Raw genomic sequence first — 72,089 nt, forward strand, 5'->3', positions numbered from 1 at the left:
TAGAAATGGAGGTAGAGGACTTAAAAAAGAAATTAGAGGAATCTAATAAAAAAGTTATAGAGACACAAGAACTGTTAGCTCAGAAAATAGATATAATGGAAAATTATAACAGAAGAAATAACATAAAGATAGTGGGCCTTAAGGAAGATGAAGAAGGCAAGAATATGAGGGAGTTTATAAAAGATTGGATCCCTAGGATCCTAGGATGTCCAGAACTACAGCAAGAAATGGAAATAGAAAGGGCACATAGAGCATTGGCCTTTAAACCAGAACCACAAGAAAAACCAAGATCTATTTTAGTAAAATTCCTAAGATATATTACAAGAGAAAAGGTACTGGAAAAGACAATGGAAAAAGTAAGAGAGGGCAACAAACCACTGGAGTATAAAGGGCAAAAAATCTTCATTTATCCAGATATAAGTTTTGAACTCCTGAAGAAGAGAAAGGAGTTCAATATAGCAAAGGCGATTTTATGGAAGAAAGGGTATAAATTTATACTAAAGCATCCAGCGGTATTGAAAATATTTATTCCAGGACAACAAAACAGACTATTCTCGGATCCAGAAGAAGCACGAAAATTTGCAGAACAATTACAAAATAGACTGAGGGATGAAGACGTGTAATGAGAGTAAAAATGACCACGATTTATATGTATGTGGGTAAAGAGGTATAAGTGTGTATATGTATAATGTGCATATGTGAATGTATCCGTATTTAGAGAAAAATATAGATAGTATAGACAAGAATTAATAAGGGAAGGAAATGGAATAGAGGGAATAAGGAGGGAACTAAAAGAGTGACCTTTGTTACATATGAAAAGTGAAATCTTTTCTGGGGGGGGCTGGGTGGGGAAGAGTTGCGGTCACTGCAAAATCAGCTGACGTTTGCGAGTGAATTCGCAAACCCACATGGAGAGGGGAGATCTGGTTGTCCGACAAGGGATAAAGGACAACTCTGGAGGGGAAGGGGAGATTGGGGCTAAAGAAGTTTTAAATAGGAGAATAAGGAAAATGTTTGATGTTTTAGGAATGTTGTCTTATAAAGGCTTTAAAATAAGAAAACAGAAATGGAAAAGGAGGAAAGGTAATGATGGAAAAACGGAAAGGGAAGATAAACAAAGTATAAAATGGCTACGTTGAACTATATGACTTTAAATATTAATGGAATACATAACCAAATTAAAAGGAAGAAAGTGCTAAATTTACTGAAAAAAGAAAAAATTGATATAGCATTTGTGCAAGAAACACACTTAACTGAATTGGAGCACAAGAAATTAAAGAGAGATTGGGTAGGACATGTAACAGCAGCATCGTATAATTCAAAAGCAAGAGGAGTGGCTATATTAATTAGTAAAAATGTGCCATTTAAAATAGAAGAGGAAGTAATAGATCCAGCAGGGAGATATGTAATGATAAAATGTCAGATATATTCGGAGTTTTGGAATCTACTCAATGTATATTCACCTAACGAAGAATATCAAAAGTTTATGCAAGATATCTTTTTGAAGGTAGCAAATACGCAAGGGAACATATTAATAGGAGGAGATTTCAACCTGAATTTGGATTCAAATATGGATAAAACTGGGAAAAAAATTAACAGAAAGAACAAATTAACCAAATTTATAATTAAATCAATGGAAGAAATGCAACTTTTGGATATATGGAGGAAACAACACCCAAAAGAAAAGGAATATTCATATTACTCGGCTAGACATAAAACATACTCAAGAATAGACCTATTTTTGTTATCAGCTAGTATGCAAGATAGAGTAAGAAAAACAGAATATAAAGCTTGAATACTATCGGACCATTCACCCTTAATATTGACAGTAAAGCTAGAGGACATCCCTCCAAGAATGTATAGATGGAGATTAAACCCCATGTTACTTAAAAGGCAGGATTTTAGAGAATTTATTGAAAAACAAATAAAAAAGTATTTTGAAATAAATACGGAATCAGTGGAAGATAAGTTTATACTATGGGATGCAATGAAAGCATTCATTAGAGGGCAAATAATAAGTTATGTAACCAAGATGAAGAAGGACTATAATCAGGAAACAGAGCAGTTGGAAAGGGAAATAGTAAATATAGAAAAAAAATTAGCAATGAAGGAAGATACAACTAAAGGAAGAGAATTGGCGGATAAAAAAATAAAATATGAAACACTACAAACATATAAGGTGGAGAAGAATATAATGAAGACAAAACAAATATTATGAACTGGGTGAAAAAACGCACAAAATCCTAGCATGGCAGCTTAAGACAGAACAAGCTAAGAAAATGGTATTGGCATCAAGGAAAAAAGACAAACAAATTACATATAATCCAAAAGAAATTAAGGAAAACTTTAGAGAATTCTATGAACAATTATACCGAACTGAAAACGAAGGGAAAGAAGGGAAAATAGATGAATTTCTGACTAAAATTGAACTACCAAAACTACAAATAGAGGAACAAAATAAATTAACAGAACCATTTGGAATAGTAGAAATACAAGAGATAATAAAAAAAATTACCAAATAATAAGACACCAGGAGAGGATGGATTCCCAATAGAATTCTACAAAACATTTAAAGACTTATTAATTCCACCCCTCCTGGATGTAATCAACCAGATTGATGAAACACAAAGCTTACCAGATTCATGTAAAACAGCAATAATTACAGTAATACTAAAGCAAGGGAAAGATCCACTCTCACCAGCATCATATAGACCAATATCTTTACTAAACACAGATTATAAGATAATAGCTAAACTATTAGCAAACAGATTAGCAGAGCATGTACCGAAAATGGTAAATTTAGACCAAACTGGATTTATCAAAAAAAGACGCACAACAGACAATATTTGTAAATTTATTAACTTAATTCATGCAGTAGAAGGAAATAAAGCACCTACAGTAGCAGTTGCTTTAGACGCAGAGAAAGCCTTTGACAGAGTAGAATGGAATTATTTGTTCAAAGTATTGCAAAAATTCAGTTTACCGGAGAAGTATATTAATTGGATTAAAGCATTATATAAGGGACCGTTAGCGAAAGTGACAGTAAATGGACATGTATCAAAGCAATTTAACTTAAGCAGGTCAACGCGGCAGGGATGCCCACTATCACCTTTATTGTTTGCGTTAGCTATAGAACCACTAGCAGAATTGATAAGAATAGATAATAATATAAAAGGAATAAAAATAAAAGACAAGGAATATAAAATCAGTCTATTTGCGGATGATGTTATAGTGTACTTAACAGAACCAGAACTATCAATAAAAGAATTATATAAGAAATTGAAGGAATATGGAGTAGTGTCGGGTTACAAGATAAACGTAAATAAAAGTGAAGCAATGCCTATGAATAATGCGGATTTCTCAAAAATTAAGAAGGAATCTCCATTTAGATGGCAAATGCAGGCAATAAGATACCTAGGTGTACAAATAAACAAAAATCTCGGCCAACTATATAAACTCAATTATTATCCACTAATGAAAAAATTACAGGACGATTTAGAGCATTGGAAAGATTTACCACTAACACTAATAGGAAGGATAAACTGTATTAAAATGAACATTTTTCCAAGGATATTATACTTATTTCAGGCATTGCCAATACAACTGACAGAGAAATTCTTCAAAGAGTTAAAGAAAATAATAAGGAAATTTTTATGGAGAGGGGGGAAACCGAGGATAGCACTAGATAAATTAACAGAATGGTATAAACAAGGAGGCTTACAACTGCCAAACTTTAAAAATTATTTTCGAGCCGCACAATTAAGATACCTATCAGATTTTTATCAAACAAGGGAAAAACCAGACTGGACGAGATTAGAATTAGATAAAACAGGGGAAAAGATACCTGAACACATATTATATAAATGGGATGAAAAATTGGTACAACATAGAAGTTCTCCAGTATTACATCATCTCCTCAATATTTGGAAGAAGATTCATGTAGAAAGAAATAAAACAAATTATCAATTACCAAAACTAATATTGACGCAAAACAAGTTACTCCCTTTTACAATAGGTAACCTTTCCTTTAGAGAATGGGAAAAAAAAGGGATTAAAAGAATAGAAAATTGTTTTTCAGGAAATAGATTCTTATCCTTTGAACAAATGAAAGATAAGTACAATATAACTCAAGATACAGCGCTGGCATATTACCAATTGAGATCCTACTTGAAGGATAAATTAGGAAGCAGTTTGAGTTTGCCAGAGGCAAGTAACCTTGAATATGTGATTACAGGTACAATGATAATCAAAAGATTTATAACAAATATGTATATTAAACTGCAAGAAAAGGAGAATGAGGAAACAAATGGTAAAACTAAACAAAAATGGGAACAAGATTTAAATATAAAGATAAAAAAGGAAACATGGGAGAAATTATGTTCTGGAACGATGAGAAATACAATAAATACGAGGCTACGTATGATACAATATAACTGGATACACAGACTATACATTACACCTCAAAAGTTAAATAAATGGGACCCAACAGTATCTGATGGATGTTTTCGATGTAAAAAAGAAATGGGAACAACAATTCATGCAATCTGGACATGTGAGAAAGTAGAAAAATTTTGGGAAGATCTCAATCAGATATTAAATAAAATAACAGAAAACAATATACCAAAGAATCCAGAGATCTTCCTCCTAAGTAACATAAAAAACAAAGAATTTGGAATTGATTTGGAGGATGCACAAAAAAGATTTGTTAAGATAGCTCTAGCCGTAGCAAAAAAATGTATTATGTCAACCTGGAAATTGGAAGATAATTTGAAAATACAACAATGGTATATAGAAATGAATAAATGTATTCCATTAGAAAAAATAACATATAGTTTAAGAAATAATATTGAAATATTCGAACAAATATGGGAGCCTTACATTAAATACAATAGCGAAAACCTAACGGGGACAATCATTACCTAAGCTGATGGAAGGAGAAGTAAAGAAAAGAATGGACTCAGTAGAATTTCTGGTGTATTTTTGTTGAGTGACAACATTGTCTGACTTGTTTAATGTATCCTAGATTGTATACCTTAAATGGATGGGAGGGGGGGTGGGTTGGGAGGAGGGAGGGGGGGGAGAAAATGTCACTGTATATGTGTGAAAAGGAAAAAGTGTGTATTATGACTAATGTGATTTATGGTGTGAAAAATAAAAAATTTAAAAAAAAAGTTTCTGGTCACCTGATTGCACAATTACAACCCGACGAAACAGCGTTCTCCGGTCCTTGCTGCAAAACAGGCAGACACACAACCAGATAGAACACACGTACAAACAACACACATGCAGGACAAGTATTCATTAATACAAATATTGTTTCATGTATGTGAGGGTCTCGGGTGGTCAGTGCGAGCTGTTCCTTGGGCTGTTCTGCGTTCTCGCTGCCTGTGGGAAGAAGCTGTTCCTCAGCCTGGTGGTGCTGGCTCTGATCCTCCTGCATCTCTTCCCCACCCCCACCCCATGACAGGAGCAGCTGAAAGATTTTGTGCACCCTAGTCGATCCCAGTCAATCAAGTTGATGTGGGGTGGGGAGGGAGACTCCAGTGGTCCTCTCTACCATTCCTAAGGAGCTGTAGATTGACCAATCAATTTCTCTGCAACAATTGTACCCACACTGATGCAGCCAGCCAAGACACTCTCGATAAAGCTCCTGTAGAAGGTTGGTGGTCGGTGGCCTTGGCAGTTTCAGTCTTCTCAGTAATGTTGACAACGGAGGAGATGTTATGTATCCACAATAGGCCACTAGTTAAATGAACTCTAATTTAGACAGGTGCTCTCCTCCACTGAGATGTTCATGCATAGTGGAGGGTGGTCTTTCCTGATCTTCCTGAAGTCCATGATCACCTCCTTTGTCTTGTCCATATTGAGACTCGGGCATTTACTCTCGCACCATATAACATTTTCCACAAAACAGCACCAAAAATAGAATTCTTATGGAAAATGGGCCATTTAGCCCAGCATCAAACAAAATCATGTCAACCTTCTCCAGGAGCTCTAACGAGAGCATCCCGGCCAGCTGCGTCACAGTGCAGTTTGGTTGCTGTAGAGAAATGGATGGAAGGTCAATCCACAGGAACATAAAAGCAGCAGAGAAGATCATTGGAGTCTCCCTCTCCCCCTAGCGACATCATCCACCGGGATCATTGTCTGAAGGGGGCATGCAAAAAAATCATTGAGAACCCATTCCACCACATAGGAGAAACAGGAGGATTAGAGCCAGCACCACCAGGCTGAGGAACAGCTTCTTTCCACGGGCAATGAGAATGGTGAACGACCATATCTGGGTGTGTGTCTGCATGTTTTGTACAGAGAACGCTGTTTCATCAGGTTGTATTTGTACAGTCAGATGACAAACTTGACTTGAGAAAGCTTATGTTTCACAGTGGAGTGTGCAGCACTAAAGGCTTGCCCCAACTCATATGTAAAGTTCATATTCATTGTTAGAGTACATGCATAACATCACATACAACAGATTCCTTTAGCTGCAACAGCAAGCAGAATTTCTACTTAAACTGCCCTCAAGAAAAACGATACATGTACAAACGAAAGAAATGTAAACAAACTGACTGCGCAGTATAGAAAATAAATATTCAGTAATAAATAATGTACAAAGTAAGAGTCCTTAAACGAGTCCTTAATTGGGTTTGTTGTTGAGTCCGATGGTGGAGGGGAAGTAGCTGTTCCTGAACCTGGTGGGGCAAGTCTTGTGGCAGCAGTGAGAAAAGAGCGTGTGCTGGGTGCTGTGATTGCTGCTGCTCTCCAATGGCAGCATTCCCTGTGGATGTCCTCAATGGCAGGAGGGGATTGTGTTGAATGCCTAACTGTAGATGACAAAGTGATTAAATACAATAATTTTAATATTGTACCTTTTCTCTTGCAAGTACCTGTTTGGCAGTAGCAAACATTTTGGTGCATACATGCATAGTACAATGTGTATGACAACAAATTCATTAGCTCAGTGCATGTTACAAGAAACTGCCATTTTTAAAAAAAATCAATTTTATTTCAGATTTACAGCATCTGCAGTCTTTTCATCTTTCATGTACATATATATTGATAAGACCACAGCTGGGATACTGATTCCTACATTATGTGATACATTTCGGAAGGTCAAACTTGAAGGTGGAGTACGTGGTCAACGGTAGGATTCATCACAGTTTGGAGGGAGAGAGATCATGGGATCCAGGTCTATCGATCCCCCAGGTTGCTGCACAAGTTGAAAGGGTAGTTAAGAAGGCTTACGGTACATTGACCTTCATTAGACATGGGATTGGTAACATTAGCTCTGTGAAACTCTGGTTAAATACTTGGGAGTATTGCATTTAGTTCTGATTGCAGGAAGGATATGGAAGCTCTGCAGAGATTTACCAAGATGTTGCCTGCATTGGAGGGACCTTATGAGGCAAGGTTGACATAGCTTGGAGTATTCTCTTTGGAGCAATGAAGTGACAACTCAATAGAGATATACAGAAGATTGTGAGGGGCTTCAACAAGGTGGACAGCCAATACCTTTTTTCCTGGGACGATAATAGCAAATTATAAAGGGTCCCAGCTCTATTCAAACACAACTTTATTCATACAGTTGCTCAGTGAAGCATGATCAAGGTACTTCATGAGCTGAATATTTGCTCTCATCTTCACCAAATGTTGTGGGTTACTTCAGAGAACATTTACAATTTTAAACCACATTTTATTAATTTTTGTATTTTCCTCACATTTTTTTGGACAGCTGCCAGAGGTTTTAGGATTTCAATACATGGCACTGCATCTGCTATGAGGACGAGGACTTCCATGCCAGATCATCTGTGATGTCATTCTGCAAACAACGTGGCTTCCCCTCTACCACCATCAACTCAGCCCTCACCCACATATCATCCATTACCCACAGACATGCTCTGGCCCCACATGCAACAAGGACGGAATTCCTCCTTGTCAACACCACCCTGCGTTGACAAGCCTCTGCATCCAACATGTCATCCTGAGCCATTTTTGCCACTTACTACACGATCCCACTACCAGACACACATTTCCTTCTCCTCTGCCTTCTGCAGGGACCGCTCCCTCCATGACTCGCTCCCCAATTGTCCCCTTGCACCCACACCTCACCTTCTCTCTCTCTCTCCCATGCCCCCCCCCCCCCCACACCATCATCATTTGGGCTCCCAGGCCTTCCAAGTGAAGCAACACTTCACTTATGATCCTGTAGGGGTCATCTACTGCATCTGGTGCTTCCATTGTGGCCTCCTCTACATCAGAAAGACTAGATGCAGACTGGGAGATCACTTCGTTGAGCATCTCAGCTCTGCCCATTGCAATAGTATGGATCTCCCAGTGGCCACCCAATTCAATTCCCCATCCCATTCCCTTGCTGATGTTTCTGTCCATGGTCTTATGGAGGTGGGAGGGAAAGCACCGTTGGAATTCCTGGAAAGACCGGCAGTGTTGATGGAGGGCAGGTCTTTACTTCAATTCCCACCAACACAGTAGCAGACAAGACTTTTCCCTGCACATTGTACAGTAAATCTGGTGGTGAGGATTGTTGAGCATACAAACTGGGGACTGGAGGGAATGTGAGAGGAACAAGGTGATTGAAGAGGGTGATGAGAGGACAATCGCCTTCGATTCTGTCAGCTTTCAGACGCTTGGCGGGTTTGGACCCAGGACTTGAGGAGAGGCCTCAAACTTGGGTTGGAATTAGAATCCATTGTCATAAATGTGTTGTTACTGTTGCAAACATTGTGATATAAAATTACATTTTAAAAATAGATTTGTGGAAAAATAAGAGAAAGTGAGGCGGTGTCTCCAGTTCATTGTCCATTCAGGGAGAAGCTATCCTTGTGCTGTGAGGTGTTTGTCTTCAGGCTCCTGCACCTCCTTCCCCATGGTAGCAGTGAGAAGAGGGCATGGCCTGGGTGGTGGGAGCCTGCAAAGATAGAGGCTCCTTTCTGAGGACACTGCCTCTTGTAGATGTCCTTGATGGAGTGGAGACTGGTACCCGTGATGGCGCTGGCCAGGTTGACTACTCTGTGGTCTTTTTCTGTCCTCTGCACTGACACCTCCATACCTGAGAGTGATGCAACCAGTCAGAATGCTCTCCACGGTACACTTGCAAGACTTTGGTGACACACCAAATTTCCTCAAAGTTTCTTTTCTCCCACAGATATCATGCACCTCCTGTAGATTTTTCTGGATAGATTCATGGGGCTTTCCTTGGCATATCAGAGGTCAAGAGTCTTGGTGGAGGTGTACCCAATGATGCAGGGCAGAGGGCAAGGAGCTATTCCTCTTAACACGGCAGTATAGCAGTTAGTGCAATGCTGTTACAGCACCAACGTTAGAATCCAGTACTGTCTGTAAGGAGTTTGCATCTTTTCCTAGAGTCTGCGTGGGTTTCCTCCAGGTGCTCAGATTTCCTCCCACTGTTCAAAAACCTACCAGGATTGTTGGTCAATTGGGTGTAGTTAAGCTCAATAGCCAGGTGGAGGTACAAAGTTTGGGTTGCAATCCTCCCTGGAGTATGGGAGGGGTCTATGAAATTGGGAGGGGTTGTGGAGAAGGAAACCGTCTTTTTCAAGGATAGGAGGGTCCAAAATTAGAGGCATGGGTTTAAGATGAGAGTGGAAGAATGGAATGGCAAATGAGGTGGGTGGTTGTGTACCACAAGCTGCCAAAGGAAGTGGTAGAGGCAGGAACAATTAGGTTTTAAAAGATATGTGAGTAGACAAGGATATTGGCCAAGTGCAGGAAAATGGAGTGAAAATGAAAGTCTGCAGACACTGTGATTGTAGAAATGCTGGAGGAACTCAGCCGGTCTCGTAGCATCCATAGGAGGTAAAGATATACTATCAATGTTTCAGGGCCGAGCCTTTCCCCAAGGTACGAGTGAAAAGCAGGCAGGCACTGGAATTAAAAAGCTGGGGTGAAGGGAAGATTATTTTCTCTGCTAACATGGCAGAATACCAATTTTTGGTAGTTCAAAAACTGTACTTAAGATACATACACACATAAATAAAGAAATGTAAACAAACTGACTGTGCAAGAGGGGAAAAATAATTGAAGTGCTGGAGTTCTTTAAATGAGTCCCTGAGAGTTTGTTGATGGTGGAGGGGTGGCAACTGTTCCGGAACCTGGTGGAGCGAGTCTTGTGACCTCTTTCCTGAGGGCAGCAGCAAGAACAGAGCGGGTGGTGTGGATCCTTGATGATCGCTGCTGCTCTCCGATGGCAGGGAGGGTTTTGCCTGTGATGTCTTGGGCTGCGTCCGCTATCTCTTGTGGGGTTTTTACACCCAGGGGTAGTAGTGTCCCCATAACAGACTGCGATGCAGCCGGTCAGCACATACTCCACCACACATCTTTAGAAATCTGCCAGGATTTCCGACATCGCGACAAACTTCTGCAAGAAAATAGAGGTGCTGACATGCTTTCTTCACGATGCCATTAGCATGTTAGGTTCAGAAATGATCTTCCAAGATAGTGACCCTCCTCCCCCCCCCACCAACAGGACAGGGTGGCTCTGTGAATGCAGAGCTGGAAGGAGACAGAGGGATTGGGTAGGGTAGGGGAAGAGAGAGAGAGACACACAGAAGCAGGTTAGGGATAGAAGGGGGCTAACAGAAACCAGAGAAGTCGATGCCAATGCCATTAATCCAGAGGGCACCCAGACTGAACTCACGTAGGCAAATTGGGTCAGCATGAACGTTGGGCCAAAGGACCCATTTCCATGTGGTGTATCTCTTAAAGGACCCATTTCCATGTGGTGTATCTCTTAAAGGACCCATTTCCATGTGGTGTATCTCTTAAAGGACCCATTTCCATGTGGTGTATCTCTTAAAGGACCCATTTCCATGTGGTGTATCTCTTAAAGGACCCATTTCCATGTGGTGTATCTCTTAAAGGACCCATTTCCATGTGGTGTATCTCTTAAAGGACCCATTTCCATGTGGTGTATCTCTTAAAGGACCCATTTCCATGTGGTGTATCTCTTGAAGGACCCATTTCCATGTGGTGTATCTCTTGAAGAACCCATTTCCATGTGGTGTATCTCTTGAAGCCTCTGCACCAGAGACCCCTGCCACAGTTTGTCTGTGTGTATCTTTGTCACTGCGTGTCTGTTCTCTTGGGGACAGTGTGGGTTTCCTCCATCTGTTCCTGCCTCCTCCCACATCCCTCCCAAAAGCTCGATCAGTGGGTTAATGGATCACTTGCAAATTGCCTGCAGCATGAAATGAGAGACAGTCTTGAAGCGCACATCTCTATACAAGTCCCCAGCAGATAGTTGTTTGGCCCATTCACACCAATACTAGCCCTTTGAAGGAAGCAAGCAAACAGGAGGAGCTTGAGGCCAACTGCTTCATTTCGTTGCAATCGAAATCCAGGGGGAGGGTGGGAAAGAATAGCCCCTAGCCCTACTGGCCATCCCATGTCATACAACCCCTTCCCTCCCTGCACTGCAGTGTCCTGCAGGTCAGCCAGACGTGATGCGGGAGGGGGGGACCGCCTACCTCCCTCTACAGGTCGAAGCCGATTGCTCAACCGGCGCCGCCTCTCCTGCGACCGAGTGGAGCGGGTAGCCGTCAATCAAAGGCGCTTCCAGTACGTCGCCCTGCGCGGTGACGTCACCGAGACCAGCGGCCATCTTTGGCGGTCGGTCGGTAGGAAACGCAGGCGTTTGATTTTTTTTAAAGATTATATACAAATTCTCTTAATTATATATTTTAAAAAAAACATTAAAATCACCCGAAACAGACACCGAGCTGCTGGATTAAAGAGAGGGGTCGATCCTAGCGCCCTTCGCCATGTCGGAGAACCGCGAGCTGGAGGTGCAAGCTGAGGAGACCGGCGAAGAGAAGCAGGTAACACAATAAGGGAATTAAAATCTCTTGGACCAACCATCAAAAGCCGAGGCTTCTCTCTCCCCACCCACCCCACCTCAGGCCGTCGAGTCCCCTGGGCCCTACCGGGCCGCGTTGACTGCTGGCGCGGGTTTCATGCCTCTCTACAGCGCTGAAGTGGAGGAGGAGCGCGGCCATCTTATCCGGCCGAAGGTCCCACCTCCTCACCAGGCCGGCGCGCTGATTGGCCGGAAGGGAAGAGCGGGCGAGCCCTAGTGCCACCATTGGTCGGCGGCCACGTCCATCGGGGTGGCTGGAGGCGGGCGGAAATTTCTGCCTGAAAGTTTGTAAGGATTTCCCATATGAGGGTTTGGAAAGATTTAAAGTAAAATAGTAGTAGTTGATGGGAGAACCATGACCACTTTATGAGCCTCTTAGGACAGGTTGTCATCTAGGACTGTGCTCACGGGACTGAGAGGTGTGATAGAATATTTCGAGATGTATTTGGGAGATAAATTGGTAAAATTAGAGTAAGCACACACTTTAAAACAGATTCTATTTGAAATACTGAAGAATTCATATTCAGTGACTTTACAGAAAGTATGGAGAATGCTATGCGCATTTCACAAGTAGCTCCTAATTGAAATGATGTCATGAAATGAATGGACTGGAGACCCTCTGGCTGTTGAAAGCTCTCTGCAAGGGTTTTGACAGAGTGCCCAGAAAGGTTCTTGTTTACCTAAAAACAACAGATGGGAGCAGAAAACTGATTCCTATTGTTTGCTGGAGAAGGAGGGGGTTTTGTGAGAGAGAGAGAGTTGGGGGGGGGAACATGTGGCTGGCAGTTGGAATCTGAGATGGAGAGAGAAAGTCACAGCTGAAACAAGCAGGAGAAGGTGGTTGGAACTGAAACAGAAAACTCCAGAGCGGCGGATGGCTGGAAGTGCTACCTGTCTGATGTTTCTTTTGGAATAAGGGGAACAGATGGAACTCTGTGGTAGCCTGAAAGAAAGAGGTTCTCATCCAGAGAAACCTGATGGGGCAAGTTTCATCAGCAAGTCTAATGGTGGTACCTCAGTTGTGGAAACCCTGGAACAACAAATTTCTGCAAACCTACAAAGAACCTTCCTGAGCAGTAAACATTTACCTTTCGAGCACCAAAGTCTGGTGAACTTTATACATGTTAAATTCTGTGCACAGTATAAGAATTGCTTGCAACCAAAGAATTTAGAAGAATGAGAAGTGAAATTGAACTGTGAACCAAAGAATTTACACACACATTACATACATGTGCGCTTAGAATTAGAAGGGGGTTAAGTTAGATTAGTTAAGTTAATAGTGATAAGTTAAAGTTTGATTCTGTTTTCAAGTTTAAAGATCATTAAAAGCAACCTTTGTTTAATTAACTACTTGTCTTGGTGAATATCTATTGCTGCTGGAATTTGGGGTCCTTTGGGTTCGTAACAGAGGTGATATATAACCATATATAGCACAGAACAGGCCAGTTTGGCCCTACTAGTCCATGCCGGAACAAATCCCCACCCTCCTAGTCCCACTGTCCAATCCTCTCTCCTCCATGTAATTATCCAGTCTTTCCTTAAATGTAAATAACATCTCTGCTTCAACCACCTCCGCCGGAAGCTTATTCCACATCCCAACCACCCTTTGCGTGAAGAAATTTCCCATCATGTTCCCCTTATAATTTTCCCCCTTCAATCTCAAACCATGGCTTCTGGTTTGAATATCCCCCACTCTTAATTGAAAAAGCCTATCCACGTTGTCTCTCTCTGTCACCTCCATCAAATCCCCCCTCAATCTTCTACGCTCCAGAGAAAAAAGCCCCAGGCTGCTCAACCTTTCTCTGTAACTCAAACCCTGACATCCTGTGAACATTCTCGTGAACCTTCTCTGCACTCTCTCTATTTTGTTTATATCCTTCCTATAATTTGGTGACCAAAACTGCACACAGTATTCCAAATTTGGCCTCACCAATGTACAATTTCATCATAACATCCCAACTCTTGAATTCAATACTCCGATTTATGAAGGCCAACATTCCAAATGCCTTCTTCGCCACTCTATCTACCTGAGTATCAACTTTGAGGGTACTATTTATCATAACTCCTAAATCCCTTTGTTGCTCTGCACTCCTCAATTGTCTACCATTCAATGTATATGACCTATTTAGATTTGCCTTTCCAAAATGCAACACTTCACACTTATCCGTATTAAATTCCATCAGCCATTTCTCAGCCCACTCCTCTAGCTTTCCTATATCTCTTTTTAAGCTATGGTAATCTTCCTCACTGTCCACAATACCACCAACCTTTGTATCATCTGCAAACTTACTTATCCAATTCACCACCCCTTCTTCCAGATTGTTAATATATATAACAAACAATAGTGGACCCAGGACCAATCCCTGAGGAACTCCACTAGTCACCAGCCTCCAATTGGACAAACAATTTTCTACCAGTACTCTCTGACACCTCCCATCCAACCATTGTTGAATCCATTTCACTACCTCCTTATTTATACCTAATGCCTCCACCTTTTTTCCTAACCTCCTGTGGGGAACTTTGTCAAAAGCTTTACTAAAGTCTAAATAGACAACATCCACAGCCTTCCCTTCATCAATCATTTTTGAAACCCCTTGAAAAACTCTATCAGGTTTGTTAAGCATGATCTACCCCTGACAAAACCATGACAAAACCACAGCCTTCCCTTCATCAATCATTTTTGTAACCCCCTCGAAAAACTCTATAAGGTTTGTTAAGCATGATCTACCCCTGACAAAACCATGCTGACTACTACCTATCAATCCCTGTTCTTCCAAATATTTGTAAATGCCATCCCTCAGAACACTTTCCATCAATTTACCCACCACAGACTTCAGACTCACAGGTCTATAATTTCCAGGCTTACAGTTGGACCCTTTCTTAAACAGCGGAACAACATGAGCCACCCTCCAATCCTCTGGCACTACCCCCGTGACCAGTGACATCCTAAATATCTCTGTTAATGGCCCCACTATCTGTACACTAGTCTCCCTGAGTGTCCTTGGGAATACTTTCTTATAGAAACATATCAAATCATCAAAAGCATAGATAAGATCAAAATTCAATTGATTGTCATGTAATGCAGACTGTGCAATATTACACAGAATTTGTTTTCATCTGCCATAAGGCAGAGATTCGCCATTGGCAGAAACTGCCTGAAACGCCTCTTACAGTCAGAGAAAGAGAAGGGAGTTGGTGTAGCTCAAAGCCCTTGCAGCGCCAGTGATTGGGATTGGACCAGGGTTTGAATCCCGCGCAGTCTCCAAGGTGTTTGTACATTCTCCCCATGTCCGCGTGGGTTCTTCCCCCCACCCCACCCAGGGGCTCCGTTTTCCTCCCACTGTTCAAGACGTGTAGGTTAATTGGGATAAATTGGGCAGCGTGGGCTGAAACATCCTGTATGTCTAAATAAATACAGCCCCCACCACCACCCCTCCCGACCCAGTCATCGACTGAGCATGGATTCACCTCCAACAGTTCTACATCCCCCTGCAGCCGGAACTCCATATTCCTGAACCTCGGCACCCTCTCGCATCCAATGTCTTCAGCCAGTCTCCAGCCCGGTGTGAATTTCTTGACCGTGGTGTCCTGCAGCTTGCCTCAAGTCACCAGCAGCCTGCCACTGTGTGTTCCTTCAATTACAGAAACGCCCCCCCCCCCGCCATGGTCATCCACCTTGAGGGTTGTCTCCTCTGCTTCTCAAATGGGGAGTATTCTCCCCATTTTCCCATGCCCTGCGCCAGTCCTCTGCTTCCTCAGAGCCTGCAAGCCCTCGTGCCACTCAAAGGCACTGCCATCTTGGATGCAGACCCCATGGTCTCAGGCTGTTTAAAGCCTGTAAAGATCAGACTGCAATCAGAGTGAGGATTTGGACCTTGCGTGAGCACTCTGTCTCCACTCCCTGCTCTCTGGAGGTCCATAGGAGTGGGAGCACTGCCATTTTCCACTAGAGGTAAAACACAAAAGTCTGCAGACACCGTGGTTGAAGTAAAAACATAGTGCTGGAGAAACTCAGCTGGTTAAATTGTGTATTTTATATTACAAAAATTTGGGCTCAAGCCTGAAATATTGGTTGTGTATTTTTATCTTTGCTATTTAAAGTACACCGTTTGACCTGCTGTGTTTCTCCAGTGTTGTGTTTTCACTACAGATAATATAGAAATAGGTATGGTGTGTCCATTGGTGGGGGAGACCAGACCAGGGGACGTAGCCTCAAGATTCAGGGTAGTAGATTTAGGACGGAGATGAGGAGGAACTGCTTTTCCCAGGGGTTGGTGAATCTTTGGACTGACTGAGTTCCTCCAACATTTTTACTACAATCACAGCGAACACAGACCTATGTGTTTCACTCTGTGGAATTTGCTGCCCATTGAAGCACGGCTGGTCGAATCTAAGCAATGGAAACCTCAGGCAATATATTTAAGGTTGGATAGATTTTTACACAATAGGGGGATTAAGGGATATGGGGTAAAGGCAGGTCGGTGGAGATGAGCTGATCATCAGATCAGCTCATTGAATGGCGGAGCAGGCTTGACGGGTCGGATGGCCGACTCCTGCTCCTGCTTCTTACGTTCTTAACCAAAACTTGGGCAGGGATCCAGGTATTAAAGAATTGGATTTAAAAAGAAAGAAACTGCAGATGCTGGAAATCTGAAATAAAGTCCTGGGAATAGTCATCAGGTTAGGCAGAATTAGAATTTATTGTCACGAACATGTGTCGCAAAATTTGTTACTTTTTAGCAGCATTACAAGTCCAAATATTGCTCTAACTTAACATATATTTAAAAAAAAGTGAAAAAAGAAGAGAATGTGAGGTAGTGTCTGTGGTTCATTGTCAGTTCAGAAATCAGACAGCGGAAGGGAAGACACCATCCTTGTGCTGCTGAGTGTTTATCTTCAGGCTTCTGAACCTCCTTCCTGATGGTAGCAGAGTGAAGAGGGCATGGTCTGAGTGGTGGAGGTCCTTGAGGATAGAGGCTGCTCTCTTGACATCACCTCTTGTAGATGCACTCGATAGAGTGAAGTTGGTGCCTATGATGTCGCTGGCCGAGTGAACAACCCTCTGTAGTCTTTTCCTGTCATGTATATTGGCACTTCCATACCAAACAATTTTGCAATCCATCAGAATGCTCTCCGCAGTACACCTGTAGAAATTTACAAGTCTTTGGGGACATACCAAACCTCCTCAAACTCCTCCCAAAGTGTAGTAGCTGGGGAGCCTTCTTTGTGATTGCATCGACATGGAGGTCCCATGTTATTGGAAAATGTTTCCGGTCCAGGAAATACACTTACCATGTTTAGTTCTGGAGGAACTCAGCAGGTCCTACAGAGTTCATGAATGGGAGGCCAAGAAAATAAATTATTTAGAAAAAGGAAAAGTCTCTACACACCCTTAATGTCATGCCTGTATATTCCCATCATTGTACATTTTTACATACGCTCTTTATTTATCCCATTGCCACCACTATGACACCTTGTTGTTACTTCCCCCCCCCCACCCCATCATTTGTGGGGCTGAGACCAAGGGGAAGGACTCAAGACTGTGGTTGTTCACCGCAGTGCCCTTGAGTTGGGCTGAGGCAAAGAAACACAACCACCTGAGCCCTTCGTCAAGGTGTGAGCAAAAGGTAGATAGGCACCTGGATAAATGAGTGAAGGGAGGAGCACAGGCCAACAGCCAAGAGGACATACGTGGAAATTGATTGGGTGGGTTGGAGAGATAGGATGGGAATCTATCAGGAGAGGGGGAGGTTAGCTCTGTGAAAGCAGAGCTGGCGGAAAGGAGACAAATGGGTAGGGAAAGAGAGGGAGACAAGGGAGGGGAGATGGAAGACAGAAAAAAAGGGATCGGGAAGGAGTCAGGTGGTGGGGGGGGGGGAAGAGTCCTAGCCAAAAGCAGAGGTTGATGTTAATGCCATCTGATTGGAGGGTGCCCAGATGGAATATGAGGTGTTGTTCCTCTAATTTGTGGGTGGTTTCAGTCTGGTGGCAGTGCAAGAGACTGTGGACACCAGGTCTGAAAATTTAACTGCTTGTTCTTTCCACGGCCGCTAACCTAATCTGCTCAACCTTGCAGACTTTTTTTAAAATCTTGGTTATTATACATGTCTTGCAAGAGGAGATAGGGAGCCTGAGAGTTTTAAGGAGGGAACAAACGAGGTATGGCTGGTCGAATCTAAGCAATGGAAACCTCAGACCATGTGTAGAATAGTGTGGAGACTTTTCATTCTTGCAGTGTAGATGGTGGCTCATCAGCCCATTGACTATTAGCTCAGCAATATTTTTTGTCTCATCCCTACCCCCTCTCTTCCCCCCAAGTTATTTTGTAGTCACACAGCACAGAAATAGGTCATTTGGCTGATAGTATGAAGTACCCGTTTACACAAATCCCATTATATTATATATACACAACTCAGGAGTGGACCACTGTGTAGACCATCACGTCATCCTCCATACTAATCCCATTTATCTAAGACCATAGCCTTCTCTATGACCTATTTTCTCTCACGTGTTCATCATTTTCTAGAGACTCTCTTCTCACAAGTCAACACCAGGGACAATTTCATTTGCTAATTAACTGATTAAATATGTCTCTGTGGCTTAGGAGGATGCTGAAGCACCCGAGGGAAACTCACAGGGTCACTGGGAGGATGTACAAGTTTTCCATGGTTCAGAGACTCTTCAGCCCACGGTGTTGTGCCAGCTCAATAACGGAATCTAACAACTGCTGAGAATTTCCCTACTGCATAACCCTCTGTTTTTATCAGTTCCATGTACCTATCTAATAATCTCTGAAAAAATCCTTTTGTCCCTGTTTCCACCACCATTGCCGGCACCCACCCCTCTCTGTGTGAAGAACCTATCTCTTTCATTCCCCCCCCCCTTACTCCCAACCCAAGCACCTTAAAACTATGCCCCCTCATGTTAACCATTTCAGTTTTTCCCAGAGGGTGGTGAATCTGTGGAATTCGCTGCCCATTGAAACAGTGGCAGCGACCTCAGTAAATGTATTTAAGGCAAGGTTGGATAGATTTTTACATATTATAGGGAAAAGGTGGAGATGAGCCTAACATCTCTATGATCTCATTAAATGGCGAAGCAGGGAGGCCTCCTCCTGCTCCTATCAGAGGTAGAATCGGTAGTGTGGGGCGTTGTCGTGTTTGATTGTCAGCGTAGACTTGCCCTGTATCTGTGCTGTAGGATTTATGACTATCGCAATGGGGGTGAGAATTTTAAGAATGGGGCAAGAATGATAAATTCTGGAAGTTCAGCACCTTGGGCAGCAAATATGTTCTGAATGGGACCTGGGATAACTTGGTCATTGCAGGAGCTGATGGCTGAGTTCGGACACCAGGTAGCAAGATGTAGAATGAGGGAGATGGCCCAGTGGAACTTGACCAGTATAAATTACTCAGTGAGTGGGGGGAAAAGGATGTGAGAGGACAAACCATTGCTTGCCTAGTGATTAGCACAATGCTTGGAGCCTATTTAGATTTCAGATTTATTGTTAGAGTACATATATGACATTACATACAACCGTGAGATTCTTTTTCCTGCGGGCCAGGAAGAATTACCACTTATTGGTAATGCAAAAGAAACTGTACACAACGTACCCAGCAGCACTATCTGTAAGGAGTTTGTATGTTCTCCGTGTGACCTGTGTGGATTTCCTCTGGGGGCTCTGGTTTCCTCCCACCTTTCAAAGAGTTTGTATGTAGTTGGGTGTATTTGAGGTGCCACAGGCTCGTGGGCCGGAAGGGCCCGTTTAATTGCGCACCTAAATTTAAACTTTAAAAAATAACCACGTTGCTTTTTTCAAAAAAAAATTAAGGTTATTGGAAAAGAACAAGGTTAGGCACTGTGGAAAGATGGAGAATGACACAGCAAGCTGTCACGTGTGAGATAAAAGAACCCAGGTGGATTAGAGGATCCGGACTAAACGCAGGAACTGCAGATGCTGGGATCTTGGGCAGCCAGCAGGTCTGGCAGCAACCACGAGGGAGAAATGGTCAGTCAGCGTTTCGGGACCCCGACTAAAAATGTTGACTGCAATATCTGTTCATGGACACTGGCTGACCGGCTGGGTTCTTACAGCTTCTCATAGGCTGAAGTTATCTTGTTCTCCTGCTGGAAGTCACACTTTATATTTAAATGTTTAGACCGATATGTAGCATTGATCAAGTTTAAATTCACAGTAAATTCAAGCAACCAGCAAAAAGCTCAAGGAAAATAAATAGGAGCAAAATAATAGGTTAAAAAAATTGTAATTTTAAAATGGTAAAAACAAATGTTCTCAGAAGTAACACAGAAACCTTTGGTAAAGATAGGAGCATATATTCATCCAGTGCACGGCCTTGGTCGTGCTTTGCTCGTAGCAACTGTTTGAATAAAGTTGTGTGAAACAGCAATGGCGTCGCCCAGGATGAAGAGGTAGTTGATGCTGCTCGCTTTTGGAGGTGACTCTCTTAAAGTGTCCCCCCCCCCCCATCCCTGCTTCGTAAGAGTCAGTGGCTTCATCTGTAAACATGGGGGGTGGGGGATTAATTATCTAATAATGTTATTGTTCATCTTTCGGCTGGCTCCGTGGAGGGGGATGGACCTACAAATGCAGTGACGGTTAAATGTTTTCAAAGAATATGACTGAAAATAAAGTAAAATGCTGTAAGGTTTATATGTTCATGCAAGCGAAGTTTGTTCAGTGTAAGGATAGTATTTTAATGTCATATATATGTGTGGGTGTGTCTTTTAAACTGTTTACTCTTCATATAGGTGTATTAGTAAGTCTCAAGCAACGGGAATATACACTTATCTGGCATCTACCAATTCCCATAGATTCTGGATACCAGGGGTTTTATTGTATTTGACAGTAAATACCTAGTAGACTGTGAGGTGTTCTTCTGTGAGCAGACTACCAGGTCATCTCTAACATACAGCCATGCAAAGAACACAATTTTTTACAAATATTTTTTTATTTTTCACACTGTGAACCAGATCAACCAAAATATGTACAAACGGATCTCATTAAATTTACAGTGGTTTTTTCTCCCTCTTTTTCCACCCCCCTCCTCCCCTCCCCTCCCTCCCCTCTACCCACCCTCCTCCAATATCCATAAATATTCAACATATACAATACAATAAAACAATATTTTCACACAAAGGAAAACAAATGAGAAAAATGCGTCATCTATTCATTACACACTGAATCCAGTCGTTTTGTCTTCTTTTTATTTTCATTCTCATTTTAGGGGATGGAGGTTGTAGGCAAACGCTCTGATATGTTCCATGTATGGTTCCCAAATTTGTTCAAATATTGTGACTTTATTTTTTAAATTATATGTTATTTTTTCCAATGGAATACATTTATTAATTTCCATGTACCATTGCTGTATTCTCAGGCTCTCTTCCATTTTCCAAGTTGACATTATATATTTTTTTTGCTATCGCTAAGGCTATCCTAATGAACTTTTTTTTGTACTTTATCCAATTTGAGGCCTAATTCTCTACTTCTTATGTTACTTAAAAGAAATATCTCTGGTTTTTTTGATAAGTTATTTTTTGTAATTTTATTTAGTATTTGATTTAATTCTTCCCAAAACGTTCTTGAATACATCTCTTTTCCACTTCTTTGCCACCTCCATCCCCCTTTTCCCCATTCTCAGCTCTTAGTTTTCTCTTATTGCATTTAATATACGACAACACGTTTAAGACATAAAGTACCCCCGCAGTTCCCACATCCAGTAATACCTTAACCCCAAAATCCCCCCCCCCTCTCCGAGTTGCCCCATACCCCTTGCCAGGCAACCACAACTCCCCTTTTCATTTGGGTTGTGATCTTGTTCGCAGCATCAACTGATTTTGCAGTGACGGTTATTCCCCCTCCACCCAGCCCTCCCCAGAAAACACTTTTTTAAACACATATAACAAAGCTCTCTCTCTCTCTTCTTTTTTTCCTCTTACTCCCTTCCTTCCCTTCTCTTTTCTCTCTTTAGCTCTTTACATATACATTGTTTTTACATCTTTATATATACTTTATCGTCGTTCTTCATTCTTGTTACATCTCTTGATCTCCTGTCCTGCAAATGTTCTGCAAATTCTTGCACTTTCTATGGATCTGAGAACAGTCTGTTTTGCTCCCCGGGTATAAATATTTTAAGCACGGCTGGATGTCTTAATATGAATTTGTAACCTTTTTTCCATAAAGTTGATTTCGCTGTATTAAATTCCTTCCTCCTCTTTAAGAGTTCAAAACTTATGACTGGGTAGAAAAATATTTTTTGATCCTTGTATTCCAATGGTTTATTATCTTCTCTAATTTTATTCCTTGCCCGTTCCAGTATACTTTCTCTTGTCGTATATCTCAAAAATTTTACTGAGATGGATCTTGGTTTTAGATGTGCCTGTGGTTTCGGAGCTAATGCTCTGTGTGCCCTTTCTATTTCCATTCCTTCCTGTATTTCTGTCATTCCCAGGACCTTTGGAATCCATTCTTTTATAAATTCCTTCATATCTGTGACTTCTTCATCTTCCTTCAGGCCCACTATTTTTATGTTGTTTCGCCTACTATAATTTTCCAATATATCAATTTTCTGAGATAACAACTCTTGTGTCTCTTTAATTTTTTTGTCACTTCCAATTTTTCTCTTAAGTCATTTACTTCCATTTCTACAGCCATTTCCTGCTCTTCCACATTCTCTACACTTTTCCCTATTTCTGTCATGACCTGTTCTAACCTTTGCTTTTTATCTTTTGTTCTTTTCATTTTCCTTTTAATTGCATTAAATTCTAATGGTAACCATTCTTTTAGTGATCTCAATTGTTCTTCAAAAAAACTTTATCTATATTCTGTTCATCAGCTTTACCTTTTATTTCTCTTTGTCCATCAGTTTTACCTTCTATTTCTTTGTGAAGATCTTGGTCTTCTTTTTCTGTGTCTGTAGCTGTGTTTGTGTCTTCTTCTCTTCTTTGTGTCTGTGTCTCTTCTGTTTTTCCTGATGAACTGCTTATATCTCTTTGTTGGGCCTCTTCTTGCTGTTGGTCCTCCCCTCCTGGGCTGCTCGTCTGTTGTGCTTCTTGACGTTGGTCTTCTTGTCGATCTTTCCTCCATCTGTTTTGTCGCACCTTCTTCTTCTGCCTTCCTTATCCTCCAGCTGAAAGCCCTGGTGTCTGGCGTCGCTCCTCCGCTGAGCCCCCCTCTTTCCTCTTTCTCCTCTAATTGCGCACTTTTGTTTGGTTCCGAGAGCCATTTTTGTAGTGTACCACTGGCTGGTGGGTCTTGACTCTGCAGGGCAGGTACTGACCTCAAAGGTCAGGTGCTCCTCATCACCACAATGTCCTGTTCCTTCATGCAGGTAAGGCCTTCTTCTTTCCTCTCTGGTGACTTTTCTACTTTTTTTCCCAGTTGTTTTTACTTTCTCCTTCTTGGAAGCCATCTTCTTTCTCTTCTCTGTATCTTTATCTTCTATTTCTTGTATTTTATTTCTGTTATGCTTTGCTTTTTCCTGACTTTTTTTTTCTATTTTCTATTTTCCTGGAGAGGGCTGGTTTTCCCGACCAGCCTCTACTCCATCACGTGACTCTCCCCCCCCAAAGAACACCATTTACAGAGTTTCACTGAGAGAGAGAGATCAGTTGGAAACAAGCAAGGGCAGCCTGGGAGCACGGTTGTGAGGAAAAAACAGTCTTTAAGCCTGTTAGACTATTAGCCCACATGTTCATGCTCTTAAACCTTCTGCCAAGAGGGAAGAGTGTGTCCAGGGTGAGCAGCGTTCTGTTGGCTGCCTTTCTAGGCAGTGGGAGATGTAGACGGCATCCAAGGAGGGAAAGTATACGTGAAGTTCTCAGCTTCTTTCACCTCTCCAGCTACTTAAGATCTTGCGCAGAGCGGCTCCCGTCCTCGTGCTGCGATGAACCCAGCGAGTCTACTTTGGATGGTGGCCTGTGCAGTGAGCTGTCAGTCACTGGATCGCAGTTTGCTTTTGTCTGGAAAGGCGGGGAAGTAGATTAGGTGGGGGATTTCAAATGAGAAGTGGGCAACCAAAGTTGTAACGGACCAAGAAGGGAAGTGGAAAAAATGGACTGATGGCAGTTTAATTTATTGTCATAAATGTGTCACGAAATTCATTGTTTTGCAACAGCATTATTGCCCATTATTACAGCAAAAAATTGCTGTAAATTACATTTTCTTAAATAAATAAATTGGTGCAAACGAAGAGAAAGTGTCCGTTCAGAAATCTGATGGCGGAGGGGAAGAAGCTGTTTTTGTACCATTAGCTGCTCCTCTTCAGGCCCCTGCACCTCCTTCCTGATGGTAGGGGTGTGAAGAGGGCACGGCCTGGGTGTTGGGGGTTAGAGGCTCTTTCTTGAGACACTGCCTCTTGTCGATGTCAGCGCCAATGATGGCGCTGGCCTAGTTCACAACTCCGTGTCCCTTTCCTGCCTTGTGCCAGACTGTGAAGCAGCCAGCAGAATGCTCTTCACGGTCCGCCTGTAGGAATTTCCAAGCGTTCTGAGTGTCATGTCAAATCCCTTCACACTCCTAACTAAATATCGCCGCTGATGTGCCTTCTTCACAATTGCATTGAGCTGATGGCCCCAGGATTGCTCTTCAGTGATGTTGACACCCAGGAATTTGGAGTTCTCTGCCCTTTAACAGTCACATCCTCATGAAGTATTTGGCTGTTGGGATTCATTGGAGCACTCACATCTGGGAATTACTGTCTATGCTGGCATATAGGACGATCCGAAACGCCACATCTCAAAATCCGAACCTTGACCTCGAAATCTCAGCACTGCCGGCTCTGACGCAACCTTGAGCGCACTCTGTTAGTCATCAACAAAGTCTCGATGATCTCCCGCAGGGTCCATCCACCCTCTCCAACTGCTGTCGGCCTCGTACAGGCTATAAACAACCTGTTACAGAAGCCGATGGCGGTTTATTTTAAAATACGCTAATAAAATAAAAACTTTTACAGGGTAGTTTGGTATTAAAATAATTGTGATTTGCTTTTAACAACCTTCACTGGTCAGCAGTAAGTGCCAGATTTTGAGGGGGGTGGCATGGGGAGGGGGGGGGGGGAGGTTGTCTTGTACAAAGGGTATAGCTCAAAACCTACATTTTGGTGGAAATTCCAGATCATATACAGTGGTTTGGTGGGGGGGGGGGGGGGGTTAAAGGATTGAAGGAGATGCATCCTGGGTGGTAATTGTCAACCTTGATCTGATTGGACACAGTCCGAGCCAGGGGCCTCTTTGCTTCCACATATTGGCTGGTTCTGCACAGCACCTCCTGTGGCAGTCCTGACCCAAATAGCCCCTGGGATGGTGGAGAAAAGATTGCAATCGGAGCAGATTTTAAACCATCCTGAAAATGAATTCAGCGTCTCATTCCTTAGAGGGTCCTTGAACCAAAACAAAGAGGAAAATGCGTCATGTAAGCTCCTAACAGTGTCATCAAGTTTGCAGGTGGCACAGCAGTCGTTGGCCTCATCAGCAACAGTGATGAGTTGCTCAACAAAGAAGTAGAAATTCTTGTGATACAGTGCAAGAATAACAACCTGAGTCTTGATGTGGCCGAGATGAAGGAGATGATCGTGGACTAAAGGAGGACCAGGACAACCACCCTCTACTACTCATCAACAACTACATAATAGTGGAGAACACCAAGTTCTTTGAAGTCCACTAAATTAGTGACCTATCGTGGACACTCAACACCTCCTCACTTATCAGGAAGGCGCAACAGTGACTGCTCTTCCTGAGAAGTCCGAAGCTGGCAAGGCGACCGGCCACCATCATGTCAACCTTCTACAGGAGCTCTATCAAGAACCATCCAGGCCGGCTGCATCACCGTGTGGTACAGTTGCTGCAGAGAAATGGATCGGAGGTGAATTGAAAGGACCATAAGAGTGGCAGAGAGGATCACTGGAGTCTCCCACTCCCCCTATTGATGTGATCTACAGGGATCGTTGTCTGAAAAGGGCGCGTGAAATCATTGAGGACCCCTTCCACCCTGCACACAGCATCTTTCAGCTGCTTCCGTCGGGGAAGAGTTACAGGAATATCAGAGCCAGATCATCATGCTGTAGAACAGCTTCTTCCCATGGGCAATGACCAAACGACCTACTCACACTAACCATCCAAGACCCTCCTATTATATTTATTTGTATAGATGAATACTTGTCCTGGATATGTGTTGTTTGTCTGGATGTCTGGTTGTGGGTCTGCGTGATTTGCACCAAGGACCTGAAAAATGCTGTTTTGTCAGTTTGTACTTGTGAAATCAGATGATAATAAACTTGACTTGTTCTGACTGGTGGTTCTGCAACAAGTTCGGGCAGAAGGCAAGGCTCTGTTCTTCAGTCTAGCCTGGGGGCCTCGTTGTAACATAAATCCCAGAAGAAGGACTTATTTGGCTTTGGCCTTTCAAAGCGATTCTCGGGTGAGGAGTAACCCCACCTCTGTATATTTTCCCCCACGTTTCTCCATTCCAACTTTGTCCATCCAATTGGGGAAGTGCGTCGCCAGGCTGGCGTCACTCGAAAGGCCAAGCGAGCAAAGCTGGCACAAAGAAGTGGGCAGCAATTAAAATTTAAGTGAGGACATACAGCACAGGAACAGGCCATTTCAGCCTACAGGACCATGGCACCCAATTAACCTACACCCCCGGTATGTTTCAAATGGTGGGATGAAGCCGGAGCCCCCAGGGAAAATCCACGAAGACACAGGAAGAATGTGCAAACTCCTTACAGACAAAGTGGAATTCCTGCCCCAGTCCCAATTGCTGGCACTATAAAGGCACTGTGCTCACTGCTAAGCTATCCGTGCTGATTAGCAGGATGCTATTGTTCATCTGTACAGAGTTGTGACTGCAACCCAGACTATCTCACATAATCCACCCCCCCCCCCCCCCCCCACCATTGACCCATCCACACATCCCATTGCCTTGGTAAAATTTCCAACATATTAAAAGATTAGTCCCAAACACTCTTCCATCAGGAAATTCCAGGACTTAGATCCAGCCCCACAATATTAACTTTCGACATACAACATGGTAACAGGCCCTTTCAGCCCACGAGTCCATGCCACCCAGTTGACCAACAGCCCCTGTATGCTTTGAAGCACGGGAGGAAACCGGAGCATCTGGAGAAAATCCATGCAGACACGGGGAGAACGTTCAAACTCCTTACCGAATTCAAACCCAGGTCGCCGTAGTGGTAACAGTGTTGCACCAACTGTACCACCCTGATTGAAGGATAGTTTCTTTCCCACCGTTATCAGGTTGTGATACTCCCACTCTGGGCTCATAAATAAATTACCAGGACCAGTGTAAGGACGGTCAAACGCCTTTATGGCTTTGGAAAGCCCGTACCCTATCGCGGCAAGAAGCACTGCAAAGGAGTTGGACCTGCTCCAAGGGAGCTTCCTCTTGTCTCCAAGGTATTTGTACATGCAGAGTACATGACACAGTTTGTTTATCAGTTCTCGCATTTACATTGTTGTAACACAATTTCTGTGATCACAAGATATTCCATCGTAATTAACCCAACACTTTTAATCCTTAATCAAGCAATTATTAAGATTCTGGCATAACCTCAGGGCATCTGCTGATCACCTTTAAAATACTTTGGTCCTTTATCAAACAATTAGTTACCTTCAACCAGGATCTGCCACGATCTCAGATTTCAGATTTATTGTCAGAGTACATACATGACATCACATTCAACCCTGAGATTCTTTCTCCTGTGGCTGAGCCAGAATTACCTCCTACTGGCAGTGTAAAAAAATACTGACTCAACATAAACAAATTAGAAGTAAGAGTCCTGAAATGAGTCCCTGATTGAGTTTGTCATTGAGGAGTCTGATTTGGTGGAGGGGTAGCAGCCATTCCTGAACCTGGTGGTGCGAGTCTTGTGGCACCGCGACCTCTTCCCTGATGGTAGCACCTAGAACAGAGCGTGTGCTGGGTGGGGTGGATCCAATGATTATCGCTACTGCTCTCTGACAGCAGCGTTCCCTGCAGATGTTCTCGATGGTGGAGAGGGTTTTATCCGTGATGTCCTGGGCTGTGTCCACTACATTTTGGAGGGCTTTACACTCAAAGATATTGGTGTCCCCATACCAGACTGCGATGCAGCCGGTCAGCACACTTCCCACCGCACCTCTGTAGAAATTGTCCAGGGTTTCTGATATCGTGCCAAACCTCTGCAAACTCCTGAGGAAGTCGAGGCAACGTCGTCCTTTCTTCACAATGCCAATTGTGTGTTTGGTCCAGGAAGGATCCTCTGAGATAGTGACTCCCAAGAACTTAAATTTGCTCACCCTCTCAACCCCTGATCTCCTAGTGATCTCTGGATCGTCCACCTCTGATGTTCCCTTCCTGAAGGTAACAATCAGCCCTTGGTTTTGGTGACATGAGTGCAAGATTGTTGTTGGTGTGCCATCCAGCCAAGTTTTCAATCTCCCTCCTGTATGTTGTCTCATCGCTACTTTTTATACAACCCACTACCGTGGTAAAATCAGCGAATTTGTAGATGGTGTTGTTGTACCGAGCCACACAGTCATGGGTGTATAGCTAATAGAGCAGGAGGCTAAATATGCAGCCCTATGGTGCTCCGGTACTGACGGAGATTGCGGAGGGGATGTTCTTACCGATCCTCACTGATTGTAGTCTGGAGGAGAGGAAATCCAGGATCCAGTTATATAGTGGGGTGTTGAGTCCCAGGTCTTGGAGTTGGATGATCAACTTTGAGGGATTGATGGTGACAAATGCTGAACTGCTGATAAAGTGCATCCTGACATATGCTGATCACCTTAAAAATTCTTTCTGACCTTAATCAAACAATTAGTAACCTTCACCTGGGATACTAGCATGACCTCAAAGCATCTGCTGATCACCTTACCCCTTACTTTTCTATATTTCAGAAGTTCTGTGTCATATGGTAATGTTAACCCTTTAAGTGTGACTGTACTTCAACAAGACTCCAGAAAATACCTCACGCTAGTAAAATTATGTTGCCATTCCTCTCCACTGACTGATCTTGTAACGGCACTCTGACTTGGTGTGTTTCACTTGCTGTACGGGATGTCTGGCTGGAATGTTTGCAAACTGAAATGGTTCAAGTCTGGAGTTGATCTGAGCCACGAACAGCCTCTGAAGCACTTCCACTAGGGTAGATGTCAGAGTCACCATCGAATAGTCAAGTAGGTTCCTTTATCACCGGGGGGTGAGTGGTGGTGGCTTTTTTGAAGCAGGTGGGAACTACCTGGGTAGCAGGGAGAGATTAAAGATGTCCGCAAGAACTCCCGCCAGCTTTGTCCAATCGGTCAGTAGCTACTCAGTCAAACCCTCTGCAAAGTTGAGGCAAGGTAGTTTCAATGAGCCAGGACCCTCACAGGCTGCGGGCAGCAGGTGACTGGCTGGTGGGAACCAAGTATCGGAACCAGGATTCAAGAGGATGCTGAGAGCTTTTGAAGGGCCTCAGAGATTGAAGGCTTTCTGATCGTGTCAGAGGCTTGGATCTGAAGCTCAGGTTGCCAATGCGGCTGCAGAGACTGTAGGAGCACTGGAGCCTGGAGTGTCTGAGGGGACTCTTTTTTAGAACATTACAGCACAGTACTGGCCTTTTGGCCCAACATGTGCAAATATATATATACCTATCAAAAAAAACTGGGCCCTCCCTACCTCATCCATATGCCTGTTTAAATGCCCCTATTGTTCCAGCCTCCACCACAACCCCTTAATTATTGTTAGTGGCGATGGGCAATGCTCTAGGCGACTCTTTATTTGCCTTACGGCAGACAAATTATATTATGTATATGACATTTTTATGTCTTACTAGAAGAATACCTGACATTGCCTGGGAAATAAAATGCTAAGTTGTTGACTACATGGTTGAAACAAAAGAGTTTCCTGCTGCCTGTTCCTTGTTTGTATGGAGGCCAGAGTTCTGAGGCAGGCCTGGTGTGGCTGTCCTGTTTCCCACTGCCTTCTCCTTGTTTGTCCGGAGGCCGGAGCACTGAGGCAGGCCTTGTGTGGCTGGAGGCCAGAGCACTGAGGCAGGCCTTGTGTGGCTGGAGGCCGGAGCACTGAGGCAGGCCTTGTGTGGCTGGAGGCCGGAGCACTGAGGCAGGCCTGGTGTGGCTGGAGGCAGAAACACTGAGGCAGGTCTGGTGTGGCTGTTCTGTTTCCCGCTGCCTTGTTTGTCTGGAGGCTGGAGCACTGAGGCAGGCTTGTCTGGAGGCTGGAGCTCTGAGGCAGGCCTGGTGTGGCTGTTCTATTTCCCGCTGCCTGCTCCTTGTTTGGAGGCTGGAGCACTGAGGCAGGCCTGGTGTGGCTGTTCTATTTCCTGCTGCCTGCTCCTTGTTTGGAGGCTGGAGCACTGAGGCAGGCCTGCTGTGGCTGTCCTGTTTCCCGCTGCCTGCTCCTTGTTTGTCTGGAGGCCAGAGCACTGAGGCAGGTCTGGTGTGGCTGTCCTGTTTCCCGCTGCCTGCTCCTTGTTTGTCTGGAGGCCAGAGCACTGAGGCAGACCTGGTGAGGCTGTCCTGTTTCCCGCTGCCTGCTCCTTGTTTGTGTGGAGGCCGGAGCACTGAGGCAGACCTGGTGAGGCTGTCCTGTTTCCCGCTGCCTGCTCCTTGTTTGTGTGGAGGCCGGAGCACTGAGGCAGACCTGGTGAGGCTGTCCTGTTTCCCGCTGCCTGCTCCTTGTTTGTGTGGAGGCCGGAGCACTGAGGCAGGCCTGGTGTGGCTGTTCTATTTCCCGCTGCCTGCTCCTTGTTTGGAGGCTGGAGCACTGAGGCAGGCCTGGTGTGGCTGTTCTATTTCCTGCTGCCTGCTCCTTGTTTGGAGGCTGGAGCACTGAGGCAGGCCTGCTGTGGCTGTCCTGTTTCCCGCTGCCTGCTCCTTGTTTGTCTGGAGGCCAGAGCACTGAGGCAGGTCTGGTGTGGCTGTCCTGTTTCCCGCTGCCTGCTCCTTGTTTGTCTGGAGGCCAGAGCACTGAGGCAGACCTGGTGAGGCTGTCCTGTTTCCCGCTGCCTGCTCCTTGTTTGTGTGGAGGCCGGAGCACTGAGGCAGACCTGGTGAGGCTGTCCTGTTTCCCGCTGCCTGCTCCTTGTTTGTGTGGAGGCCGGAGCACTGAGGCAGACCTGGTGAGGCTGTCCTGTTTCCCGCTGCCTGCTCCTTGCATGTCTGGAAGCATCAACAGTGAGAGGTGAGATTGATGTTCCTCTGCTGTCTCTTGCATTCTCCTTTGCCTAACACTACGGGCTTGTGAAGAGCTTCTGCCAATGTTGCTTCGCTTTTTTGAGCATTTCTAGAGTGCTCCATATTGATTTGCATGGAGAACAGACAGACACACGTGCACACGTATATTAGATTACGTGACTATAAAAGGGAGCATGAGCCTTGAATGGAGTCGGTTAGCACCAGTGACCCAGGTTCAAATCGGTAAGGAGTTTGTACATTCTCCTTTTGTCTGCTCCGGTTTCCACCCGCCGTTCAAGGCGTAGGTCAATTGGGTCTGATTGGGCAGCACGGGCTCATGGGCCAGAAGGGCCTGTTACTGTGGGTGTATGTTTAAATTTTAAAAAGTGTGCAGGGTTGGTGGAAATGGGTGGGGGGGACTCCTGAAGGGCAGAAAGGTCACCATGGAGCACGTAGGCTCTCAGCTTTGTCCGTGCTTTGCGTGGTAACGCTGTCTCCCTGCGCCAGGCAGGGATTGAGGGGATAAGGGGGTGACACCCGGTCTAGGAATAGAGGCCCTGCATCACTGAGAGGCACAGGTGTGGGACCGTTGCTGGATCACATTACTAATAGCGCTGACATTACATCAGTGCGCTCTTCCACGGATGCCTAATTCCCCCCCCCACCCCCCCGCCCCTTGTTGTTTGATCGCTCAGCTGCCGCCTCTCCGGCCCATCTCCCCACCCTCCGATCCCATTCTGCGGCTCACTGTCTTCGCCACAAGTGAGAGGCCTTTTTGTGCTGGCAAAGAATTATCAGTGAGGCGTTTCTTTGGGGCAATCAGTAATTGATGTTCATTGTTATGCTGGCTTTCTTCTGTCAGTTTGTTTTTGATTTCCCGATCTAAACTAGGCATAGGCATATGATGTCAAAACTGAAGGTGACACTTTGGCTGGGTTCCTCCAGCATTTCTGTGTGTTTTTACTTTAGTGTATTGTCCGAGGAGCTAAACTGTCCTTCACATTGAGCTCAGAGACTGTCTCCCTCCCCCCCCCAACCCCAGCCTTTTAATGATCTCTGGTCAATTTGAAGTACAGAGTTCAAGACTCTTTTATTGTTATGTTATAAAACAGAAAATGTGATATTGCATTAAATTCTACACCAGGAGTTGGCAACCTACCCTCTCCACCTCTGATTCCCCTTGTGATCACTGGATCGTACACTTCTGGTTTACCCTTCCTAAAGTCAACAGTCAGCTTCTTGGTTTTGGTGACATGATCCGCTTTCAGGTGCATTCTCTGCCAAGAATGTGGAATGGTCTTTCAGGTGGCAGCCCTGAAAGTGCTGCGCAGCTGCAGGAGAGGCGCCTCAGAGCGCACTCCGGCTCCTGTCCACGTAGAACTTCGGGGGGGAGGGGTCTGTCAGCCACGGGGAGGGGGGGCTTTCAGGTGCGGGGAGGAGGGTTATCGGGCAGCGGGGAGGGGATCTGTCAGGCAACGGGGATTTGGATTTCCGGCTGATTGTTATCAGCCCACCCCCTTAGCATCCGCATTCAGGGGGACTGCTCGGATGTGGAGATTATAACTCCCGGAGGTGGGTTGGTGAGTACTCCTCCGAGCTGCATCAGGATCTTTCAGGTGGCCTACCGCATTTGGGTAGAATAAGCGGCTTTACAACAGGGTATTCTGGTCACCTGAAAGAAGCTATTGAGTGAGAAGTTGTTGTTAGTGCACCATTCAGCCAAGTTTTCAATCCTGTATGCTGACTCATTACCCCTTTATATACAACCCACTTCCATGGTCCAGGTCTTTATCCCTTTATCTGTGTTTCCGAAAATCAAACATTTTTTTTACTGCATGTACAGTGTATTTTAAGGTATTCTAGAGAGAGCAAGGAGAAAACCTGGCTCGGGCGGAGAGAGAGAGCAAAGAGGGAACGCAGCTTGGGCAGCGAGCGGGGAGAGCACAGCAGCACGACTTGGGCAGCGAGCGGGGAGAGAGTGAGGAGAGAACGCAGCTCAGTGGGGGCAAGGAAAGGCGGACCCCGCCAAGCTGCCAGGGTCAGAGGGCGAAGGGTGCTGAACTCCATGGGAGGAAGGAGGAGAGAAGCAAGCCAGCACCAAGGAGGCAGAGGTGCTGGAGGGAGGGAAGCCGAGGGAATGCCAGGGAGTGGCTGAGCCCGAGCAGCAGCAAGAGCTGGGCCCGAGGGAGGTGCAGGTGATGGGAAGCCCCCCCCCCCCCCCACCTTCACCAGCAGCCAACCCAGTGCAGAGGGACCAGATGATAGGAAGCAGCCCAACGGCAGCCAAGCCAGGCTGGAAGGAGGAAGATAAGGGTGAGGTGAGGCGAGCCTCTTTTTGTTGTAATGCAGGATCAATGCCTGTCTTCGTTACCCATAATCCCCCACGCAGTTGGAACCACTCTGTGTTTCCCAAAGTCATTCCAGCTGCATTTTGATTGTGAGCAATCAAGCATCGCTCGATAAAAAGGGTTTAGGTTTTGCACAAATCTGTACTGGTGTCATTTTAATTCCATAATCCAGAATAATCAAAATACCGAGAAGTGACCTGTCCCAAGGATCTTGGATCCTGTATCATCAGAAAATTTGCAGATGGTGGTGTTGTACCGACCCACACAGTCATAGATATATAACGAGTAGAGCAGGAGGCTAAGAATGTGCTCCGGTATTGATGGGAGATTGTGGAGGAGATGTTCTTACAAATCCTCACTGATTGTGATCTGGAGGTGAAGAAATCCAGGAACCGCTTACACAGTGGGGTGTTGAGTCTGAGGTCTTGGAGTTTGCTGATCCGTTTTGAAGGGATGTTAGTGTTAAATGCCGAGCTGTAGTTGATAACGAGCCTCCTGATGTCTGCATCTTTGCTGTCCAGGTGTTCCAGGGCTTCATGAGATGACATCCTTTGTAGACCTGTTGTGACAATAGGTGAATTGGAATGGATCACTGTCACTGCTCAGGCAGGAGCTGGTGTGCTTCAACACCAGCCTTTCAAAACACTTCATGTTGATGTGAGTGCCTCTGGCCAATAGTCATTTAGGAAGGTTCCCACACTCTTCTTGGGCACTGGTACAATTGGCGCCTGTTTGAAATAAGTGAGTACCATGCCCTGCCAGACTTGAGATGTTGAAGATATTTGTGATGCTGCACCTCTCTAAAAATTTGCACCGACATTTTAAGGTTGGCTACACCTCGTAAGGTGCCCTGCGAGAGGCACTCTCGCAGACAAGTTGCGGCATGTAGCCAATTTGTCTTTTTTTCCGCCAGGGAGGGGAGACTTATACCCGGGCCAAAGGTTTAAGATGAGAGGGGAAAGGGGCTGAGGGATGGGTCTGTGAAACGAGCTTCCAGAGTAAGTGGTAGAGTTGGGTGGGTGGGTTCAATTACAGCATTTAGACAGGGACAGAGGAGAGGTCGAATAAAGCCATTCCTGACTCAGCACAGTTAAGTAGGTGGGGGGGGGGGGGGGGCACAGACTGAAATAAATTTTTAATATATTTGGTAAGAGATAATTTAATTTTTAAAATTTAGACATATAGCACAGTAACAGGCCCTTTCGGCCCATTACCCGATTGCACCCAATTGTACAACACCTGTACATTTTGAAGGGTGGGAGCAAACTGGAGCACCTAGAAGAGGAAACCCATCAGACACAGGGAGAACGTAGAAATTCCTTCCTTCCTGAAACATCAGTTAAAAATCTTTACCTCCCATGGACGCTTTGAGACCGACTGAGTTCCTCCAGCATTTCTACGCATTTTTCCCAATGTTTGAGGCCTGGGCCTTTCCTCAGGTGTGTGATTGCTGACGTCTTTTTATCCAGGTGAATCTCTATTCCCATCTTATGACTCAGAGCATTCTGCTCTTGAGAGTAACTGGCAAACGTGTGGACCATGGGCATTATTTAGTTCCATTGTTTCTTAGATCCAGAACCCAGCTGAAATATTCCAAGGGAAGTGGCATTTCCAAAAAAAAAATTGACTGGCTGAGTACTAATTTTCCCCCTCTCGCCACTGCAGGACACACAAGAAAAGGGGGCTATGAGCCCAGAGAAGGCCGAAGAAATCAAGCTAAAAGCCAAGTACCCTGTTTTGGGACTGAGACCTGGAGGCTCGGAATTTCTGATGAAGAGGCTGCAGAAAGGGGTAAGTGTCCAATCCCCGAGCTCCGAGCACCAGTGACCGGTGACCGGCAGATCTGGGTGATTTATCTTCCCTCCACAGGGCGGCACGGCTTAGCATGGAACCCACCAGCGCCTGGGGAGGGGGCGTTCTCTGGCCCATGTTCGAGTGAGTCTCCCCCACCTTCCAAAGACACACAGGGCTAGTGGGTGAGTGCATTTGCGGGCTTGGCAGGACCCGTTACCCTGACGCATTTCCACAACCCATGCTTTCCCCAACCCCTCTGCCAGGGGGGTCTAGTTCTCCCCAATGTCTGTGCGTAAGAATTCTCCGGATTTATTGACGTCAGGCATCCCTGCTTCCTGAGAGGCCATTCAGCCCTTTGAAGAGTGGCAAATGCAGCCAACTTACTGTCAACTCCGTCTGCACCCCCCCCCACTGCCTTGGGAAGCATATTAAAGGACCCATCTTTGTCCCAGTGCAGAACAGGTTCACGAGGATGTTACAGGGACGGAGGGAGTGGATAGGCTGGGACTGTGTTCTGTAGAGTGAAGGAGGTCAAGGCCTCATCTTGTGCTGGATGATAGGAGGCTGAGGGAGTGACATTGTAAAGATAAACAACATCACAAGGGGCAAGGAGAAGGTCGCATCTTTTAATTGAAGACCATAAGACATAGGAGGAGAAATGGGCCGTTCAGCCTATCAGATCTGACCCACCATGAGCTGATCCATTTTCCCACTCAGCCCCACTCCCCGGCCATTTCCCCATAACCTTCAATGCCCTGGCTTATAAAGAACCTGTCAATCTCTGCCTTAAATACACCCAATGACCAGGTCTCCACAACCGCCTGTGGCAATAAATTCCACAGATTCACCACCATCTGGCCGAAGAAATTCCTCTGTTCTAAGTGGATCCTGAAGTTGTGCCCTCTTGTCTAAGACTCTCCCACTGCGGGAAACAACCTTCCTCAATTTACTCTGTCTTTGCCTTTCAACATTCAAAATATTTCAATGAGATTCCCCTCATTCTCCTAAATTCCAATTTGTACAGCGGTCAAACACTCCTTGCACGATAATCCTTTCATTCCCAGAATCATCCTTGTGAACCTCCTCTGAACCCTCTCCAATGTCAGCACATCTTTTCTTAAAGGAGGAACCCAAAACTGCTCACAGCCCTCCCGGTGAGGTCTCACCAGCACCTTATAAAGCCTCAACATCACATCCCGGTCCCTATATTCTATACCTCTTGAAGCGAACACCAGCATTGCATTTGGCTCCTTCACCACCATCTCAACGTGCAAGTTTACCTTCAGGCTACCCTGCACACAAGGTCTCCCAGGTCCCTTTGCATCTGGGTATTTTCAATTTTCTCTCCATATATAAAAAAATAGTCTGCCCGTTTATTTTTCTGACCAAAGAGTATGACTGTACACTTTCCGACATTGTATTTCATTTGCCCCTTCTCTGCCCGTTCTCCTTATCTGTCCAAGTTCTTCTTCAGCCTCCCTGTTTCTTGCTCCTCCACTTTAAAGGGGACCTAAGGGGCTTGTGTTCCTGGATAACAGGAGGCTGATGGGGCAACCCTCTAAAGATATACAAAGTAATGAGGGGTGTGGATGTGATGAATATTCACAGTCTATTCTATCATTAATGAGAGTTAAAGATGAAAAATGGTGCGGTTAGCGTAGCAGTTAGGGCAACCGGGATTCAAATCCCGTGCTGTCGTAAGGAGTTTGTGGGTTTTCCCCGGGTGCTCCCGTTCCCTCCCATCGTTCAAAACGCAATTGGGTGTAATTGGCCCGTACTCGTGAGTCAAAAGGGTCTGTAACCAAATTTAATGTAAGATTTAAAAGGGACGTGGGGGGGGGGGCAACTTTTTCCACACAGAGGGGGGTGGATCTGTGGAAAATGGAGGTGGTTGAGGCAGAAACAGTAACCAGACATTTCTTCATCTGACTGTACATATGCAGCCAGAGAAAACAACATTTTACCAGACAATGGTGCGCACGCACACAATGTACAGCACAGATACACCTAATGATATACATGAGGCAGCACAGTTGGCATAACGGTTAGCACAACGCCTTTACAGCGCCAGCAATCAGGACCGAGGGTTCAAATCCCACAAGTTTGTACATTCTCCCCATGTCTGTGTGAGTTTTCCCTGGGGGAAACGTACTGGGAGTGTAGGACACATGGCCGAAATGGCCTATCACTATGCTGTAATGTCCAAATAAAAATTTTTAAATTAAAAATAAATGTACAGTAAAATTTCCATTATCTGGAATACAAACAACTGGCGACCTCAAGCAAATTGCAAAAGAATTGGTGCTCCCTACCGATTAATTCACCAATCTTGCAACAGGCAATCTCAAGCAACCGGGAAATTCACCTTTCCGCTATCAACCAATCCCCATAGGTGCCAGATACCGGATACAGTCTATAAATTATTTCGGGATGATTTACTCCATTCATCGGTCTCACAGCCTGCGGGAAGAAGCTATTCCCCAGCCTGGCCGTCCTGATTTTGATGCTCCTATTCCTCCTTCTTGATGGTAGTGGGTCAAAGATCCTGTGTGGGCTGGATTGAAATGGCTCTCTATGGGCCTATTTAGATTTCAGGTTTATTGTCAGAGTATGTACATGACATCACATACAACCCTGAGATTCTTTTTCCTGTGGGCCAGGCATAATTAACGCAAACTGGTGGTGCAAAAGAAACTGTACTCAATGTACATGTAATGTAACACAGAGAGAGAAAAAAAATCACTAAAGTCCTTAAATGAGTCCTTGATTGAGTTTGTGGTGGAGGCGTCTGGTGGTGGAGGGCGAGCAGCTGGCTCCTGAACCTGGTGGGGGCGAGTCTTGTGGCAACACCTTAAGCAACGCTCCCGGTGAATGTGGTCAGTGGAGGGAAGGCAGGCCCCACTAATCCTCTCAGCCATTTTGATGATCATCTGTATCAAACTATGGTCCGATGAAGCCTGCACGAATAGGAAAGGTTCAGGGCTGAGTGCAGGCAGGTGGGCCAGCAGGGGCAGGGTGGGCTGAAGGGCTGTGTCACTCCCCTCTTTTTTTTTTGCCTTGCAGCAGAAGTACTTCGATTCTGGCGACTACAACATGGCCAAAGCCAAGATGAAGAACAAGCAGCCCCCGAGCAGCGGTGCAGACAAGAACCTGGTCACGGGAGACCACATCCCCACCCCCGAGGACCTGCCTCAGAGGAAATCCTCACTGGTGGCCAGCAAGCTAGCGGGTTGACCCCCACCCCCCCAATCGCCAGTCCGCCGCCCGCGTTCCGACTGGGACGGCCCTCGACGAACTCATCCAGCAGAGGTGGGAGGGAGGGAGGAGGCGTCGAAGAAATTCCGTTCCACCCTGAGCATTGTGTCTTTTTCTTTTTCCCTTCTCCTTTTGTTTAAATACAGTAATCCCCGAAACAGAACAAGCCCAGCATCGCTCCACCCTGTCGACCCCCCACTGGTTTAGGGTCACCTTTAGCCTCATCCCCAGCTTTAATCTCCCCTTTCCAACCCTTCAAGGGGAAGATGACCCTTGTGTTTAATCAAAAGGCAGAGGAGCAGTGCGGGGTTAGAGCTCCCCTCCCTTTAAAGACAAGCCTCCTCACCCTCTCTCTTTTTATTACCGTGGCATTTTAAACGGGTTGAGAATTGAAATAACCACTTGTGGTGTTGTTGAAATCGAGGGTTTCCATCTCTGACGTGTGTTTCATTCTCTTTGTCAGTCTCCTCTTGTTTCTCCCTCCCGCCACCTCCGTTGGCTCTAGTGGCCTATTGATGCGGCGAGGGAGGGTGGAGTGGTCCCAGAAGCAGCTCCGGTGTGGATCACACTGGCAAGGTTCACAGGTGGGAACTAAGAGCCGCTAGCTTCACAGACTGCATCTCCTGGGTAGGGTCTCCCTCCCACTCTCTTTCACTCCCTCTTTCCCCCTTAATTATCTTTCCCTCCTCTCCCCTCAACCCTTCTTCCCTCTCTCTCCTTCACCCCTCCCTTCCACCCCTCCCTTCCTTCCCCCACCTCTCTCCCCCACCCCCACCCTGTCCCATCCAGGGCCTTACTGCCCCCTTGCTTGTGTATATAGATGCTCTCTCTCTCTTCTTATTGCCCCTCCCTCTCCCACCTGCTCCCCATCTCTGTGATTTATCCATCTTTACCAGGAATGGGAGCTGACGTTTGCAGCCCTACTTGGCTGCAACGTCCCCAGTGATAATTTGTACAGGACTCTCATCCCTCAGAAATAGTCGGGAATTCAGCCTGACTGACCATCTCTCGGAGAACATAGTCTTCGCCAGAACCCAAGTAATCTACCCATAAGAGCCCTTTTCATTAACCCCAGCCAGGTGAATTTCGTGCTTGCACAGGTCAATCCGGTGGTGTTGGCCAATTGGACGATGGGGTGAGGGGTATTGACCCCTCCTCCTCCTCTCCACCACCCTCATTTCTCTTTCAGCTATTGCCAGGGCTGCTTTATTCACATAAGGAAGCTGAGGGTAGGTAGATATAGAAAAAAACACTTCCAGTGTCCCCCACCTGCTGGCTGGGGGCTGCAATTACAGCGTGACTGTTAACAGTAAATTCTAATGGGGGTGCAGGTCAGCGGGGCCAGGTAAAATTCTAGTTTGGCACGGAGTCGAAGGGCCTGTGTCTGTACTGAATTGGGGCCTGGTTGTCGCTGTGACATAAATGATTGAACTCATCAGTGGGAGGTGGGGGGTGTGGGTGGAGGGGCTCGTCTTTATCAAGGGGAAAAGGTGTTAACCCTTGGTGGTTTTAGGTCGGGTGTATTTGCCCCATCAAATGGGTGGGGGGGGGGAAGAAATTAAACAAAGCAAACCACTAAAGCCATAGAAAAACAGTTCCACTTGGTTCAGGTTTGGTTGGACAGCACACCTGTCATGTTAGCTTTGCTTCCCCCCCCCCAACAAATTGGGGGCCTCCATTAAAGTGAGCACCCCTGCTTTGGCTCCCGGTTTCCTCCTGCCTGTGGCAAGCAGCCTAATCAGGATGGTGGTGGGGGGGGGAGGAAATTGCAGAGAACATTCAAGTGGGATTGTATGCGGCACAGTTAATGTAGCACAGCGCTATTATGGGCCCCCTCCCCAACCCCGGTTCGAATCCACCGTAGTCTGTAAAGAGTTTGTACATTCTCCCCATGTCTGGGTTTTCTTGGGCACTCTGGTTCCCTCCCACCCATCAAAATTGTATGGGGTTGGTAAGTTAATTGGTCACACGGGTGCATTTGGGCTTGTGGGCCAGAAGGGCCTGTCACCAGGAATGCATTTCCAACTTGTAAAATAGGCGAGGCATCACACGGTGCGTATTGGAGCGAGAAGGGGTGGGTGCGCAAAAGGAATCTGCTCCCCTTTCAAATCCGGCTCTCTCCAACCTTTCCTTTCCCTCCTCCCCTCCCAAAAACACTCGGTTGGTTCTGAGTCATCCCCCCCTCCACCCCCATCCCCATCCACTTTAGGAGTGGGTGGGAGGTGCAGGACCTGGAGGCGATAACAGAACGCTAAGCGCTACCAACCAGTGGAACTCAGCGGCTTGTGCAGACTCTGCAGGAGAGACAGGGACGATGTTTTTGGGTCGAGGCGGCTCACATCTCCAAAGCCCCACCTGATCCGCCAGGTTTCTCTGGCAGAGGATGCTCGGCTTCGGACCCTGGCCCCTGCGGACTCCCGCGGGAACGCTCCTTGGTTCAGCGCGACCCTCTCCCCTCCCCACCCTTTGACATCTCCCCTTTGAAGCTGCATATATTTATATTAAAAAAATGAGATGAGATTTGCATGGTTTGGATGACCTGTGATTTTCAGGGTGGGGGGGGCGGTGGGGTGTTTACCGGTGGGTGAGGTCCGGAGATTTGCAGTGGTATCGAAACATGGGACCGGCAGTCACCTTGTCTCGCAGCGGTCTCAAGACCAAGCCAACAGGTGAGTGGGCTGTTCTGCCCAGTTCACAAGATAGAGGAGCAGAAGTAGGCCCATCAAGTCTGCTCTGCCCTTCTGTCATGAGTTGATCCATCTTTCCACTCCCTGGCTTTCTTACCGTAATTCCTGACGCCCTGACTAATAAACCTGTCAATCTGCCTTAAATACACCCAAAGATCTCTCTTCCACAGCTGAAGGTTCCACAGACTCACAACTCTAGCTAAAGAAATTTTTCCACTTTTCTGTTTTAAATTGATGCTCTTTTGTCCGAGACTCCCCTCCCAATGGGAAACCACATCTACTCTGTCCAGGTCTTCCAGCATTCGAAATGCTTCTATGAGGCCCCCCTCGTCCTTCTGTCCTCCCAACGAGTCCAGTCCAATAGCCAACAATCATCCTCATAAACCAACCCTTCCACTCCTGGTCTCGTTCTAGTAAATCTTCTCTAAACCCACCCCAACGCCAGCACCTCCTTCACGAGACGTTACCCAAGACCCCTGCGGACTCCTGGGTTGGGTGGGCTGGGTGGATGAGTTGATCTGAAGGACTGTTCTATTTCTGTATGACCATGAGTGGGCATAGCAATACACTGCACAGAAGAAGGCCCCTCAGCCATTTTAGTCTGTGCTGAACTGTCCATCTAGTCCCACTGGACCAAATCCCTTCTGTCCAAATTTGTCTTCAATGTCAAAATTGAGTCTGCATTTACTACTTCAGCTCATTCCAAGCTCCCACCGCTCTCTGTGCGAAGAAGTTCCCCCCCCCCACCCCCAAAACCTTTCCCCATTCCTCCTTATCCCATGTCCTCTGGTTTGTATCTCACCTTTCAGTGGAAAAAGCCTGCCTACATTTACTCAGTCTATGCGCTCTCATAATTTTGTATATATCTTATCAAATCTCCCCTCATTCTTTTCAGCTCGAAGAGAATATAGTCCCTGTAACTCAGTTCGTCAAGTCCTGGCAACATCCTAGTAAATCTCTGCACTCTTTCAATTTTATTGATGTCTTTCCTGGAGTTCGGTGACCAAATCTCCGCACAATACTTCGGCTTCAGCAATGTCTTGTACAACTCCACCAGAATATCCCAGCTCCTGGACTCAAGATTTTGATTAATGAAGGCCAACGTGCCAAGCTGAAAATTCTCTTTACGACCCTAACTACCTGTGACTCCACTTTCTGTATCTGAATGTCCAGATCCCTCTGCAAGCTTTGAAAGCCTTCCTCACTGTCCTCAACGCCTCCAGTCTAGTGCCATCATTTATCTGTCAAAATGACCTTGTAATTGTTCACGCTTCTCCAGTTTCCTCTGGAAGCTTGTTCCGGATACCTCTCCGGGTAAAAAAAAATCCCAGTTAAAACACTTTACTGTGTTTGACAAGCGTGCATGGGAAAATCATAGATCTTATTCCATTATCACGTTCTCCCTCAGAAAGGTGGGGGGGGGGGGGGTGTTGCGGTTAGCAAATTTGCGGTTAGCAAATCCAGTGTTGTCTGCGAGGAGTTTGTGCATTTAAATTTAGACAATACAGCACAGTAACAGGCCATTTTGGCCCTCGAGTCTGTGCCACCCAATTAACCTACACCCCGGTATGTTTTGAACGGTGGGAGGAAACCGGAGCCCCCCCCCTCCCCCGGGAAAATCCAAGCTGACACGGAGAATATACAAACTTCATACAGACAGCACGGGATTCAAACGCCAGTCCGCATCACAGAGCACAGGATCATATGCAGGGAACACACGGGGCAGGATCGCAGGCAAGGAACAGAGCACAGGATCACGGGCAAGGAGCATAAAGCGCAGGATCGCGGTCAAGGAACGGTGCAGGATCGCAGGCAAGGAACAGCACAGGATCGCAGGCAAGGAACACACGGCACAGAATCACGGGCATGGAACACACGGCACAGGATTGCATACAAGGAACAGTAAAGGATCGCAGGCAAGGAACAGACAGTGCAGGATAACATACAAGGAACAGCACAGGATCGCAGGCAAGGAACAGACAGCGCAGAATTGCAGGCAAGGAACAGCACAGGATCGCAGGCAAGGAACAGCACAGGATCGCGGGCAGGGAACAGACAGCGCAGGATCGCAGGCAAGGAAAAGACAGTGCAGAATTGCAGGCAAGGAACAGCACAGGATCGCAGGCAAGGAACACACGGCGCAGGATCGCGGGCAAGGAACACACGCGCAGGATCGCGGGCAAGGAACACACGGCGCAGGATCGCAGGCAAGGAACAGCACAGGATCGCAGGCAAGGAACAGCGCAGGATCGCGGGCAGGGAACAAGCGGCGCAGGATCGCAGGCAAGGAACAGACAGCGCAGGATCGCAGGCAAGGAACACACGGCGCAGAATCACGGGCATGGAACACACGGCACAGGATTGCATACAAGGAACAGTAAAGGATCGCAGGCAAGGAAAAGACAGCGGAGGATAACATACAAGGAACAGCACAGGATCGCAGGCAAGGAACAGACAGTGCAGAATTGCAGGCAAGGAACAGCACAGGATCCCAGGCAAGGAACACACGGCGCAGGATCGCGGGCAAGGAACACACGCGCAGGATCGCGGGCAAGGAACACACGGCGCAGGATCGAGGGCAAGGAACACACGGCGCAGGATCGCGGGCAAGGAACACACGCGCAGGATCGCGGGCAAGGAACACACGCGCAGGATCGCGGGCAAGGAACACACGGCGCAGGATCGAGGGCAAGGAACACACGGCGCAGGATCGCGGGCAAGGAACACACGCGCAGGATCGCGGGCAAGGAACACACGGCACAGGATTGCATACAAGGAACAGTAAAGGATCGCAGGCAAGGAACAGACAGCGCAGGATAACATACAAGGAACAGCACAGGATCGCGGGCAAGGAACACACAGCGCAGGATCGCGGGCAAGGAACACAAGGTGCAGGATCGCGGGCAAGGAACACACGGCGCAGGATCGCGGGCAACGAACACAAGGCGCAGGATCACGGGCAAGGAGCACAAGGTGCAGGATCGCGGTCAAGGAACGGTGCAGGATCGTAGGCAAGGAACAGACAGCGCAGGATCGCAGGCAAGGAACAGCACAGGATCGCAGGCAAGGAACAGCACAGGATCGCAGGCAAGGAACAGCACAGGATCGCAGGCAAGGAACACACGGCGCAGGATCACGGGCATGGAACACAAGGCGCAGGATCGCATACAAGGAACAGCACAGGATTGCAGGCGAGGAATACAAGGTGCAGGATTGCATACAAGGAACAGCACAGGATTGCATACAAGGAACAGCACAGGATTGCATACAAGGAACACAAGGCTCAGGATCGCAGGCAAGGAACACGAGGCTCAGGATTGCAAGCAAAGAACACACGGCACAGGATCGTGGGCAAGGAACACAAGGCATAGGTTCGCGGGCAAGGAACACAAGGCGCAGGATCGTGGGCAAGGAACACACGGTGCAGGATCATGAGCAACCGATCTCATCCAAGGAACATAAGGCACAGGATCACATTCAAGGAACATCACAGGATCGCGGGCAAGGAACACAAGGCACAGGATCGTGGGCAAGGAACACAGCACAGTATCGCATACAAGGAACAGCACAGGATTGCATACAAGGAACACAAGGCTCAGAATCGGAGGCAAGAAACACAAGATGCAGGATCGCGGGCAGGGAACACGGGGCAAGATCAAGGGCAGGGAACACAAGATGCAGAAATGCAGAAACTGATAAAAGAACAGAGAAAAGGCCATATTCCTATTTTACCGATGTGACAATATAGAACATTCCAGCACAGTACAAGCCCTTTAGCCCACAATGTTGTTCCAACATACACAAACCTACTCAACCAACTAACCCCTCCAATCCCTCACACCCATAACCCTCTTATTTCTCTTACATCCATGTGCCTGCCTAAGAGCCTTTTATATGTCCCTTTTGTTCCAGCCTCCAACACACCAGGGAACAGTATTCCAGCCACCCACAACTTTTTAAAAAAACTTACCCCTGATGTCTCCCCTAAACTTTGTATTGATGTCCTCTGGTGTATGCACCTCCTGCCCTGGGAAAACACGTGCAGGCCATCTACCCTACCTATGCCTCCCAGAATCTATTAAGTCTCCCCTCATCCATCTCTATTCCAAAGAGAAAAGCCCCAGCTCTGCTAACCTTATCCATAAGACATGTTCTCCAATCCAGGCAACGTCCTGGAAAATCTCCGCACCCTCTCCACATCCCTCCTGCAATGAAATGACCAGAACTGAACACAATATTTAACGTGTGGTGAATTTTATCGAGCTGCCTCATTACCTCAGCCCCCCCCCCCCACCCCGACAAATGAAGGCCAGAATACCATAAACTCCACGGTGACCTGGAGAGAGATCATTAGGTAAGGGGGAGTCACGTGATGGAGTAGTGGCCGGTCAGGGAATTCCAGCCCTCTCCCAAAAAGTTTTTTAAAAAAACGCACAAAACACAAAGGTACAAGATTAAAATTTACAACAAAGTAAAAATAAAGGTCAGAAGAAAATGGCAGCGAAGAGAGAAAAGTCGAAAACAACGGGAAGAAGAGAAGAAGAAAGAATGTCGGAAGAAGAAGGTGAAGGCCTTACCTGTCCGAGGAGGCCTGCCGCGGAGAGAGAAGCCCGCTCCCTCAGGTCAGTGGAAGTCCCGGGCTCAGGACTACAAAAATGGCTCACAGAGCCGAGTAAAAGTGCGCAACCACGCATGCACATGAAAAAAAACACACTGACGGGAGGGGGGAACAGCTGCGGAGTCGATCTCCACAGCTGAGAAAGACACCTGCAACACAGCAGCAGGTGCAGAACACAGACAATAACGACAACAAGAAAGAAGAGGGTAAAAAGAAAACAGGGAAACAACAGATGGTCAACCCAGAGGAAGAAGAAGAAGAAGAACAGAAAGAAATGGAAGAAGGAGAGAAAGGCAAGACAATGGATATATCTTTTTTTAAAGAATATATGGAATCAGTGAAAGAATGGCAATTACAAGAATTTAATGAGATAAAAAGAAGAATTAAGAATGCAGAAGAAAAAATGAATAAAATAGAAATGGTCATGTCAGAGATAGGAAAAAGAGTGGAAAATATGGAAGAATGAGAAATAATTGTAGAAATGGAAGTAGAGGACTTAAAAGAGAAATTAGAAGAATCTAATAAAAAAGTTAAAGATGCACATCAGCTGTTAGCTCAGAAGATAGATATAATAGAAAACTATAATAGAAGAAATAATATAAAGATAGTGGGCCTTAAGGAAGATGAAGTAGGCAAGAATATGAGAGAATTTATGAAAGATTGGATCCCCAGGGTCCTGGGAAGACCAGAATTACAGGAAGAAATGGAAATAGAGAGGGCACATAGAACTTTAGCCCCGAAACCACAACCGCAGCAAAAACCAAGATCCATTTTAGTAAAATTCTTAAGATATACAACAAGAGAAAATATATTGGAGAAAGCAATGAAGAAAATAAGAGAAGACAAAAAGCCACTGGAATATAAAGGTGAAAAAAAAATTTCTATCCAGACATAAGTTTTGAACTCCTGAAGAGGAAGGAGTTCAATACAGCAAAAACGATCTTATGGAAAAAAGGATATAAATTTATGTTAAAGTACCCAGCGGTACTTAAAATAGTTATTCCAGGGCAACAAAACAGACTATTCTCGGATCCAGAGGAAGCAAGAAAATTTGCAGAACAACTAGAAAACAAGCAGAGAGATGAAGACATGTATGTATGTGTGTGTATACATGAATGTATCCGTATTTAGAGGAAAATATATAGAGTATAGATAAGAATTAATAAGGGAGGGAAAGGGAATAGAGGGAATAAGGAGGGAATTAAAAGATTGACCTTTGTTACATATGAAAATTGAAATCTTTTCTGGGGGGGCTGGGTGGGGAGGAGTTACGGTCACTGCAAAATCAGTTGATGTTTGCGAGTGAATTCGCAAATCCAAATGGAGAGGGGAGATGTGGTTGCCCGACAAGGGATAAAGGGCAACTCAGGAGGGGGAGGGGAGAATGGGGTTAAAGAAGTTTTAAATAGGAGAATAAGGAAAATATTTGATGTTTTAGAAATGTTGTCTTATAAAGTGTTCAAAACAAGAAAGCAGAAATGGATAAGGTGATGATGGAGAAATGGAAAGAGAAGATAAACAAAGTATGAAATGGCTACGCTGAACTATATGACTTTAAATATTAACGGAATACATAACCAAATCAAAAGGAAGAAACTGCTAAATTTACTGAAAAAAGAAAAAATTGATATAGCATTTGTGCAAGAAACACATTTAACTGAATTGGAGCACAAGAAATTAAAGAGAGATTGGGTAGGACACGTAACAGCAGCGTCGTATAATTCAAAAGCAAGAGGAGTAGCTATATTAATTAGTAAAAATGTGCCAATTAAAATAGAAGACGAAATAATAGATCCAGCAGGGAGATATGTAATGATAAAATGTCAGATATATTCGGAGTTTTGGAATCTACTCAATGTATATTCACCTAATGAAGAAGATCAAAAGTTTATGCAAGATATTTTTTTGAAGATAGCAGATACGCAAGGGAACATATTAATAGGACGGGATTTCAACCTTAATTTGGATTCAAATATGGACTAAACTGGGAAAAAAATTAACAGAAAGAACAAAGTAACCAAATTTATAATTAAATCGATGCAAGAAATGCAACTTTTGGATATATGGAGGAAACAACACCCAAAGGAAAAGGAATATTCATATTATTCGGGTAGACATTAAACATACTCAAGAATAGACCTATTTTTGTTATCAGCTCGTATGCAAGATAGAGTTAGGAAAACAGAATATAAAGCTAGAATATTATCGGACCATTCACCCTTGATATTGACAATAGAGTTAGAGGACATCCCTCCAAGAATGTATAGATGGAGATTAAACTCCATGCTACTTAAAAGGCAGGATTTTAGAGAATTCATTGAAAGACAAATTAAAATGTATTTTGAAATAAATACGGAATCAGTGAAAGATAAGTTTATACTATGGGATGCAATGAAGGCATTCATTAGAGGGCAAATAATAAGTTATGTAACCAAGATGAAAAGATAATCAGGAAACAGAGCAGTTGGAAAGGGAAATAGTAAATATAGAAAAAGAATTAGCAATGAAGGAAGATACAACTAAAAGAAGAGAATTGGCAGATAAAAAAATAAAATATGAAACACTACAAACATATAAGGTGGAGAAGAACATAATGAAGACAGAACAGAAATATTATGAACTAGGGGAAAAAACACACAAAATTCTAGCATGGCAGCTTAAGACAGAACAAGCTAAGAAAATGGTATTGGCATCAAGGAAAAAAGACAAACAAATCACATATAATCCAACGGAGATCAATGAAAACTTTAGAGAATTCTATGAACAATTATACCAAACTGAAAACGAAGGGAAAGAAGGCAAAATAGATGAATTCTTAACTAAAATTGAACTACCGAAATTACAAACAGATGAACAAAATAAATTAACAGAACCATTTGAAATAGTAGAAATACAAGAGATAATAAAAAAATTACCAAATAATAAAACACCAGGAGAGGATGGATTCCCAATAGAATTCTATAAAACATTAAAATATTTATTAATTCCTCCCCTCCTCAAAGTAATCAACCAGATTGATAAAACACAAAGCTTACCAGATTCATGTAAAACAGCAATAATTACAGTAATACCAAAGACAGGGAAAGATCCACTCGCTCTAGCGTCATATAGACCAATATCATTACTTAACACAGATTATAAGATAATAGCTAAATTATTAGCAAACAGATTAGCCGACTATGTACCTAAAATGGTAAATCTAGACCAAACTGGATTTATTAAAAAAAGACGCACAACAGACAATATTTGTAAATTTATTAACTTAATTCATGCAGTAGAAGGAAGTAAAGCGCCAACAGTAGCAGTTGCTTTAGACGCAGAGAAGGCCTTTGACAGAGTAGAATGGAATTATTTATTCAAAGTATTACAAAAATTCAGTTTACCAAAGAAGTATATTAATTGGATTAAAGCATTATATAAGGGGCCATTGGCGAAAGTGACAGTCAATGGATATATATCAAAGCAATTTAACTTCAGCAGGTCAACACGACAGGGACGCCCACTATCACCCTAATTGTTCGTGTTAGCTATAGAACCACTAGCAGAATTGATAAGAACAGAAAATAATATAAAAGGGATAAAAATAAAAGACAAGGAATATAAAATCAGTTTATTTGCGGATGATGTTATAGTATACTTAACAGAACCAGAACTATCAATAAAAGAATTATATAAGAAATTGAAGGAATATGGAGAAGTGTCGGGTTACAAGTTTAACGTAAATAAAATTGAAGCAATGCCAATGAATAATGCGGATTTCTCAAAATTTAAGAAGGAATCACCATTCAGATGGCAAATGCAAGCAATAAGATACCTAGGTATACAAATAAATAAAAATCTCTGCCATCTATATAAACTCAATTATTATCCACTAATGAAAAAATTACAGGGCGATTTAGAGCATTGGAAAGATTTACCATTAACACTAATAGGAAGGGGGAAGTCACGTGATGGAGTAGTGGCCGGACGGTGAACTCCAGCCCTCTCCAGAAAAGTTGAAAAAAATAAAGGAAAGCACAAAGGCACAAAAATAAAAATTAAAGTAAAGTGAATATAAAGGTGGAAAGAAGATGGCGACGAAAAAAGAAAAGTCGAAACCAACGGTAAGGAGAGAGGAAGAGAAGACAACGGAAGAAGAAGGAGAAGGCCTTACCTGTTCGAAGAGGCCCGCAGTGGAGAGAGAAGCCCACTCCCTCAGGTCGGTAGAAAGTGGACTACAAAAATGGCTCGCTGAGCCAAGTAAAAGTGCGCAACCGCGCATACGTGACTCCTCGCGCATGCGCGATGCGCATGCAAAAAAACACACTGACGTGAGGGGCGACCAGCTGGGGAGTCGATCTCCACAGCCGGCAATGACAGCTACAGAACAGCAGCAGCAAGAGGAGAACATGGAAGACAACGAAAACAAGAAAGAAGAGAAGAAAAAGAAAACAAAGAAACAACAGATGGCCAACCCAGAGGAAGAAGAAGAGGAAGAGGAAGAGTACAGTGAAATGTAAGAAGGGAAAGGCAAGACAATGGATATATTTTCTCTTATTAAAGAATACATGGATTCATTTAAAGAATGGCAAGCGCAAGAATTTAGTGATTTAAGAAGAAGAATAAACAGTACAGAAGAGAAAGTGAATAAAATAGATATGACCATATCAGAAATAGGAAAAAGAATGGACAAGGTGGAAGAATGAGAAGCAGCAGTAGAAATGGAGGTAGAGGACTTAAAAAAGAAATTAGAAGAATCTAATAAAAAAGCTAAAGAGACACAAGAGCTGTTAGCTCAGAAAATAGATATAATGGAAAATTATAACAGAAGAAATAATATAAAGATAGTGGGCCTTAAGGCAAGAATATAAAAGATTGGATCCCCAGGATCTTAGGATGTCCAGAACTACAGCAAGAAATGGAAATAGAAAGGGCACATAGAGCATTGGCCTTTAAACTACAACCACAACAAAAGCCAAGATCCATTTTAGTAAAATTCCCAAGATATACTACAAGAGAAAAGGTACTGGAGAAAACAATGGAGAAAGTACAAAGGGCAAAATATTTTTATTTATCCAGATATAAATTTTGAACTCCTGAAGAAGAGAAAGGAGTTCAATACAGCAAAGGCGATTTTATGGAAGAAAGGGTATAAATTTATACTAAAGCATCCAGTGGTATTGAAAATATTTATTCCAGGACAGCAAAACAGACTATTCTCGGATCCAGAGCAAGCACGAAAATATGCAGAACAATTACAAAATAGACTGAGAGATGAAGACGTGTAACGAGAGTACAAAAGACTGCGAACTAAAAAGACGTGTGTATAGGACTATATACATATATAATACATATATTACATAAGTGTATGTGCATTTAAAAGAAAATATATAGTGTATAGAGAAGAATTAATGAGGGAAAAAGGGGAAGAGAGGAGTAAAGAGGGAATTTAGAGAGTGACCTTTGTTGTATATAAAAATTGAAATCTTTTCTGGGGGGGCTGGGTAGGGAGAAATTACGGTCACTGCAAAATCAGTTGACGCTTGCGAGTGAATTCGCAAATCCAAATGGAGAGGGGAGATGTGGTTGCCCGACAAGGGATAATGGGCAACTCAGGAAGGGGAGGGGACAATGGGGTTAAAGAAATATTAGATAGGAGAATAAGGGGAATGTTTGATGTGTTAAAAATGTTGTCTTATAAACTGTTCAAAGAAAGAAAGCAGAAATGGATGAGAAGGAAAGGTGATGATGAGGAAACAGAAGGGAAAGATAAACAAAGTATAAAATGGTTACATTAAACTATATGACTTTAAATATTAATGGAATACATAACCAAATCAAAAGGAAGAGACTGCTAAATTTACTGAAAATAGAAAAAATTGATATTGCATTTGTGCAAGAAACACACTTAACTGAAGTGGAGCACAAGAAATTAAAGAGAGATTGGATAGGACATGTAACGGCAGCGTCATATAACTCAAAAGCTAGAGGAGTGGCTATATTAATCAGTAAAAATGTACCAATTAAAATAGAAGAGGAAATAATAGATCCAGCAGGAAGATATGTAATGATAATTTACTTAATATATATTCGCCTAATGAAGAAGATCAAAAATTTATGCAGGATATTTTTCTGAAGATAGCAGATACGCAAGGGAATATATTAATAGGAGGGGATTTCAATCTCAATTTGGATTCAAACATAGATAAAACCGGGAACCTAGGAGAACCTAGGAGAAAAAATGCACATAATTCTAGCGTGGCAGCTTAAGACAGAACAAACTAAAAGAATGGTATTGGCATCAAGGAAAAAAGACAAACAGATCACATATAATCCAACGGAAATTAATGAAAATTTCAGAGAATTCTACGAACAATTATACCAAACTGAAAACGAAGGGAAAGAAGGCAAAATAGATGAATTCTTAACTAAAATTGAACTACCGAAATTACAAACAGAGGAACAAAATAAATTAATAGAACCATTTGAAATAGTAGAAATACAAGAGACAATAAAAAATCTGCCGAATAATAAAACACCAGGAGAGGATGGTCTCCCAATAGAATTTTATAAAACATTTAAAGATTTATTAATTCCTCCCCTCCTGGAAGTAATCAACCAGATTGATAAAACACAAAGCTTACCAGATTCGTGCAAAACAGCAATAATTACAGTAATACCAAAGGCAGGAAAAGATCCACTTGCACCAGCATCATATAGACCAATATCTCTACTTAACACAGATTACAAGATAATAGCTAAATTATTAGCAAACAGATTAGCTGATTATGTACCAAAAATAGTAAGTCTTGACCAAATGGGATTCATTAAAAAAAGACGAAAAACAGATAATATTTGTAAGTTTATTAACTTAATTCATGCAGTAGAAGGAAATAAAACTCCAACAGTAGCGGTTGCTTTAGACGCAGAGAAGGCTTTCGACAGAGTAGAATGGAATTATTTATTCAAGGTACTACAAAAATTTAGTTTACCAGTGAAATATATTAATTGGATTTATGCATTATATTAGGGGCCATTGGCAAGAGTGACAGTAAATGGATATGTATCAAAACATTTTAACTTAAGCAGATCAACAAGGCAGGGATGCCCACTATCACCCTTATTGTTCGCGTTAGCCATAGAACCACTTGCAGAACTGATAAGAACAGAAAATAAAATAAAAGGGATAAAAATAAAAGGCAAGGAATACAAAATCAGTTTATTTGCAGATGATGTTATAGTATACCTAACGGAACCAGAAACATCAATAAAAGAATTTCATAAGAAATTGAAGGAGTATGGAGAAGTGTCGGGATACAAGATTAATGCAAATAAAAGTGAAGCAATGCCAATGAATAATGCGGATTTCTCAAAATTCAAGAAGGAATCACCATTCAGATGGCAAATGCAAGCAATACGATACCTAGGTATACAAATAAATAAAAACCTCAGCCATCTATATAAACTTAATTATTATCCACTAATGAAAAAAATACAGGAGATTTAGAGCATTGGAAAGACTTACCATTAACACTAATAGGAAAGATAAACTGTATTAAAATGAACATTTTTCCAAGGATACAATACCTATTTCAGGAACTGCCAATACACTTGACAGAAAAATTCTTTAAGGAGTTAAAGAAAATAATAAGGAAATTTTTATGGAAAGGGGAGAAACCAAGGATAGCACTAGATAAATTAATTTCAGATTTTTACCAAAGAAAAGAAAAGCCAGATTGGACTAGATTAGAGCTAAACAAAATAGGGGAGAAGATACCTGAACATATATTATATAAATGGGATGAAAAATTGGTAAAACATAGGAATTCTCCAGTATTGCACCATTTGCTTAATATTTGGAAGAAGATTCATGTAGAAAGAAATAAAACAAACTACCAATTAACAAAACTAATACTGACGCAAAATCAGCTAATCCCTTTTACGGTAGATAACCTGTCTTTTAGAGAATGGGAGAAAAAAGGGATTAAAAGAATAGAAAATTGTTTTTCGGGGAATAAGTTATTATCCTTTGAACAAATGAAGGATAAATATAATATAACTCAAGATACAGTGCTGGCATATTACCAATTGAAATCCTATTTAAAGGATAAATTGGGAAGTAGTCTGAAGTTACCAGAAGGAAGCAATTTTGAATATCTGATTACAGACACAATGATAATTAAAACATTTATAACAAACATGTATATCAAATTACAAGAAAAGGAGAATGAGGAAATAAATGATAAAACTAAACAAAAGTGGGAACAAGATCTAAACATAAAGATAAAAAATGAAACATGGGAGAGGTTATGTTTAGGAACTATGAGAAATACAATAAATACGAGATTACGTATGATACAATATAATTGGATACATAGGTTATATATCACTCCTCAAAAGTTAAATAAATGGGATCCAACAGTATCTGACAGATGTTTTCATTGTAAAAAAGAAATAGGAACAACAATTCATGCAATTTGGACTTATGAAAAGGTGAAAAAATTTTGGGATGATCTAAACCAGATATTAAATAAAATTACAGAAAGCAATATACCAAAAAACCCAGAGATCTTCCTCCTAAGTAACATAAAAAATAAAGAATTTGGACTTGATTTGGAGGGTGTACAAAAAAGATTTGTTAAGATAGCCCTAGCTGTAGCAAAAAAATGTATTATGTCAAACTGGAAATTAGAAGATAATTTGAAAATACAGCAATGGTATATAGAAATGAATAAATGTATTCCATTAGAAAAAATAACATATAGTTTAAGACATAATATAACATTATTTGAACAAATATGGGAGCCGTACATGGAATATAATAGAGAAAACCTACCGGGACATCTATCACCTAAAATGACAAAAGGAAAAGAGAATGGAAAGAATTGACTCAGTGGAAGTTTTTGTTCGTTAATGTTGAGTGACAACATTGATTGATGGGTTTGATGTATCTTGGACTCAGAGTTTTGAATGGATGGAGGGGGAGGTGGGAGAAAACGACACTGTATATATTTGAAAGGAGAAATGTGTATATCTTGAATAATGTGATCTATAGTGTGAAAAATAAAAAAAAAATTTAAAAAAACCATGCCAAATGGTTCCTAGTTTCCTTGAAATGGAGTAGAAATTGTAAAACATTAAATTATTGTTTACCACCATAATGCACCTGACAATTGTACCTCACATGAGAAAAAGGAGCAGCTCAGGACAAAATTGCACTTTTAATTGCTCTTCTGCTAAAGAGCATCTTCTCCACTCTGATAAAAATCTTAATTTAAAAAAAACACTAATAGGAAGGATAAACTGTATTAAAATGAACATTTTCCCAAGGATATTATACCTATTTCAGACATTGCCAATACACTTGACAGAGAAATTCTTCAAGGAGTTAAAGAAAATAATAAGGAAATTTTTATGGAAAGGGGGGAAACCGAGGATAGCACTAGATAAATTAACAAAATGGTATAAACAAGGAGGCTTACAACTGCCAAACTTTAAAAATTATTATAGAGCCGCACAATTAAGATACCTATCAGATTTTTACCAAACAAGGGAAAAGCCAGATTGGACTAGATTAGAACTAGATAAAATAGGGGAAAAGATACCTGAACACATATCATATAAATGGGATGAAAAATTGGTACAACGTAGGAGTTCTCCAGTATTACATCATCTACTCAATATTTGGAAGAAGATTCATGTAGAAAGGAATAAAACAAATTACGAATTACCAAAACTAATATTGACACAAAATCAGTTACTCCCTTTTACAATAGATAACCTTTCCTTTAGAGAATGGGAGAAAAAAGGGATAAAAAGAATAGAAAATTGTTTTTCAGGAAATAGATTATTATCCTTTGAACAAATGAAAGATAAATACAATATAACTCAAGATACAGTGCTGGCATATTACCAATTGAGATCCTACTTGAAGGACAAATTAGGAAGCAGTCTGAGGTTACCAGAGGGAAGTAACTTTGAATATGTGATTACAGATACAATGATAATCAAAAGATTTATAACAAATATGTATATTAAACTGCAAGAAAAGGAGAATGAGGAAACAAATGGTAAAACTAAACAAAAATGGGAACAAGATTTAAATATAAAGATAAAAAAGGAAACATGGGAGAAGTTATGCTCTGGAACGATGAGAAATACAATAAATACGAGGTTACATATGATATAATATAACTGGATACACAGGCTATACATTACACCTCAAAAGTTAAATAAATGGGAGCCAACAGTATCTGACAGATGTTTTCATTGTAAAAAAGAAATGGGAACAACAATTCATGCAATCTGGACGTGTGAGAAAGTAGAAAAATTTTGGGAAGATCTAAACCAGATATTAAATAAAATTACAGAAAACAATATACCAAAGAATCCAGAGATCTTCCTCCTAAGTAACATAAAAAACAAAGAATTTGGAATTGATTTGGATGGTGCACAAAAATGATTTGTTAAGATAGCTCTAGCCGTAGCAAAAAAATGTATTATGTCAACCTGGAAATTGGAAGATAATTAGAAAATACAACAATGGTATATAGAAATGAATAAATGTATTTCATTAGAAAAAATAACATATAGTTTAAGAAATAATATTGAAATATTTGAACAAATATGGGAGCCTTACATGAAACACAATAGAGAAAACCTACCGGGGACATTCACTACCTAAATTAACGAAAGGAGAAGGAAATGAAAAGAATTGACTCAGTGGAATTTCTTCTTTATTTTTATTGAATGACAACATTGTTTGACTGGTTTAATGTATCTTAGATTTTGTACTTTAAATGGATGGGGGGGAAGGTAGGGAGGATGGGATGGGAGGAGGGAGGGGGGGAGAAAATGACACTGTATATATTTGAAAAGGAAAATGTATGTATCATGGTCAATGTGGTTTATGGTGTGAAAAATAAAAAATTAAAAAATAAAAAGAGAGAGATCATTAGGTTAGGGACCCCCCCACCCCACTCTTCTTCCAAGAGGTTCATTCAGAACCAGTGTGGTTCCCTCAACTTCCCTGTACTCTCCCCAACACCCCCCCGCCCCGCTCTCAGTTCTTCCAATTTTTTTCCCTCCTCTCCTTCAATAGTCGATCATCTCTCTTCCGCTCTCTCCCATCGCCAACCCCCTTTCTCCGGCCGATGATCGCCTGCGCGCTCTACCGATCTGGAGTCACCCATCCATTGTTTTAGAGTCCTTGGGGTTGGGTAGGTGCTTTTGAAAAGTCTTGGTGGTGGGGTGTAGGATTTAATCACTAGAAAAAACAGAAACGCTGGAGGATCTCGGCCAGTCTCAGCGTCCATGCGGGTTAAGGATATATGACCGACGTTTCAGGTCTGAGCCCTTCTTCAAGGTGTTAGCAAGGAACAGGAAGGTGGAAGGATGGGAGTGGGAGAGAGAGGAGTCCAGAGCAACAAAAGTTGGATGGAAGAGGAAAGGTGAGAGTTGATTTTGGCTTTGAGAAAGTTGACAGAGAGCTGGAGGAAGAAGGTTAAACGGAAATTGATTTTAGTGCCACCAGGCCAGGGGGAGCCCGGTTGGAAGATGAGGTGATGTTCCCCCAATCTGCAAGCGGTCTCAGTTTGGCCAAGGACGGGCACATCAGTGAGAGAATGGGGGGGCGGGGAATTGAAACGCGTGGCTGGCGGTGACCGAACCGGGGTGCTCAACAAGGTGATCTCCCGGCCTGCATCCACAGGCTCTTTGGCGGAGGGGAGTCCGCGAGGAATTCGATCTCCAGTGGCTTGGCCACTGATGCCCTCCATTGGGGGCCGACCGGTGACTGCAGGTAGAATCAGAGTCGGTTGTTGTGAACATGCCACAGAATGCCTTGCGGGCAGCTGCATCACGCTGCAAACATTTCTATAAAAACCACATTTCAAAATAAAGAAAAAAAGGGCAAGCCCATTCAAGAATCTGACGATGGGCTCCTGTACCTCCTTCCCGACAGTAGCAGCGTGAAAAGGGCACAGCCTGGGGGACGGGGGAATCTTCGAAGATCGAAACTGCTTCTCCACCCCCTCTGCCGAAGTCCACAATCAGCTCCTTGCTGATGTGGAGCGCAAGCTTGCCGATGGGACCCCTCCCACACTCAAGCAGCTGAGCTCCCCCCCCCCACTCAAGCAGCTGAGCTTCCCCCCCCCCACTCAAGCAGCTGAGCTCCCCCCCCAGCACGTTTCCTCATTGCCGCTGGCGATCCCGCTGACGGCTGTGGTGCCATCGGGAAATTTGGGGAGGGTCAAGTCCCACGCCATCTGCACGTCCTCCCTGTGCCTGACCGTGGGGTTTCCCCTGTGGGGGGGGGGGTTCCTCCCGCTGTTCAATAAACGTACCTGGGGTATAGGTTAATGGGGTGTAAATTGGGCGGCATGAACTCGCGGGTCCGAAGTGGCCTGTTATTGTGCTGTGTGTCTAAAATTTGATGTCTGTTGCCGAGCCACAGTCACGGGTGTAGAGAACAGTGGGCAAAGCACACAGCCTTAAGGTGAGTCTGCTTTGATTGTCAGCAAGGAAGATTCGTACTGACTGTGGTCTTCCGATGAGGCAGTCAAGGATCCAATTGCAGGGGGGTGGGGTGCAGAGGCCCAGGTTTTGGAGCTCAGTCAGTCAGCTCCTGTTCATGTGCACCAAGGTACAATTACAATGTCTTGTTTTGAGAGCAGTCCAGCTTCTCAACCCAAATAAAATGGCAGGGCAGAGTTTCAGAGAGAGAGAGAGCAGTTGGAGCAGAAAACACACAATTTTTCTGACCAGTCCAGTGAAGGCCGAAAGGAAACTCATCCCTGAATCTGCTGGGGCGTGATCTCACCCTCGGAAATCTTCCAGATGGGAGGCAGGGTGAAGTCTGTGGCCGGGGTTCGATGCAGGGAGTTTAGGCTTAGTCAGTGGAGGGTGGGGGGGGGGGGGATGTGTGAAGAGGTGTAAACGGGGTTGGTGGAGGGGAGGGGGTGTGATGAGGTATAGATGGGTCTATGGAGGGGAGGGGGTGTGATGAGGTGTAGATGGGTCTATGGAGGGGAGGGGGTGTGATGAGGTGTAGATGGGTCTATGGAGGGGAGGGGGTGTGATGAGGTGTAGATGGGTCTATGGAGGGGAGGGGGTGTGATGAGGTGTAGACAGGGTCGATAGAGGGGGTGAAGAGGTTTAGACGGTCGATGGAGGGGAGGGGATGGGGCGTAATGAGGTGTAGACGATGGAGGAGAGGGGGTGATGAGGTGTAGATGTTGATAGAGGGGAGGAATGATAAGGTGTAGACAGTTGATGGAGGGGAGGGAGTGGTGATCTGTGGACTGTTCCCTGCGGTCTTGGGTCAGGGTGCTCCTACCCCATTACACGACTGGACGCTCTCAACGTCGCCCCTGGGGAAGTTCTTGGGGTGGGATGTCAAATCTCCTCGGGCCTTCGAGGAAGTGGAGGCACTTTCTTGGTCACTAAATCAAGAACGGGTGCCCGAAGCCCAATGTCCAGAGGAACTGAAAGCTGTCGACTGTCCCCACCTCAGCCATTGATGCGGGACCGGGGAATCACCTGCCTTCCGGAAGTCTCTACCTAGCCCCTTGACCTTGCTGGCGTGGAGGAACCTTGTTGGTGCCGGAACCCAGCTAGGAGATCTTCTGCCGAACTCTGACGATTAAGATCGTGCCAATGGCGATGGTGTACCCTGTGGATGTGCAGGCCGAGTTGGGCAGCAAGCCCGTGGGATGTGAACTGAGGCAGCCATGCCCCGTTCCCTCAGGGTGGCTGCCCCTTTAAGGTCTGCCTTCCACATGACCAGCTAGGGTTTTATTGTCAGAGGACAAACACGACATCACATACAACCCTGAGATTCTTTTTCCTATGGGCCAGGCAGAATGACCATTTATTGGTAGTGGAAAAAACTGTACACAATGTACACGTGCAAATGAATTAAGAAATGTAAACAAACTGATTGTGCAATAGAGGAAAAAATATCAATAAAGTGCACAAGTAAGAGTTGTTAAACAAGTCCCTGATTGATTTTGTCGTTGAGGAGTCTGATGGTGGAGGGAGAGCAGCCATTCCTGAACCTGGTGGGTGCGAGTCTTGTGGCACCGATACCTCTTTCCTGATGGCAGCGGCGAGAACAGAGCGTGTGCTGGGCGGTACAGATCTTTGATGATCATTGCTGCTCTCTGTAGATGTTCTCGATGGTGTGGAGGGCTTTGCTTGTGTTGTCCTGGGTGGTGCCCACTACCTTTTACCCGGCTCTATGCTAACCCGCACATGGCATCTTCCAGCTGCCCTCATCGGGAGGATCAGGGCCAGCACCACCAGGCTGAGGAATAGCTTCCCACGGGCAGCAAGGACGCTGAACAACCAAAGGAACCACTCACACTGACCAGCCGAGACTCTCGTACTCGTGAAACTATATTTATTGATAGAGATGAGTACTCATCCTGGGTGGTGTACTGTTCATCTGTGTGCTTTGCACCGAGGACCGGAGAACGCTGCTTCATTGGTACAATCAGATGACAATAAACCTGACTTGCAGGCAATGTCCAGAGCTATGGGTGAATTTGAATAGGAAAGGGTTAAAAAATAACCCCCTCCCCCCCCCACAGCTGACAGCAACATGAAGTCATTCCTCACTGCCCACACTCATGATCACAGGACAGATATTTCTGGTAGAACAGATGATTTGTGCGGTTGGATGTTTGTCAGCTATGGAATAAGGGTCAATCACCATCGACTCCCCTCCACGAGTCAAGAGAGAGGCAGGGAGCAAAAAGCCCCCCTGTTTCTAATTTGGGAACAAGCTTCCAAGGATGAAGAGGGCGTTCGGTTTATTTCGAGAGGTCGGCGTCAAGCGAGAACACCACTTCCCGCACTTGCTAAGCCATGGTGGTGGGAGGGGGGGAGATGAAAAGGCAGGGCAGAATTGAGAATTGTTGAGGAAAGGAAAGGTGGGGGATAGAGGGAATGAAAGAATGCAGGGCAGAGAAAGGGAGGGAGATGGACAGAATGAAAGAGCAGCGCGGAGAAAGGGAGAGATTGGGAGTGAAAGAGCAGATAAGGGGATGGAGAAAAGGAGAGTGAAAGAAAGCAGAACAGAAAGAGGGACAGGAATGGGCAGAATTTGATAGTGTTACAGATGTTATAGAAACATTTTTAACCAAAAATAGACTTTATTCACTTTATTTACAAGAGGAAAACCGTTCAGAGTCTCTTCCCACCCTCGGTGTCGAATCCATCCCTTTCCATCAATATACATTTACACCTGTTACCACCCCCATGCCCCCCCCGTCGATACTTTTCCCCCCTCTGTTTGAGGGGCTTCCCCTCGGTCTCAGCCCCTCAACACCTGGTGATGGATGGACGCCTACGCACCGCCTGCGCCAACCCTCAGGGCATCCCTCAGTGCGGACTCTTGGGCACTGGTCAAAACGTGCAAATGGGATAGATGAGCTAGAGGCAGGAAGGCAATGGCCAGCAGCAGGCGAGATGGGTACGGGGCCTCAGGATTCAGGGGGAGCAGATCTGGGATGGAGATGAGGAGGAACTGCTTCTCCCAGTGAGGAGGGAAGGAGTGGAACTCTCTGCCCAAGGACTAGGCCGCTGCCTCGTTACTCTCCCAGTGAGGAGGGAAGGAGTTGAACTCTCTGCCCAAGGACGAGGCCGATGCCTCGTTACATGTATTTAAGATACACTTCTGTCGATCTTTGGAGAATAAGGCAATTGAGGGCGATGTGGAAGTGGGGCTGAGTCCACAATCTCATTGAATGGCAGAGCAAGCTCGACAGGCCTGGTGTTCCAGGAGCATTTTGGAATGTAAATTGTGCACTGGCCTTCACTGCAAGGAGGAGTGGGAAGGATGGGAAGAGGGAGGGAAGGGTGGAGAGAGAGGGGGTGAGAGGATAGAGGGAAGGGGAGAGAGAGGAAGGAAGGTGGATAGTGAGGAGTGAGGGAAGGGTTGGAGAGAGGGGGATAGAGGAAGGGGAAAGAGGGGAAATGGAGAATAGAGGGAGAGGAGGAAGGGAGTGAGAGAATAGAGAGAAGGAGGGAGAGAGGAGAGAAGGGGAATTGAGGGAGGGAGAGAGAATAGAGAGGAAGGATAAAGGGGAGGGAGGAGAGGGGGATGGAGGAAGAATAGAAAGGAGGAAGAGAGAAAAAGGGAGGGAGAGAGGAGGGGGAATGGAGGGAGAGAAAGAGGGGAGGGAGAGTGGAGAGAGGGATGGTAGGAGAAGGGAGGGAGAGGGAGGAGGATGGAGAGAGGGGTAGGGAGGGAGAAAGCGGTAAGGGAGAGGGAGGGAGGGAAAAGAGGGAAGAGAGAGAGAGGAGAGGAAGGGAGAGGGAGAATGCAGAGAGACTGGGGGAGGGTAAACCGCAGGGTTCCAGGGAGGCAGAAGTTTGGATGACTAAGCTGCTCTGTCTGACATTCAATGTTACAGCAGACGGGTTTAGAGCAGAAAGGAAGCCATGGCTACCACAGTCGTTCATTCAAGAATTCCCACTGAGTGAAGACAGCGGACTGCTCTTAAAGGAGCCTCACGGCTCCTTCCCACAAGCTGCTCCTCCCAGCCATCTTTTCCTCAAGCCTGGGTGATCCCAGGAACGTAGCACCGAAGCAGGGCAGGCCACCTGGCACATCCGGCCTGCTGCCCCACTCCATGGTTGTAATCTGAACTCACAGTTTCACAGCAGAGAGAGAGAGAGACAGACCCTTCTGCCCAACTCCTCCATGCTGACTGAATTATCTATCTGAGCTCATCCCACTTGCCCATATCCCTCGGAAACCTGGAGCAAACCAGAGGAGTATGATCCAGTGATGATTGGGCGATCATCGAGCAGCACTGAAAACATAGAAACTAGGTTCAGGAGTTGGCCATTTGATCATCTACCCAGTACCTGCCTTCTCCCCATACCCCCCGATCCCCCAGCCACAAGGGCCAAATCTAACTCCCTCTTAAATAGAGATAAGGAACCAGCTTCAACTACTTCCTCCGAGATTGTGACTCCAAGGAACTGAAATGTGCTCACCCTCTCCATCTCCGATCCCCCGATGATCACTGGATTGTGCACCTCTGGTTTTTCCTTCCTGAAGCCAACAATCAGCTCCTTGGTTTTGGTGATGATGAGGTGTGGGATGGTGGCCCATCCCTTCGCAATCGAAGATGAACGCGGTGCCTTGTCACTCTTCTGTCCTCACAGAACTTTGTTCTGTTTTCCACGGAGCTTTAGGCACTGTGTGCTGGGGAAAGGACTCGAAGGCGAGTACTTGCCCAGGACTTACACCTCCTTCTGGGTCCAACGCCACTGGGTCTGGTGGAGTGCGAGGCATGACAGCCAGAGTGACGTGAGATTGCCCCGCAGTGGTTTGTTCCAAGACTGTGCTTGCTGGCCATTGTCCTTATGGATCCTTTAGCTCACCGAGTTTGCCACTGCAGACTGCTGTCAAACTGTTTTCCATGCTCTGTCATGGCTGCCGGCCCATGCTGCCAGACTGACATGTGCTATTTGCCCATAGCTGTGGCCCTTTTCAGGTACTGATGGCTGGGCGAGCCGAGCCCAGGAATTTGAAGTCAGAGTTGCCTTCTCCTAGCCTTTGCCTGAAGAGGCAAAACCTGCAAGGCAGCAGAGTTTAAACTCACAGATCTGTCCCCAGGAGGAGGGAGCTCCATCTGTAACTGAATCCTGGTCCGACTCCTTCCTGCCCTCGTCCAGCTCCCCGGCTCTGAGATGCTCTCCTTCCAGCGCCCTGGATGCAAGTGCAGCCACTCGGTGCAATCCATAAGGAAGAGATGCAAACAGACATCAATAGCTGGGCTCGGAGGAGTCACGTGATGGAGTAGCGGCCGGTCAGGGAACTCCAGCCCTCTCTGGAAAAATTTTTAAAAAATACACAAAACACAAAGGTACAAGAATAAAAATTAAAACAAAGTAAAAGTAAAGGTGGGAAGAAAATGGCAGCGAAGAGAGAAAAGTCGAAAGCAACAGGAAGAAGAGAAGAAGAAAGAACGTCGGAAGAAGAAGGTGAAGGCCTTACCTGTCCGAGGAGGCCCGCCACGGAGAGAGAAGCCCGCTCCCTAAGGTCAGTGGAAGTCCCGAGCTCGGGACTACAAAAATGGCTCACAGAGCCAAGTAAAAGTGCACAACTGCGCATGCGCAAGGAGTCGCACATGTGCAATGCGCATGAAAAGAAACACACTGACGGGAGGGGGGAACGGCTGAGAAGTCGATCTCCACAGCTGAAGATGACAGCTGCAACACAGCAACAGGAAGAGAACACAGAAAACAACGAGAACAAGAAAGAAGAGAGTAAAAAGAAAACAAGGAAACAACAGATGACCAACCCAGAGGAGGAAGAAGAAGAAGAACATAGAGAAATGGAAGAAGAAGGGAAAGGCAAGACAATGGATATATTTTTTTTTAAAGAATATATGGAATCAGTAAAAGAATGGCAATTACAAGAATTTAATGAAATAAAAAGAAGAATTAAAAGTGCAGAAGAAAAAATGAATAGAATAGAGATGGTCATGTCAGATATAGGAAAAAGAGTGGACAAGGTGGAAGAATGAGAAACCGCCATAGAAATGGAAGTAGAGGACTTAAAAGAGAAATTAGAAGAATCTAATAAAAAAGTTAAAGAGACACAAGAGCTGATAGCTCAGAAGATATATATAATGGAAAATTATAATAGAAGAAATAATATAAAGATAGTGGGCCTTAAGGAAGATGAAGAAGGCAAGAATATGAGAGAATTTATAAAAGATTGGATCCCCAGGGTCCTAGGAAGACCAGAATTACAGGAAGAAATGGAAATAGAGAGGGCACATAGAACACTAGCCCCGAAACCACAACCGCAGCAAAACCCAAGATCCATTTTAGTAAAATTCTTAAGATATACAACAAGAGAAAATATATCGGAGAAAGCAATGAAGAAAATAAGAGAAGACAAAAAGCCACTGGAATACAAAGGTCAAAAAAAATTTTTCTATCCAGACATAAGTTTTGAACTCCTGAAGAAGAGGAAGTAGTTCAATACAGCAAAAACGATCCTATGGAAAAAAGGATATAAATTTATGTTAAAGTACCCAGCGGTACTTAAAATAGTTATTCCAGGGCAGCAAAACAGACTATTCTCAGATCCGGAGGAAGCACGAAAATTTGCAGAAAAACTACAAAACAGGCAGAGAGATGAAGACATGTAACGAGAGTAAAAATGACCACGAACTATATGTATGTGTGTATATGGGTATATATATATATATATATATATAGATGTATATGTATATATGTGTGTACATGAGTGTATCTGTATTTAGAGGAAAATATATAGAGTATAGATAAGAATTAATAAGGGAATGAAAGGGAACAGAGGAAGTAAGGAGGGAATTTAAAAAGTGACCTTTGTTATATATGAAAATTGAAATCTTTTCTGGGGGGGCTGGGTGGGGAGGAGTTACGGTCACTGCAAAATCAGTTGACGCATGCGAGTGAATTCACAAATCCAAATGGAGAGGGGAGATGTGGTTGCCCGACAAGGGATAAAGGGCAACTCAGGAGGGGGATGGGAGAATGGGGTTAAAGAAATTTTAGATAGGAGAATAATGGAAATGTTTGATGTTTTAGAAATGTTGTCTTAAAAAGTGTTCAAAACAAGAAAGCAGAAATGGATAAGAAGGAAAGGTGATGATGAGGAAACGGGAAGGGAAGATAAACAAAGTATGAAATGGCTACGTTGAACTATATGACTCTAAATATTAACGGAATACATAACCAAATCAAAAGGAAGAAACTGCTAAATTTACTGATAAAAGAAAAAATTGATAGAGCATTCGTGCAAGAAACACATTTAACTGAAATGGAGCATAAGAAATTAAAGAGAGATTGGGTAGGACATGTAACAGCAGCGTCATATAATTCAAAAGCTAGAGGAGTAGCTATATTAATTAGTAAAAATGTACCAATTAAAATAGAAGAGGAAATAATAGATCCAGCAGGGAGATATGTAATGTCAGATATATTCGGAGTTTTGGAATCTACTCAATGTATATTCACCTAACGAAGAAGATCAAAAGTTTATGCAAGATATTTTTTTGAAGATAGCAGACACGCAAGGGAACATACTAATAGGAGGGGATTTCAACCTTAATTTGGATTCAAACATGGATAAAACTGGGAAAAAAATTAACAGAAAGAACATAGTAACAAAATTTATAATTAAATCGATGCAAGAAATGCAACTTTTGGATAAATGGAATGGAGGAAACAACACCCAAAGGAAAAGGAATATTCATATTATTCGGGTAGACATAAAACATACTCAAGAATAGACCTATTCCTGTTATCAGCTCGCATGCAAGACAGAGTAAGAAAAACAGAACATAAAGCTAGAATATTTTCGGACCATTCACCCTTGATATTGACAATACAGTTAGAGGACATCCCTCCAAGAATGTATAGATGGAGATTAAACTCCATGCTACTTAAAAGGCAGGATTTTAGAGAATTCATTGAACGACAAATTAAAATATACTTTGAAATAAATACGGAATCAGTGAAAGATAAGTTTATACTATGGGACGCAATAAAAGCGTTCATCAGAGGGCAAATAATAAGTTATGTAACCAAGATGAAGAAGGACTACAATCAGGAAACAGAGCAGTTGGAAAGGGAAATAGTAAATATAAAAAAAGAATTAGCAATGAAGGAAGACAAAACTAAAAGAAGAGAATTGGCAGATAAAAAAATAAAATATGAAACACTACAAACATATAAAGTGGAGAAGAACATAATGAAGACAAAACAGAAATATTATGAACTAGGAGAAAAAACGCACAAAATTCCAGCATGGCAGCTTAAGACAGAACAAACTAAGAGAATGGTATTGGCATCAAAGAAAAAATACAAGCAAATCACATATAATCCAACGGAGATTAATGAAAACTTCAGAGAATTCTATGAACAATTATACCAAACTGAAAACGAAGGGAAAGAAGACAAAATAGATGAATTTTTAACTAAAATTGAACTACCAAAATTACAAATAGAGGAACAAAATAAATTAACAGAACCATTTGAAATAGTAGAAATAGAAGAGATAATAAAAAAACTACCAAATAATAAAACACCAGGAGAGGATGGATTCCCAATAGAATTCTATAAAACATTTAAAGATTTATTCATTCCTCCCCTCCTGGAAGTAATCAACCAGATTGACAAAACACAAAGCTTACCAGATTCTTGCAAAACAGCAATAATTACAGTAATACCAAAGACAGGGAAAGATCCACTCACACCAACGTCATATAGACCATTATCTTTACTTAACACAGATTATAAGATAATAGCTAAACTATTAGCAAACAGATTAGCCAACTATGTACCTAAAATAGTAAATCTTGACCAAACTGGATTTATTAAAAAAAGACGAACAACAGACAATATTTGTAAATTTATTAACTTAATTCATGCAGTAGAAGGGAATAAAGCTCCAACAGTAGCAGTTGCTTTAGACGCAGAGAAGGCCTTTGACAGAGTAGAATGGAATTATTTATTCAAAGTATTACAAAAATTCAGTTTACCAGAGAAGTATATTAATTGGATTAAAGCATTATATAAGGGGCCATTGGCGAAAGTGACAGTAAATGGATATATATCAAAGCAATTTAACTTAAGCAGATCAACAAGGCAGGGATGCCAACTATCACCCTTATTGTTCGCGTTAGCTATATAACCATGACTACCAGCCCCTCCTCATCTACATCGGGCACACAAAACTCAAAACGGTCAACCAGTTTACCTATCTCGGCTGCACCATTTCATCAGATGCAAGGATCGACAGTGAGATAGACAACAGACTCGCCAAGGCAAATAGCGCCTTTGGAAGACTACACAAAAGAGTCTGGAAAAACAACCAACTGAAAAACCTCACAAAGATAAGCGTATACAGAGCCGTTGTCATACCCACACTCCTGTTCGGCTCCGAATCATGGGTCCTCTACCGGCATCACCTATGGCTCCTAGAACGCTTCCACCAGCGTTGTCTCCGCTCCATCCTCAACATCCATTGGAGCGCTTTCATCCCTAACGTCGAAGTACTCGAGATGGCAGAGGTCGACAGCATCGAGTCCACGCTGCTGAAGATCCAGCTGCGCTGGGTGGGTCACATCTCCAGAATGGAGGACCATCGCCTTCCCAAGATCGTGTTATATGGCCACCATGACAGAGGTGCACCAATGAAAAGGTACAAGGACTACCTAAAGAAATCTCTTGGTGCCTGCCACATTGACCACCGCCAGTGGGCTGATATCGCCTCAAACCATGCATCTTGGCGCCTCACAGTTTGGCGGGCAGCAACCTCCTTTGAAGAAGACCGCAGAGCCCACCTCACTGACAAAAGGCAAAGGAGAAAAAACCCAACACCCAACCCCAACCAACCATTTTTCCCCTGCAGCCGCTGCAACCGTGTCTGCCTGTCCTGCATCGGACTTGTCAGCCACAAACGAGCCTGCAGCTGACGTGGACTTTTACCCCCTCCATAAATCTTCGTCCGCGAAGCCAAGCCAAAGAAAAAAAAGCTATATAACCACTAGCAGAATTGATAAGAACAGAAAATAAAATAAAAGGTATAAAAATAAAAGACAAGGAATATAAAATCAGTTTATTTGCAGATGACGTTATAGTATACTTAACAGAACCAGAATTTTATCAATAAAAGAATTACATAAGAAATTGAAGGAATATGGAGATGTGTCGGGTTACAAGATTAACGCAAATAAAAGTGAAGCAATGCCAATGAATAATGCGGATTTCTCAAAATTTAAGAAAGAATCACCGTTTAGATGGCAAATGCAAGCAATACGATACCTAGGTATACAAATTAATAAAAACCTCGGCCAGCTATATAAACTCAATTATTATCCACTTATGAAAAAGTTACAGGACGACTTAGAGCATTGGAAAGACTTACCACGAACACTAATAGGAAGGATAAACTGTATTAAAATGAATATTTTTCCAAGGATACAATACCTATTTCAGGCATTGCCAATACACTTGACGGAGAAATTCTTCAAGGAGTTTAAGAAAATAATAAGGAAATTCTTATGGAAAGGGGGGACACCGAGGATAGTGCTAGATAAATTAACAGAATGGTATAAACAAGGAGGCTTACAACTGCCAAACTTAAAAAATTATTATAGAGCCGCACAATTAAGATACCTATCAGATTTTATCAAACAAGGGAAAAGCCAGATTGGACTAGATTAGAACTAGATAAAATAGGGGAGAAGATATCTGAACATATATTATATAAATGGGATGAAAAAATTGGTACAACTTAGGAATTCTCCAGTATTACATCTTCTGCTCAATATTTGGATGAAGATTTATGTAGAAAGGAATAAAACAAATTACCAATTACCAAAACTATTACTGACGCAAAATCAGTTAATCGCTTTTACAATAGATAACCTTTCCTTTAGAGAATGGGAGAAAAAAGGAATCAAAAGAATAGAAAATTGTTTTTCAGGAAATAAATTAGTATCCTTTGAACAAATGAAGAATAAATATAATATAACTCAAGATACAGTGTTGGCATACTACCAACTGAAATCCTACTTGAAGGACAAATTGGGAAGCAGTCTGAGGTTACCAGAGGGAAGTAATTTTGAATATGTGATTACAGACACAATGATAATCAAAAAATTTATAACAAATATGTATATTAAACTGCAAGAAAAGGAGAATGAGGAAAAAAATGGTAAAACTAAACAAAAATGGGAACAAGATTTAAACATAAAGATAAAGAATGTAACATGGGAGAAGTTATGCTCTGGAACTATGAGAAATACAATAAACACGAGGTTACATATGATACAACATAACTGGATACACAGACTATACATTACACCTCAAAAGTTAAATAAATGGGACCCAACAGTATCTGACAGATGTTTTCATTGTAAAAAAGAAATGGGAACAACAATTCATGCAATCTGGACGTGAGAGAAAGTGAAAAAATTTTGGGAAGATCTAAACCAGATATTAAATAAAATCACAAAAAGTAATATACGAAAAAACCCAGAGATCTTCCTCCTAAGTAACATAAAAAACAAAGAATTTGGACTTTATTTGGATGGTGCACAAAAAAGATTTGTTAGGATAGCCCTAGCCGTAGCAAAAAAATGTATTATGTCAGCCTGGAAATTAGAAGATAACTTGAGAATACAACAATGGTATATAGAAATGAATAAATGTATTCCATTAGAAAAAATAACATATAATTTAAGAAATAATATTGCAATATTTGAACAAATATGGGAGCCATACATGAAACACAATAGAGAAAACCTACCGGGGACATCTACCACCTAAAATGACAGAAGGAGAAGGAAATGAAAAGAATTGACTCAATGGAACTTCTTGTTTATTTTTATTGAGTGACAACATTGTTTGACTGGTTTAATGTATCTTAGATTCTGTATTTTAAATGAATGGGAGGGGAGGTAGGGAGGGTGGGGTGGGAAGAGGGAGGGTTGGAGAAAACGATACTGTATATATTTGAAAAGGAAAATGTATGTATCTTGATCAATATGGTTTATGGTGTGAAAAATAAAAAATTTAAAAAAAAATAGCTGGGCTCAGCGCTACTCCAGTGGTTAGTTCACTGTAAATAAAGGAGTAAAGAAGACAACAGGGTCGGGAGTGGTGTTATAATAAGTCAAATAGCACAAGGAATGGAGAAAGGTCCAGTTAAACAGTGCATAATCTTTTTCCAGGGTGGGGTCCATTGAAGAGCCTGATAACAGCGGGAAATAAACGACCCTTGAATCTGGAGGTTCGTGTTTTCAAGTTCGTGTAGAGGGATGGGTCAGTAGGTTTGCAAATGATACTAAGGTTGGAGGGATTGGGGGTATTTCCAAAGGTTGCAACAGGAATGGCCTGAACACGCCTGAGGTGGTCTGATCTCAGAAGCCTAACAGGCTCAGGCTTGGCCAGTACTCAGAGGGGAGGCTGCCTAGGAACAGGGCTGCAGGTTTCTGCGAGGGGGCGCTGGACAAAGTGGCTACTCTCTTATCTGGCTAATGGTGGACAACAATGTCATGGACATTATGTTCTAACTATGACAATAATGGAACCTTTGCCTTAACTTTTAAGCAGGATGCAGAGTTGGGTGGAAAAGTGGCAGGTGGAGTTCAATCTGGATAAGTGTGAGGTGATGCATTTTGGAAGGACAAACCCAGAAGGCTGAGTACAGGGTGAATGGTCGGATGTGGAGGAACAGAGGGACCTTGGAGTCCAAATCCTTACATCGCTCAGAGTAGCCATGCAGGTTGATAGGATGGTTAAGAAGGCTGATGGGATGCTGGGCTTCATTTTTTTAAAAAAATTTTTTATTTTTCACACCATAGATCACATTAACCATGATACACACATTTTCCTTTTCACCCATATACAGTGCCATTTTCTCCCCCCCCCCTCCCTCCTCCCATCCCACCCTTCCTACATCCCCCCTCCCGTCCATTTAAGGTACAAAATCTAGGATACATTAAACCAGTCAGACAATGTTGTCATTCAATAAAAATACACCAGAAATTCCACTGAGTCCATTCTTTTCATTTCCTTTTCCTTCCGTTAACTTAGGTAGTGATTGTCCCCGGTAGGTTTTCGCTATTGTGTTTCATGTAAGGCTCCCATATTTGTTCAAATATTTCAATATTATTTCTTAAACTATATGTTATTTTTTCTAATGGAATACATTTATTCATTTCTATATACCATTGTTGTATTTTCAAATTATCTTCCAATTTTCAGGTTGACATAATACATTTTTTTTGCTACGGCTAGAGCTATCTTAACAAATCTTTTTTGTGCATCCTCCAAATCAATTCCAAATTCTTTGTTTTTTATGTTACTTAGGAGGAAGATCTCTGGATTCTTTGGTATATTGTTTTCTGTTATTTTATTTAATATCTGATTGAGATCTTCCCAAAATTTTTCTACTTTCTCACATGTCCAGATTGCATGAATTGTTGTTCCCATTTCTTTTTTACATCGAAAACATCTATCAGATACTGTTGGGTCCCATTTATTTAACTTTTGAGGTGTAATGTATAGCCTGTGTATCCAGTTATATTGTATCATACGTAACCTCGTATTTATTGTATTTCTCATCGTTCCAGAGCATAACTTCTCCCATGTTTCCTTTTTTATCTTTATATTTAAATCTTGTTCTCATTTTTGTTTAGTTTTACCATTTGTTTCCTCATTCTCCTTTTCTTGCAGTTTAATATACATATTTGTTATAAATCTTTTGATTAACATTGTATCTGTAATCACATATTCAAAGT

The 72,089-nt window shown here is 43.6% G+C and overlaps 1 protein-coding gene across 3 annotated transcripts; it reads left to right on the forward strand.

Moving 5' to 3' along the window:
- Positions 1-11,597: 11,597 nt before the first annotated feature.
- Positions 11,598-41,001, forward strand: LOC138764377 (alpha-endosulfine-like). 3 transcript variants are annotated; one of them, XM_069940224.1, is made up of 4 exons: positions 11,604-11,651; positions 11,746-11,852; positions 35,098-35,223; positions 38,290-41,001. In XM_069940224.1, the coding sequence occupies exons 2-4, from the start codon at positions 11,796-11,798 to the stop codon at positions 38,458-38,460; spliced, it is 354 nt and encodes a 117-aa protein (XP_069796325.1). In that variant the 5' UTR covers positions 11,604-11,651; positions 11,746-11,795; the 3' UTR covers positions 38,461-41,001. The 3 variants fall into 3 exon arrangements, with proteins under 3 accessions (XP_069796326.1, XP_069796324.1, XP_069796325.1); XM_069940225.1 differs by having other exon boundaries at positions 11,598-11,852; positions 38,293-41,001; XM_069940223.1 differs by having other exon boundaries at positions 11,601-11,852.
- The last annotated feature ends 31,088 nt before the right edge of the window (positions 41,002-72,089 follow it).

The sequence above is a fragment of the Narcine bancroftii genome, chromosome 5 (assembly GCF_036971445.1).
Source record: "Narcine bancroftii isolate sNarBan1 chromosome 5, sNarBan1.hap1, whole genome shotgun sequence".
Taxonomy (NCBI): Eukaryota; Metazoa; Chordata; class Chondrichthyes; order Torpediniformes; family Narcinidae; genus Narcine; species Narcine bancroftii.

Coding starts and splice junctions, on each gene's coding strand:
- LOC138764377 (XM_069940223.1), top strand. CDS start 11,796: ATGTCGGAGAACCGCGAGCTGGAGGTGCAAGCTGAGGAGACCGGCGAA. Junction 11,853..35,097: donor AGACCGGCGAAGAGAAGCAG/GTAACACAATAA, acceptor TCGCCACTGCAG/GACACACAAGAAAAGGGGGC. Junction 35,224..38,289: donor TGAAGAGGCTGCAGAAAGGG/GTAAGTGTCCAA, acceptor TTTGCCTTGCAG/CAGAAGTACTTCGATTCTGG.